This window comes from Xenopus laevis, chromosome 7L, assembly GCF_017654675.1.
Source record: "Xenopus laevis strain J_2021 chromosome 7L, Xenopus_laevis_v10.1, whole genome shotgun sequence".
Lineage (NCBI taxonomy): Eukaryota > Metazoa > Chordata > Amphibia > Anura > Pipidae > Xenopus > Xenopus laevis.
The window spans coordinates 6,766,316-6,833,258 of NC_054383.1; the positions used below are offsets into that span (position 1 = coordinate 6,766,316).

The window sequence follows — 66,943 nt, forward strand, 5'->3', positions numbered from 1 at the left end:
AAATAGCACAATTAGTACTAATTTGCATAAAATTAATGCAAGATGTAACCTGGAGAATTAGAAAACATCATACACAGAATCTGTTGTACACGAGATATTTGGGATAACTGACTGGCGCTTTTATGCAGAACACTAAGTGCGGGATCTCTATGTACCAGAGTGGCTTTTGGAAGAGACGCCATCACCTTTCTGCCTCTGGATTTTATTGGGGCAAATGCAAAGAAGAGACTTTTGCAAACTCTACAAATAGATTTACTGAGTAGGAAAATGTGCAACCCTCCAGTCAGTATCCTTAGTCATGTCTTCTCTGTTACAGATATTAGTCCTGCCCATTTCAGAAAACACCCGAGAAGTCCGGGCATCAGTTCTCTGAGACCCAGTGGGAGAAGTTTTTAGTTTTTTAAGAAATAACCTGTTCCCGATTTCTATGTAATGATGTGAATTACATTCCTACTTATTTATTTTGCCTTAAGGTGGCCATAGACTCAAAGAGCCGCTCGTTTGGCGACATCGCCAAACGAGCGGATCTTTCCCCGATATGCCACTAACTGCATGGCTATATCGGGGGTAATTCGAACGTTCGGCCGTATGGCCGAACGATCGAATTACGATGCGCCATGGGGCTCCAACGGGTCGGTCGGTTAAAAATCCAACCTTCCCGATCGATATCGTGGCCAGATATCGATCGGGAAGACCCGTCGGAAGCCCCCCATACACAGGCAGATAAGCTGTCAAATCGGTCCAAACGACCGATATCGGCAGCTTTATCTGCCCTTGTATGGCCACCTTTAGTCATTATCAATCACTTTAAGTACAACCTGTGTTTCTCTAGGTCATTAGAGTCCCACCAGTGGACTTCAAATTTTTGTTGAGCCATATCTTGCATCAAGTGTGTTTCCTTCAGTGGCTCGAGGTCTTCTTGGCTCCCAGTTGTGGTTTCGGTGAATATACTTATGTAGATGAGCCACATCCTAATAGTACCTTGCAGGAACATCTGGCTATACATACCAAGATAAGGTCAGAGGCCCTACTATCCTTAACGATAGCCATGTAGTCTGGATATAGGTCGGAACAATGATCAAGCAGGTTTAAAGTTTTCATCTGGAGAGAGGACGGAGAGCATTGTGTCCATCTGCTCATGTAAGGCAGGGCCGCCATTACAAAACACAGGGTATGTAATGATAAAATTATCTGGGAACCCTGGACTCTACCCACCTCCAAGCAACACCCCAGATCCCATCCACCCCACACTACAGTAAAAAGCCACACAGACATCAGCACTACAAGAGTAAATAATACTCCCACAAGTTATAAAAAGCCAGTGGTTGTCAGGACCCCCCTACAAGTTCAACAAAAAAATATTGTTGGCCTGCCCCCCCTTACAAGTTATAAAAAAACATTGGTGGCTAGGGTCCCCCATAAAATTTTCAACATTCCTCCTCTTCAGCTCATTTTTGCGGCTTCTCTTCTTCGGCTCAATTTGGTGACTTCTCTTCTTCAGCTCCATTGTGGCTTGTGGCTCTTTACAGCGGCTTCTACTCTATGCGGCCATTTTCGGTAAGTGCCGCATGGCCTTAAGGCTTTAAAACCACCAAGTCCAGTACTGCAGCCCTGATATAAGGACTTTACTTTTTAGAAGAACTAGACTGGGCAAGAATGTACAATGACTTAAAAGTTTCAATGACATGGTGATAGGATCATACATTGGGTGCAGCCCCTTGGATTTAGTTCTAGGAGTCACATGTGCTGATGGGCCTCACTGGCTTTTTCTATTCTCTGCAGGTGGAACATGCACATTAGAGTGATCAATAAGGATCAGCAAATACAGTCCTATGAATTATCTACTTTGCCTCTTTCCAACCCTTTTTAAATCTCCAAAGCAAATATTGGAAAGCATTGTGGTGACCTGGTCCCAACTGGTCCTGTGTTTAATAATGAAAAGGTAAAGTAACTTCTTATGAAAATCATGAAAACTTTCCTCAAAGAACTTTCAGCTCAGTCGACTGTCAATAGTGTGAATACGTTGGAGGTCTCCGAATTATCATACTGAACGTTTATGCCTAAGATTCATTCCGGTCTGAATGGAACTGGTTTATATTTTTATGTCTGTAGAGAAAACAAACTGCCTTCGACCCCTGTCCTCTTCTCTCTTGTGTTGAGTGCATGGAGAGGATGTTTACATGACCCAATCTCCAGTAAATTACAAGATTCCTATCTCTGTCTGTGCCATTAAATAAGAGCCATATTCATCAAACAAGCCCTAAATAGCCTCCCCCCAGCCTTCATCTTACTGAGGCTGTGCAACATGTTGAGCTACTGTCTGACACTAATGGATTCCAAGTGTCCTCCGCAAAGTGCCTCTATGAATACATTATCAAGGCTTGACTTATTCATTTCAATATTGTAATTTTATTTACATTTTCTATGGAAAACAGTGTCAGACTTGGATGCCAGTTCCCACCAGAAACCCTTAGGCCATGGGCCCACTTTACAAACTATTATTCCTCCTCTCCTCATTCAACTTGTTTTCTCCCAGTCTTTTATCTCTACATACTCAATTCTATTCTTCCATTATTAAGCCCCATAAAGAAATAGGGAATGACCATGAAATAGGCCAAATGGTTAGACGCAAGAGGCCCACTGACACCTGGGCCCACAGGGAGTTTTCCTGGTAGCCCGGTGGGCCAGTCCAACACTTATGTGAAAAATATAATATATGTTACTGATTTCTGTCCACTGATATGTCACTGATTTCTGTCCACTGATATGTCATTGATTTCTGCCCATACAAAGGCACAAAATCAGAAAGAAAGAAACCACAAAGATCACAAATATTCAGATTTTTTCAAGGGGTACAGTCAGGACCACCATCAGAAATCGCAGGACGCCGTACGTCAACATTTTATGGACCCCCTCAGCTCCACCCACCCTAGGTCAGCCTGAGACCTATTGGTGGCCAGGGTCCCCTGTAAGTAAAATAATAAATAAAGTGAGCAGCCCCCCATCACAAAAGTTGATTTTAAAAAACTACTGGTGACAGACCCCCCTTAAAAAATTTTGGCGGCCAGGGTTCTCCGACTACAAGTTAAAAATAAATGACATTTGAAATTTTTTGACTTACTTGATTTCCAGCCACCACCACTGTCAGGGAGTTGAGAACTTCGGAAGGAAGAGCAGGAGCTCAGGTGCCTGCATATTCTTTCTGCCAATTGGACACTGAAATCTAAGTCCCGGTACAGCAGCACAGGGATTGGATGGGTCAAGTTTAAACTTCCCCTCCTGCCTATCCAATCCCCATGCAGCTTTCCCAGAATGTCAACTTTAGTGACCAATGAAAAGTTGTTACAGTAAAGTTGATGCCGCACATGAGCTCCGCCCTCCGTCCTGAAGTCTGGAGCTCGCTGACAGTATCAAGTGCAGCATGGCCGGGCCCCCCTAAAACACAAAAACCCTCCAGGCCCGGGAAAACTTTTCCCCCTGATGATGGCCTTGGGTACAGCTCTATAATACACTAATTTCAGTGTCATGTGACAGATGACATCAGAAAGCACTATTTTGGACATTTATTTAGCAGATTATTCATCGCTAGTTGGGCCAGTCCTGCAATCACATTGATCTGGAACTAAATATCTTGGTAAGGATCTCTAAATTAGCAGTAAGGACTGTGTATGGGGCCTCGGAGACTGACGAGTACTGTCTGGATAATGGGGTCTCGAAAACAAGTGCAGAGGTATAATGCTTCCATGGAAAATGATTTGATGGTTGCAGGTGCTTGGCCAAGCCATTAGTTGTGGTACCTACAGTTTAACCACTGTCAAGAAGCTTGATAAGGAATTTGGTGCCCTACGTGACTTTCTAAAGGCTTCAGGTCTTTGGTCATGTTGTTTTAAAGGAGAACTAACCCCCATTAATTAAAAATCCCCATCCCTCCATTGGCTCCCCTCACTGCTTTCTCCCTCCATGGCACCTTAGTTGAGAGAGTGTCCCTGGCATTAACGCAGCGGAGCTCTTTGGCGCCATCTTCTCTATCTTCAGGTTCCTCGCAGAAGTGAGCACTGACACGGAGCTTTTTAGCACATTCGCAGTTGGGGCTGTTCTGCTATTCGTGCCTATTGCACATGCACCGGAAATCTTGCCGAAGGAAAAGAAGAGGACCGGAAGATACAGATATATGCCAAGGTTAATGCCAGGGACACTTTTTCAACTAAGGTACTATGGTTGGAGAAAGCATGGAGGGAAGCCAATGGAGGGAAGGAGATTTTTGATTAACGGGGGTTTTGTTCTTCTTTAAGGCCTGCAAGTACTGTGGATAGCAGACTGTGCAACTCTAGGCGGTGTCAAGCAGTACCTACCAAAGCTAATAAAATTCTGTAAAAGGAGAACTCAACCCTCCCACTAATAAAAACCCCTACCCAGAACACTACATAGTCCCCCCTCGCATAGGTGATATCAGCTATAAGTGCCCCTAATCCTATACTCGCCTATAGGTGCAGAGTAAGTGCAGCTGAGCTCATGGACACCATCTTCAGGCTCTTCGTTCTTCTTCAGGTCCTCTTCCTTCCCTTTGACAATTTTCCTGCATGCGCAGTTGCTACGAACCGGAAGACTCCAACTGCGCATGCGCCAATACCGCACTCACTTCCCGCAGAAATCAGAAGGGGCCGGAAGATGGCGCTCATGGGCTCAGCTGCACTTACTCTGCACCCATAGGCAAGTAGGGGCACTTATTGGTGTTATCACAAATGTGGTGGGGGAGCAGGGACTATGTAGGGTACTGGGTAGGGGATTTTCTTTTAGTGGGGGGGTTGAGTTCTCCTTTAATGTATAAAAAAAATGCCATTGGCTCAAGAGATAAAAACACAAATGTTGCCTTTATATAGAAGGTAAAGCCCCACCTTGACTATGTAATGCATGTTTAAGCCCCTAGATCTTCAGGATATAAATGAGCTGGAAAGAGTGCAGTTAACTGGGAAGCGGAATATAACAATTAAACTAAAAAGTTGAAGTTGTTTTCTCTGGAGATGGGTGTTTATGAGGAGACACAATAAAGGTGGCCACAAACAAGCAGATTTTAGCTGCCAATTCAGCTCCTTCAGTCAAGGTCGGCAGTTTATCTGCCCGTGTATGGGGTACTTAGATGGACAAAGATTGGCCAGACATCGATTGGATGGGTTCAAAGTGATTAACTCATTGTCTCGTTGATGCGGTCCTTGATCCAACGCTCTGTTGGCTGGAGGAGCCCAATATCACCCACCTCAAGTTGGCCAAATCAGGGAAAGATTGGCGACGTCGCTAAAGGAGCAAATCTTTCAATTTGGGGCCAAGTCTTTAGAGTAGTGTCACACAAGATGATTTTGGGTGTTTAATTGGGACAAAGGTTCAAAATAGTCCCCCTAGTTAATTTGAAAGGGAATCATCAGCAAGCTCCACATGCTATTAAAGGGGTGGTTCATCTTCAAGTTAACTTTAAGTATGATATAATTCTAAGCAACTTTTCAATTGGCCTTCATTTTCAGATTCCTGAAATTGCATAGTGGAGAGCTGTGGAATAAAAAGCTAAATAACTCAAAAACCACAAATAATAAAAAATGAAAACCAATTGCAAATTGTCTCAGAATATCACTCTCTACATCATACTAACAGTTAATTTAAAGGTGAACAACCCCTGGTTTGGCTTTACTCAAATGACTGGCTGAACCGAATCTGAACCCTTAAAATCATGTGATTTTTAGGTCACATGATCAAGGAAATCTCAAAATTTTCTGTGTGCACATATTCCCCCTTCCTTTCCCTAATTTGCTTATGCCAATTTGGGTTCGGGAATTCGGACAAATTCTTTGTGACTCAGGATTCTGTTTGGTTCAGTACCTTGATGACAGCTCTATAAAACTGTCATATCCAGTGCTTTTATTAAATATATAGTGAATAAAGTACCCCCTCTTGTAAAATATAAGGATATTATAAGTTACCGAGGAGTTTCATGACCATATAAAAACACGAGGCCGAAGGCCCCTATATTAGCTCTATATAACTGAACAAAGTCAAATGCTGATTGAGGATTTTAAAGATATTTTGAGAGATTAAGGGGATAAATGAAAACATTTCAGTGGCAGAAAAACAAACCTGGATTGTGAAGTTGGTTTGGAAAATGACAAACAACCCCCAATTAGAAAAATAAAAAGCAAAGAAATTCCATGACATTGAAATGGGTATTTAATGTAACAATGTGAGCTTTGAATCTCATCGTTTTAAAATGTATTCGCTTTGTTCTTATCGGCGGTTTAAGATTTCTCAACAGGAAGTGATCCCTGACATTTTAAGCTCTGCCTTCCAAAAAGGAAATACTTTATTAACTACAGATTAAATCTTTTCTCAACCCTTGGAAAGTGGAGGTTTTTTTTTTTTCTCTTTTCACAAAGCAGAAACGAGACGTAGTGAAAAATACACAAGCCTGTGATGATGCAACGGCACCAAGAGAACTGCCACGGCATTTTGTTGATTATTGTAGGGAAAATAGACAGGAAAAAACAGCCATTAGCGTGATCAAGAGAGGGGAAAAAGGCTTCTAGTCAGAAGAAGAAAATGAACGAATGAAATGAATACTATCAAGGGGAAGCAATGTAAGGGTCAGGGCACACAGGCACATTCGGGAAGATTATTCGCCCGGCGACAAATCTCCTCTTCTTCGGGGCGACTAATCCCCCCGAACTGCCTTCCCGCCGGCTAAAATGTGTGATTCACTTTTTAAGTTTCAGGCACCTTCAGAAAACGAATCCCGCCGGTGATTTACATTTTAGCCGGTGGGAAGGCTGTTCGGGGAGATTGGTCGCCCTGAAGAAGAGGAAATTTGTTGCCGGGCCACTAATCTCCCCGAATCTGCCTGTGTGCCCTGACCCTAAGACTTGGCAGACATTGCTTGATATTGACCACCAAGAAACACCCTAAGGTTAGAGGCACACGGGGGCTGAAAATCAACCCCTATTCAGGCATTATCCTCCCGCCGACTAGGTTTCCTTCCCCTTTAAGGCCAGTAACTATGGTTGCCATCTTATGATAACATTTTTACTGGACGTTGGTGGGGGCGGGAACAAAAGGGGGTGGAGCTACATCGTGTGATGGCCAGAAGATGGGTTGAGGAGCCATCCAAAGTTAAGTTTCGAGCGGATTGGAGGTGAGCCAAGGGCGTTTGTTAAGGGTATTACAAATTTACCGGCAACTACCGGTCGGGTGGCAACCCTAGCAGTAACACATGGCCCAATGATGGTTGTATTGGGGATCTAATAGCACCATGGGGTTAAGTAAAAAATGAAGTAATCCCACCCTATTATTGTCAATGGCAATTGCTTGGACTCACAAGTGCATCAGCGGGGAACAGGGGGTACCGTCATACCGGGCCTTCTTCGCTGCTTTGGGACTTCGGTGGTTTGGTGCTGTCAAGTGGTGCCCTGGTTAAGTGATTTCTGATGGTGGCCCTGCGTGCACTTGCTGGTGAAATGACACATGGATGGAGTTGCAGTTGTCAGCCAATTTGGACAGAGAACCATTAGATATTACCCATAAAGCTACTGAACGTCCATGCTTTTTATAGACTTGGGGCTGCATGCCCTGCCCCTTCCATAATATCTGAGCTAGGTGGGCGTGGATCTATAAAGAAGGAGGAGCTCTGGGTTAGGGTCAGGTATGGGTGTTTAAGGAGCACCTAGTGCCAGATAGTTTTTGAATTATTTGCCTCCTTCTTCTTCTAACCCTGTCCAGCTTTCAAACAGGGGTCACTGGCCTGTCCAAATACATTGCTACAAATGTATTGTTATTGCTACTTCTTATTTCTGATCTTTCCCTATCAGTCCCTTTCCTATTCATATCCCAGTTGCTAAAGTAATTTGGACACTAGCAACCAGATGGCTGAAATTGCAAACGGGAGAGCTGCTGAATAAAAGGCTAAATAACTATAAAACTATAATTCCAAATTGTCTCAGATTATCCCTCTCTACATCATACTAAAAGTTAACTCAAAGGTGAACAACCCCTTTAAATGATGTTCTTGCAGATACGAAGATCCAAATTACAGACAGATCCATTTACCCGAGTAAAATGAATTGAGGTGGACCAGCACATCTACTCCAATTTGAACTAGATTTATCCAATGAGCCTGACGATTGTACAGGCATGAAGGTCATACAAACTCTGTTGTGTAAAGCCTTTACATGCACAGCTATACAGACAGCAGTAACTTAAAAAAAAGACTGAGAAAGGAATTATGTGAGAGGCCAAACTCAATGATGAAGAAACATGCCAAGCACATTACCCACATGTCTAACTGGAATCTGCTCAGCTATGAGGATGATATCAGGTAGTTTTGTTTAGAGAAGGCTAAATGTAGACATATTATAGGGATTCTTGATGCCATGGTGGTTTTAGAAATCACCTTTAATTGGTGAAGCCACTTCAGAATAGCTTGGTTTTGGGTCCTTCATGGGTAGAAATGTTTTAACGGTTTAATGTTGGGTTGGACTTCCTCAAAGATCTGCCAGTTTTCCTTCTCCATCTTGATAGGTTTCAAGGTGTTTGCTGATGAAAAGCAGCCGTCTAGAATCCGTGGCACATGGCGTAATCTTGGGTGATGTCAAAAGGTTGAGTTTCTCAAGCAGTGTTTGAACTCTTGAAAACTCTCCGAGCACTGAATATTGAGTTGAATGTTAAAGAGTTACGATGCGGCTCTGAAATCAGGAGGATTCTCTATGAACAGAGGAAGAAAAGAGAACTCAGCAGCAACCTGGCGCCTCTGGATTCAATTAGGCTTATGAACTTATATATATGAAGGGAGCAAAGATCAAAAGCAGTCAGAGTTTACTCATCATAAGGGCAGAGGTTGACCCCTCCCATCATTTTATAAAACCCTGCCTTTCGAAAACTGGGTGTTAATGTCCCAGCCTTATTTCTTTAGGAAGGAGTCCAGAGCCAGGTCAAGAATTATTGCTCTCCAAGGCAATACTACTTACCCTACTCTGTATTGTGGTTTGTAGATGACACAAAACAATGCAGCCCAATTAATTCCATCCAGTATGTGGCATCCTTGCAGCAGTATCTTAACCAACTCACAATCTGGGCAGCTAAGTGGCAAACGAGATAAATGTAAAGTCATGCACCTGGGATGTAAAAATAGGCAACCAATTGTACTCTTAATGGGACTGCACTAGCCATTATGGAAAAGGAGCTTGGAGTCCTTGTAGATGATAAACTTGGCTGTAGCAAGCAATGCCAGTCAGCAGCATCAAGGGCAATAAGGCCTTGAGCTGTATTAAAAGGGGCAGAGATTCACGGGAGGAAGGGGTCATTCTTCCACTGTATAGAGCACTGGTAAGGCTAGATTATGCAATAACAGGACATTATTGAATTAGAGGGAAGGGGGAGGGAATACAGGGTTATGGAAGATAGCTTATAGTACAAGTTGATCCAGGGACTAGTCACATTGCACCTTGGAGTCAGGAAGGATTTTTTCCCCCTCTGAGGCAAATTGGAGAGGCTTCAGAAGGTTTTTTTTGCCTTCCTCTAGGTCAACTGGCAGTTAGACAGGTTAAAACAGACTTCATGGACATGTGTCTTTTTTCAGCCTAACTTATTACGTTACTATGTTTCTCACGTCAACCACCCCTTCACCAAACACTTGTATCTGAACAGACTCCCCATTGCTGGCTCCATACACTCTTCAACGTTCCTCCTTGATTGTGCACTGCCACCACTGAGGCATGTGCCTCTCCTGCCTACCCCTAGTTACGGCCCTGGAGGAATTGATGATAGTTCATCCAGAACAGTTGGAGGACAAGAAGCCTTTGCCTTGGCTTGTGTGCTACAGAAGGTAGCTTCTCGTATACCCACAGCTGGGATGTTTGGAAAGATATAATCCTCTCTACTCAATACGTGTTGTCACTACCAATTCCTATTATATCATAAAGTGTTATTTATGCCTGAAAACAAAAAATAAAACTCAGAGACATGGGGGCTGAAGTCTTATCCGCCTTTACCCAGCATTATAGCCTTACACAAGGAAAAATCTTGTATTGGGTTGAACTGCTCTAGAAAAAACAGTTCTGGTTAAAGAGCAACTTCTACTGGATCAATGTGTCAGATGAGACTGAAAATATTTGACATCTTCTTCCTCGAAGGCCCAGCACCAGTATTATAACCGGGTCACCAAGGTTTCAGCCATCTGGACGGCAGAGTGAGTGCAGCCATCAAAGTTGGAATGTGTAAATCCATCTCCTCCGCACAGGAGCAAAGGCTCGTCATGTAGAGTTATCTGACCTGGGCAGTCTGGAAAGGCTTCTGTAACCTGCAAAATCAACAACGTCACTTTCCTTGGTAGAGTTGGGTAGAGATAAACCCTGATATATTTATTAGAAGAAATACAGATATCAGATGATTTCTTCAATTTAACAAAATATAGGACTCTTTAATGGGAAAGGACAGTTTTATTTAGATTCTGATCATAAGAGAAAACGCCAATACATCAAAGCCTCTAGGCTACAAAGAGAAGAACGCCAATACATCAAAGCCTCTAGGCTCCTCTTCACTGGGCCTCACCTTCATCTCAAACTATTCTGGAGGTTAGATTTCCCCTGAGCTCTACAAAATTGACATGTTCTACACTTGGATGGGAACGTGAGGTTTTAGTTTAATTTTTCCATGTTCAAAGTGTGCCTGACTTGGCAACAGCTCACAGGGATTCCACGTGGAGTAAAAATGTCACATTCCTTTCCAGGAAGGCTGATTCAGATGTTGAGTGGGAAAGAGCGCTGGCCCTTGTCTGAGACCTCCCTATGTTACACGATCTTTGTGCAGATGTGAAATGAGGGATGTCAAGGCTCGCAGTGCTCCAAGCGTTGTCGGGAATCAGAATGAATCTAAGGATGCTGGGAGTAGTAGCTGGCATGCAACAAAGGGAAGAGTTTAAAATCTTAATTACAAGATTATGTCTATGGGACAATTTTGTGGGAATTTAATGAAGAGGCTACGGTATGATTATTACACCATATTTTAGATTCCCTTCCTCCATTTGCATAATTACTTTAACTTATAACTTTGAATATACAAATGTACAGACAGGGCACTTTTCCAAGTATCTACAGTATTACCCATGGGTGCCATTATGGGGGAACAAGGCGCACTTCAATCAGGGGGAACAAGGCGCACTTCAGTCAGGGGCCCCAATCTCCTGGGCATGAATAGAAGTTGCAGAGGGTCGATTATGGGGTGGGTTTTGGCACAATGAAGCATGGCTGGGGAGGTTCAGGGGAATGGACATGCATTGGGGCCTACGGTTGCCACCTTTTTTTCCTTCCAATACTGGATTTCGGTCTGTGGCAGGCTGTGGCGGCATTTGAGGGCTGGATTATCACTTATCATGGCAGGAAAATTAGTGGGTTGAATGGGAAAGGGTGGATGGGGCCAGAATTTGGGCAGGGAAATGTACGGTCTGGGTGGGGAAAAGGCAGAACTGGGGTGAGTCTGGAAGCAGAAGGGGAACGAGAGGGGAGAATTTTATAGGTCAGTATAGTTTTACCGGCAACTACATTGTTAGGAAATTTGTAATACTGGGCCAGTCCTAGCTAGTCATATACCAGCCAGGCCAGTCAAACACCAGCCAGGAGGCAACCTTATTAGGGCCTTATTTTATTTATTAGTAAGGCCCACAGCCCAAGTGAGTGGTGTGCTAATAATTGAGCCCTATTAGCTTAGTAGTATGGGGCCCCATGGCTACTGTTAGTGGCCCATCTGTGGATCTAGGTGATTGGAACCAGCAAGAAATTCAGAGCATTTTGTTGACTTCCCATCAAGTGGTTTTTGGTCATTGTCTGGGCAGAGCCAGTAGTTAGAGGGGCACACTGCCAAAAAAAGGTCCAGAAGAGGAGCCAACCAGTTCATCAATAGTGGTTACTGGAACATGTGTATATGGAGTCCTGGGTTACGTTCCTCTAAGAGACTGCACTGGTGGAAGGATTCTCAATTTCTTGTTAGGGGGCCCTGGGACCATGATATTCTGACCCTTGACCCCCCTTAAAATTATTTAGACAAGGGCATATTACATATTTTTAATTTAAAAAAAAATTATTTTATATACTAAGGTCACTTTTGTTTTAAGTTCACTGCGCCTTTAACTCTTTGTGCTCCTGGAGAGACCCATGATTAACTGCCATAGGTACATGACAAGGCCTACGACTTGTACAGTTATATGTGTTAAACACAGAGGTAATACAGTCACATGACTTTCAGTACAAAAAATTACTTGTGATTTGGGAAACTAAATCCCAAAACAGAAATGAAAAAAAGATGCTGGAACATTGAAGCAATTAAACTCTTATCTGCCTGCACATAGCACCCTGCTTAGAAATGTATTGTGGCCTCACAAATGCAGGAAAAGGGTCTATGAACATTTTATTCGTATTTGGCTATTTATAATTCCACACTGACTCTGGCCTTAAATAAATAATTGGAAATTCCAGTAATAATAACTGGAAAAGGAGCAGAAACAAACTGAAAATAAATGGCACTGGTACAGACAAGCTCTAGTTATAGCTAGAAATGCATGGGAACATTACTGAGCAAAGCAACAACTATAGTGGCTATAGTAGGGAGAGATGGTGCCTATATTAACAGTGTATAATAGTCTCTGGGAAGGGAGTGTGACTGTGGGATAGCAGGTATAGTAGGGAGAGATGGTGCCTATAGTAACAGTGGATAATAGTCTCTGGGAAGGGAGTGTGACTGTGGGATAGCAGGTATAGTAGGGAGAGATGGTGCCTATATTAACAGTGTATAATAGTCTCTGGGAAGGGAGTGTGACTGTGGGATAGCGAGTATAGTAGGGAGAGATGGTGTCTATAGTAACAGTGGATAATAGTCTCTGGGAAGGGAGTGTGACTGTGGGATAGCAGGTATAGTAGGGAGAGATGGTGCCTATAGTAACAGTGGATAATAGTCTCTGGGAAGGGAGTGTGAGTGTGGGATAGCAGGTATAGTAGGGAGAGATGGTGTCTATAGTAACAGTGGATAATAGTCTCTGGGAAGGGAGTGTGAGTGTGGGATAGCAGGTATAGTAGGGAGAGATGGTGCCTATAGTAACAGTGGATAATAGTCTCTGGGAAGGGAGTGTGACTGTGGGATAGCAGGTATAGTAGGGAGAGATGGTGCCTATAGTAACAGTGGATAATAGTCTCTGGGAAGGGAGTGTGACTGTGGGATAGCAGGTATAGTAGGGAGAGATGGTGCCTATATTAACAGTGTATAATAGTCTCTGGGAAGGGAGTGTGACTGTGGGATAGCAGGTATAGTAGGGAGAGATGGTGTCTATAGTAACAGTGGATAATAGTCTCTGGGAAGGGAGTGTGAGTGTGGGATAGCAGGTATAGTAGGGAGAGATGGTGTCTATAGTAACAGTGGATAATAGTCTCTGGGAAGGGAGTGTGACTGTGGGATAGCAGGTATAGTAGGGAGAGATGGTGTCTATAGTAACAGTGGATAATAGTCTCTGGGAAGGGAGTGTGACTGTGGGATAGCAGGTATAGTAGGGAGAGATGGTACCTATAGTAACAGTGGATAATAGTCTCTGGGAAGGGAGTGTGAGTGTGGGATAGCAGGTATAGTAGGGAGAGATGGTGTCTATAGTAACAGTGGATAATAGTCTCTGGGAAGGGAGTGTGAGTGTGGGATAGCAGGTATAGTAGGGAGAGATGGTGCCTATAGTAACAGTGGATAATAGTCTCTGGGAAGGGAGTGTGACTGTGGGATAGCAGGTATAGTAGGGAGAGATGGTGCCTATATTAACAGTGTATAATAGTCTCTGGGAAGGGAGTGTGACTGTGGGATAGCAGGTATAGTAGGGAGAGATGGTGCCTATAGTAACAGTGGATAATAGTCTCTGGGAAGGGAGTGTGACTGTGGGATAGCAGGTATAGTAGGGAGAGATGGTGCCTATATTAACAGTGTATAATAGTCTCTGGGAAGGGAGTGTGACTGTGGGATAGCAGGTATAGTAGGGAGAGATGGTGCCTATAGTAACAGTGGATAATAGTCTCTGGGAAGGGAGTGTGAGTGTGGGATAGCAGGTATAGTAGGGAGAGATGGTGCCTATAGTAACAGTGGATAATAGTCTCTGGGAAGGGAGTGTGAGTGTGGGATAAGCAGGTATAGTAGGGAGAGATGGTGCCTATAGTAACAGTGGATAATAGTCTCTGGGAAGGGAGTGTGACTGTGGGATAGCAGGTATAGTAGGGAGAGATGGTGCCTATAGTAACAGTGGATAATAGTCTCTGGGAAGGGAGTGTGACTGTGGGATAGCAGGTATAGTAGGGAGAGATGGTGCCTATAGTAACAGTGGATAATAGTCTCTGGGAAGGGAGTGTGAGTGTGGGATAGCAGGTATAGTAGGGAGAGATGGTGCCTATAGTAACAGTGGATAATAGTCTCTGGGAAGGGAGTGTGAGTGTGGGATAGCAGGTATAGTAGGGAGAGATGGTGCCTATAGTAACAGTGGATAATAGTCTCTGGGAAGGGAGTGTGAATGTGGGATAGCAGGTATAGTAGGGAGAGATGGTGCCTATAGTAACAGTGGGATAATAGTCTCTGGGAAGGGAGTGTGACTGTGGGATAGCAGGTATAGTAGAGAGAGATGGTGTCTATAGTAACAGTGGGATAATAGTCTCTGGGAAGGGAGTGTGACTGTGGGATAGCAGGTATAGTAGGGAGAGATGGTGCCTATAGTAACAGTGGATAATAGTCTCTGGGAAGGGAGTGTGACTGTGGGATAGCAGGTATAGTAGGGAGAGATGGTGTCTATAGTAACAGTGGATAATAGTCTCTGGGAAGGGAGTGTGACTGTGGGATAGCAGGTATAGTAGGGAGAGATGGTGCCTATAGTAACAGTGGATAATAGTCTCTGGGAAGGGAGTGTGACTGTGGATTAGCAGGTATAGTAGGGAGAGATGGTGTCTATAGTAACAGTGGATAATAGTCTCTGGGAAGGGAGTGTGACTGTGGGATAGCAGGTATAGTAGGGAGAGATGGTGTCTATAGTAACAGTGGATAATAGTCTCTGGGAAGGGAGTGTGACTGTGGGATAGCAGGTATAGTAGGGAGAGATGGTGTCTATAGTAACAGTGGGATAATAGTCTCTGTGGCCCCCAACTGGACAATGTCTGAGTAGCCACAAGAGGGTAAAAAGGTACAAAGCTGACTTTTCTCATTTTGTGCCTGAACTGAAATAACAGATGGGTCACAGAAACGTTGCCTGCGAGTAGGTCAAAAGGCTGTACCCCCTTCCCACCCCCATACAGCAGGACGCAAGCTAAGAAAGGTAAAGGACAGAATAGAAAACACACAGTATCAGGCACTGAGAAAGATCAAGGTATGGAAACTCTTACATTCCCATGTGCTGTCTGGCCTCCTCTGATGTATTTTAAGCATTGGGTTCCGCTGAATGTACAGACTTTCATATCTGCTGAAATTTCACTTCCCTTTAAAGCCCTTTCATGTACGTGTCACACGGAGCTATAAATCGCTGCTTCTCCCCGGGACCCACCTCACTTCATCATAGGAGAGAATGGCCCGTGCCTGGGAAATTGTGCCACATGAAAGGCAAGGCCGAGCACAAAGCTTTTAGCCGAGTGTTGACAGTGATTTAAAGGGAAACAAGTATGCTTTTTTTTAATCCTTTGTATTTCCCTAATGGAAAACTGAAAAGGTAAAAGTGAATTTATTTTCCTTGTGCATTTTATAAACTGTAGTGAAATGACTTGCAGTTTCAGCCTACGCTAAGCCTCCATTGTCCCCAGGCTGGCCACTTCAATAGCATTTATATAAAATCCTTTCTATGTATTTATTTGTTTTGTCGAGGCTTTAGCAACAAATAAACAGAGCAACATATTAGTGATTAACAATAATGTCGTACATGATATGATTGGCCAGCAGGGGCGGAGTTACGTGCAGGGAGGGCCGACAGCCATACAGAAAGAATCATTTCCCAGTTTAAGATCCTCTAATATTTAGTAGCCAGGATTCTGTCATGAAAAAACATGTTTTTTAAAAAATGCATCTGTTAAAGGAAAAACATGAATGTACCAGTGCATTTTACTCATAAATCTGTTCCACTTCTTGCTGCCTCCTTTCCCAGGCTGTGCAGGGGAACCAGCAGCTCTTAGGACACTGCAGTGTAGGACAGGAACCAATCAGCAGCTCAACTGACCTGATAGGGAACTGAAGTATGTCTCTTGCCTGTGTAACTGCAGGGCTGTGATTGGCTGTCCCCCTTCCTACTGTGCTCCTGGTAGGGACTGTTAAAACATGCCCACTCCTTATTTAATATGGACAGGGACCAGTCAACATCTATAGGGAGCTCCAATAAAGGGGCTATTTTTAAAGATAATATACATTTTTAGCACTATGTGACACCAACACCACATATTATTCATAATTTCCTACAAAATTAGGCTTTTTTTGTTTTCCTATATGTCTCCTTTACATTTGCACTCCTCCACCAGAATCCTGCATTGAAATACAATTTTTGAAAAGTGACATGGGGCTAGACATCTTGTTAATGTCCCAGGTGCCCTTAGCAGAACAATGGGATAGGGATGCACCGAATCCACTATTTTGGATTCGGCCGAACCCCCGAATCCTTCATGAAGGATTCGGCTGAATACCGAACCGAATCCGAATTTGCATATGCAAATAAGGGGTGGGAAGGGGAAAACATTTTTTACTTACTTGTTCTGTGACAAAAAGTCACTCGCTATTTCCCTCCCGCCCCTAATTTGCATATGCAAATAAGGATTTGGATTCGGTTCGGCCGGACAGAAGGATTCGGCCGAATTCGAATCCTGCTGAAAAAGGCCGAATCCTGGCCTAATCCCGAACCGAATCCTGGATTTGGTGCATCCCTACAATGGGAAGGTAACCACAGCTCCCTAACAGCTCCCTGACACCCGTATTGCTAAAAATGCTCCCATGCCCACCTAGTGGTAGGAAAGAGAACAGCACTCATTAGAAAAAAATCCAAGTGCGGCTAACCCAAGTCGTGACTCCTTCAGTTACGTGGAGAAGGAGAAGCAATAGCCCTGCACTGGTCAGATGAAACTCACTGTACTTGGCTGTGTTTATCAGAAGTGATAGACGTTAGAGAGCTAAAAGGGAGATGGTTTTCCATATTCGACCTAGAAATAATGATGTGAAATGGCTCTTTTCAATTTTAGTATGACAATTTGTTCAAGATAAAGTGATTCCATATTCTTTTTTTGGGGGTGGGAGGATTTATACAGATATTAAAAGGCATTTTAAATTGCATATTTAATCACATGTTGCACCAAACCGAATCCAAACCCTAAGGTATTGTTTGACAAGTGTTTTCCATTTAAGCCCCCCTCGAAAATCCAAGAGGATGTAGCTCATGAAGTGAAAACCGATAGTGTATCAGTCATAGCCACAAGAATAGGGGGGATAATACATATTCACCCCAAATCTCACCCTAACTGACCTTCAAGCTCACCCTAAATAGCCCTTCTGCCCAATTTTCACCCTAACTGGCCTTTAGACTCATCCCCCTCCTGCCTCTGCTCCATTTCCAGAGAGAGGCCATATTCCTAACATTGTCAAACTTGAGTTTAAAAGTTAAATTTCAGTAGTTTTTTTATTGGTGAATTTTTTTTTTTATATAATATATATATATATATATATATATATATATATATTTTTTTTTTTTTTTTTTTTTCTTTCAGTAGTTTTTTATTGGTGAAAATTTTTTTTATATAAATATATATATTTATAGTTTGTTTTTTTTTGAGAAATGCCAGGGTACTAGCTGGACCGTCAGTCCACTGCTATAAAAATTTACAACATTTTACCTTAAAGGGGACCCGTCACCCAAAAAAAAATTCCAAATCCTATTTTATCACATTAGTCAAGCAAAATGAACTTAAATTACACTATATAAATTATTTAAATCTTGTTTTCTTCAGTCTGGGGATTCATAATTATAGCAAGCAGGAAGCAGCCATTTTGTGGACAGTGTTATTAAGGCAAGCCTTGTATCATCTCAGAATCTTGTTTGTGCACCAAAATGGGGGACCTGATGTCCATTTCCATGTCCTGGCTACACAATTAAACGGTAAAGAGAACGGGGGAATGTGTGGAGAGCAGTGACATGTAGGAAGTGCTGAATGGAAAGTGAAAGTAATTGTCTGCCCCGCCTCTATGCCACTGGCATAGAGGAGGGGCAGACAATATTTGATTGACAGCTGAGATTTTTAAATGAGCTTACAACAGCTATGAATGCTTTAATAAAAAATAGAAATTGGATTTCATGTTTAATTTGAAAAGGTCTTTTATTATACAGATTTTTGTGTCTGGATGACAGGTCCACTTTAAATACCAAACTATTTCCTTGAGGGGAAAAATTCTTTTTTTTGCAATTTCCTATTTTGAAAATATTTTCCTGTGGGAAAATGAGTGAAAAAAAAATATTCCCCAAGTGAAACATTTCCATATAAGGATAAGACATTTCACCAGTGGGGAAAAATGGCAAACAAGGAAGTGGAAGTATTAGTAGATCTGTCTCCATAGCACTAATATTTTATTAAATCACATGAGGTCCTAGTGAAAAGTTTATTTAATGGTTACTCCGCTCAATCCACTATCTATTTGCACCCATTAAAAATACATTTATAGAGCAATCTGCATGCAAATGACATTAAAGGGAATGTTCCAGGTGAAGGAAAATATAATTCTAAGCAATTTTCCAATATACATTCATTTAAAGTAGAAATGCAATTTCAGCTGATTCTGCACAAGACATTGAGCTTTAGCCAAGGCCACACAAAAGGCTCAGATTATTCCCATTACCTGTGAGTATCTCCATTTCTGGCACTTGATGCTTTTAGGCTGAGGCAGATCAGGCAAGATTGCTTTAAGCTGGGCCATTATCAGACTCTGTACTGACTCCTTTTCCTCCTCCAGGTGTTCGATGCCAAACGGCACGCTGGTGTGGACGACGAGTGAAGGCCCGACTTCCGGGGACTCTGCAAGGGAGTTCAGATTAACAAGGTGACTAATGGTGGCCATACAAAGGACAATAAATTCTAAATTCAGGGGTAGCTTATTGCTGCTAGTCTGTGATGAGCTCTTAGAGGGAGACATAACTGCTGTCCAGTTGGAAGGTCCTACTGAACCCCGCTCTTGCTGAACACCAGATACCAGAGGGCTCATTTAAGTAGAGTTGAGGTCCCCGCAGTTTCTTGTGGGTAAAACCAAAGGTACTTGCGCTATAGTTGCGCTCAGTTCAACTCTGTCCTTCCTGAATTCTGTTCCAAATAAAGATCGTCAGCACCTATGCCGGGTGTCAAGAGCATTCCTCTTTGTATCCAAGATGGGGGCTGCCCATGGCCGTGTGTGCAGTGTGACATATACACTGAGAGCTGTCGTGAAATGTAAAATTAAAGCTTCTCTGAGCCTGATTTTGACTTTGAGCCTCTGAACCCCATTGATTCCTGCCTGTCTGCATTGTTGCTTCTTTCTTGAGGTGGCCATAGACGTTACAATTACAATCTTTCCTGGAAAAGATGCTTCCAGGAAAGATTGTTTGTTTTAATACACACGTGTAGAGCTGAATCGTCAGATATACTGTAGAAACAATAGAATTCTACCTGTATGTGATGATTCAGCACTAACAATCTAAAGATTAGGGGTTCAATACACTCACGATTTGTTGCAACTTATGGACACTTCTAAGTCGGTGCTATCCAATATGGAAAGAAAAGAAGATGCACTCAGACGATCAATGCTGTGTACAAAACGTACCTCAAAACTTTTATTGGTGCTGAGTACACAAAAGGGATCTGTGTACTCCACACCAATAAAAGTTTGGAGGTACGTTTTGTACACCGCATTGATCGTCTGAGTGCATCTTCTTTTCTTTCCAGGTCAGCACTAACAATGGCCGATGTTCAGGTGCCTTCAAAAGATGCCTGATCAAAATTTTCCGGCCAGGCTGATCAATGAGCCGACCGATATCTTCATCTGCTGATATCAGTCAGCTTGTCTCCCACCATACAGACACCGAAATAGTTTCATACAATATCATCTGTGCGTCTATGGCCACCTTTAGGGTCAGGGCACACAGGCAGATTCGGGGAGATTAGTCGCCCGGCGACAAATCTCCTCTTCTTCAGGGCAACTAATCTCCCCAAACTGCCTCCCCGCTGGCTAAAATGAAAATCGCAGACGGGGTGGCACTCAGTGTCATTAATTTTCCGAAGTCACCCGAAGTTTCCTCGTGATGCAACTTCGGAAAACGAATCACGTTGAGGGAAGGCATTTCAGGGAGATTAGTCGCCCGAAGAAGAGGAGATTTGTTGCCGGGTGTCTAATCTTCCTGAATCTGCCTGTGTGCCCTGACCCTTAGTCCAGACTTAAACAGCAGTAAGCAGGGGCGATCCTGGCCCCTCTGCCGCCTGAGGCAGCAGCAGTTGCTGCTGCTGCCCCCCCCCCCAGAAATTCGCTCTTAAAGTACCAGGAGCAGCATTTTTGCTGCCCCTGGTACCTAGTGGGGTAGCTGTTGCCTTTGGACCAGGTGGTAGTACTAAGGTTCCCTTTGCATCCAGCATCAATAGGGACAGCACATTTGTGTCTAATTTGTGACAAAATTGGACTCAACTGGGGCAGACACAGCACAATTGCATCAAGCGCATGTACGGTTGCCACCTGTCCGGTTTTGACCCGGTTTTTTGAAGGGCTATTCAGGTCATAAGTATCTGTGATGATATGAAATGCCTAAGGCTATGCCATGAATACTGAATAAACTAATATTTTGTTTACACATCTGTGTGTGGAGGACTGTTCCATTGAGTGCCTGCCTGTTTGTTCTACGGTTTGGATCCGCTCTCCAGGCTGAAGGTTCGGGGGTGGTGCAACTGAACCTCCTCTAAAACTGGGTGAGTTTACAATGACCATTGTTCTCCTCGCTATACAAAAGTGGCTGCCCGGTTTTCCAAATTAGGAAAACCAGGAAGAATTTTCAGATATTGGCGGCGCGATCGGCCAATCCCTGATCGCCACATCCTAGCCCCACCCCTGATGTTACAGTCCCATCCCCCCTCCACGTCATGACCCCACCCCCGTTACACCATGGTCCCTCCTCCGCCCTGGAGTTCGTCAGGGGAGAAAGGTGGCAACCCTAAACGCATGGCCCTATCTTGTGCCGCAATTATGCTGAAATTCTAGCAAAAATTATGCATTGTTTGAAAAAACATGGCAATTGCTCACTGCACTTCTGGATGTAATTGAGCCCTCAGACAGGGTAGAAAGGCCCATGAGAAAAGAAGAGCATTAGAACATTTATACAGAACATTCCGAAGTGCCCCATTAGGATCTGACACTGATTTCTCAGCCTCCCCTCAAAGCATATGCCCTTCAGCTTTAGCAGAGAAAGACATATGGCTACACCCACTGAAGAAGTGACGGCACTTTATGAGGGTGGCAGAACAGGCAATTGCTGGTAAATGTGACAGTAAAAGAGCAGCGTTCCTGTAAAGGTGAGGCACGTATTACTCACGGTGTTATTCCCAGGGAAATCTGCTTTATTTACTCCAATAACACTTTCAAAGCAAGTGGCCTGATTTATTGTGCGAATAGATAATAGTCCAATATTGTAGAATACCGCACCTCCTGATTTACTGTGCCAAGAAATAGAAATTATGATTGGGCGCCACCTCCCGCAAATATTTTTTCCTTAATCTTTTTTAGCATAGGATTTTTTATGCATTCCTTCTATTATGTAACAAAGTCACCAGATTGGCCAAACAAGAAAATCCTGCTGGTCCAGGGCCTATTCCTGTAACTAGAGTTGCGCCATTACTGAGAAATAAGAAAAAGGTCTAGAAAATAAATCTGTCATGAAATGACTATGCAAAATGAAGGAGCAATGCAAATACTGCAAAAATCTGCCCCCCCCGCAGAGAAGGAGAAATCCTCAGCCCATGCTATAATACAGGTATGGGACCTGTTATCCAGAATGCTTGGGACCTGGGGTTTGTGGATAACAGATCTTTCTGTAATTTGGATCTTCATACCTTAAGTCTACTAGAAAACCATGTAAACATTAAATAAACCAATAGACTGGTTCTGCTTCCAATAAGGATTAATTATATCTTAGTTATGATAAAAGTACAAGTTACGGTTTTATTATTACACAGAAAAAGGAAATTATTTTTTTTTTTTTAAAAAATGAGATAAATGGAATCTATGGAAGACGGCCTTCCCATAATTTGGTGCTTATTGGATAATGGATTTTCATATAATGATCCCATCCCTGTTGAATTGGATCATCCCAGGTTAATGTTCAAAGCTCCACCCCACAATCCAACCAAGGCAATCCTGACATGTCCCGCCCCTTTTTATCCCCATGTTGCACCTCCTCTTCTGCTTCAGAGCTTCTGACTGTAGTACCCACTGTACCCCAATGTTCTATCACATAAACTGAGCACGGGCTCTCAAGCTATGGTGATAACGCCTCGTGGGGAGCTTTGATTCGCTCAAACTTTATATTTGATCTCAACGGCAAGTGTGAATGAGCCCCTTGTCTGTAATAAATCAATGGGGAGATCTCTCAAAGTGAATACAGAATTTGACCCTAAGTTGCCTTTGGCAAACAAGCCCCTCTTTGCCTGAGTATATGTTGGACATATATATCATATTATCTGCAGGCCGTCCATAAATCCCACGCCCCCCACGTCCCCTCCCAAATAAAAGCCTGTAAAAAGGGTCTCGGATAAAAGGACAACCCAGTTCATATTACAGGACCAGCGTAGAACAATAAAAGTGTGTGGTTTTTCTTGGACCTGCGATACAGACGGGCGTTGTTGACTTGGCTGGATGAAACGCAAGCCCTAAATACAAGACTAGTCCTGGAAGGTGAGAGACAACACAATAAGATTAGAGAAATATATACGTAAATATGTCAAACCGAGCGGTGCTTCCAAATGCTCTAATTCTCGACTCTAATATCTGCCGGTTAATTATAGGTGTCGCGCTACCCAGGTCCCTTGGCTAAATTGCCTTCCAAATTAACTTAATGGCCACAGTGTAGCCGGAGCCAAGTTCTCGGCAGAGATCTGATTGCCTGAGATGTGTTTACGGAGCTCCCAGCTTTCTTTTTCCTCTTTATTAAGGGGGTTATTTATCAAAGGTCGAATTTCGAATTTATGTGATTTTTTTTTTTTTTTACTCTAATAAATTTGAATGTACTCACAACTCTATTTATGAAAAAACTTGAATGTCTAATATTAGACTGAATAGTCCCGACCCGATAATTTTAATCTAAGTTGAATCGATTTTACCTCCAAAAAAACCCCCCTCAAATATCAGGAAGGCAATTAATATATTCAAATGGTTCAACTGAGGTCTGCCATTGACTTCTACGTGAACTCGGCAGGTTTTAGGTGTTCAAATATTTGAATTAGACCATGGTCAAGGTTTCATAAATCTCACATTCGAATTTAGAGTTGGTGCTTTTAAATTCGAATTTGTGAGTTTTGATATAAATAAATCTGCCCCTAAATCTGTGCAAAGTATCGAAACACCAGAAGGGTATATAAAAAGGAAACAGGCATTGTGTATCCAAAGCAAAGTGAGTTGCTTTAGTTGTAATTAAATGCATACAATATTGCAAGGGATGATGTTGGTAAGAATGCGGGTTGCAGATTGCAGGTTGCGGGTACTGGTCCCAAAAAATGGACCCGCGCAGGGCTCTACTCCACACCCTGGTTACACAGTTAAATGGTGAAGAGAACTGGGGAATGTGGGGAGAGCAGTGACATCTTGGAAGTGCTGAATGGAAAGTGAAAGTAATTGTCTGCCTAAGGCATAAAGGAGGGGCAGGCAATATTTGATTGAAAGCTGAGATTTTTAAATCAGTTTACAACAGCCATGGGGGCAGCCATTCAAGCACAGGATACACTGTAGATAACAGATACGTTCTCAAGAATCCCATTGTATACTACAGAGCTCATCTATTATCTGCTGTGTATCCTGTGCCTTTTCTCCTTTCTCAGCATTAAATGGCAGCCCCCATGGCTACACAGCAGCTTCTTTATATAAACTATAGTAGTACTTATCTGTTATCTACTGTGTATCCTGTGCTTGAATGGCTGCCCCCATGGCTACACAGCAGCTTCTTTATATATAAACTATAGTAGTACTTATCTGTTATCTACTGTGTATCCTGTGCTTGAATGGCTGTCCCCATGGCTACACAGCAGCTTGTTAATATAAACTATAGTAGTACTTATCTGTTATCTACTGTGTATCCTGTGCTTGAATGGCTGCCCCCATGGCTACACAGCAGCTTCTTTATATAAACTATACTAGTACTTATCTGTTATCTACTGTGTATCCTGTGCTTGAATGGCTGCCCCCATGGCTACACAGCAGCTTCTTTATATAAACTATACTAGTACTTATCTGTTATCTACTGTGTATCCTGTGCTTGAATGGCTGCCCCCATGGCTACACAGCAGCTTCTTTATATAAACTATAGTAGTACTTATCTGTTATCACTGTGTATCCTGTGCTTGAATGGCTGCCCCCATGGCTACACAGCAGCTTCTTTATATAAACTATAGTAGTACTTATCTGTTATCTACTGTGTATCCTGTGCTTGAATGGCTGCCCCATGGCTACACAGCAGCTTGTTTATATAAACTATAGTAGTACTTATCTGTTATCTACTATGTATCCTGTGCTTGGGCACTCGCTAAAGAGAATAAAATATGAATGTAAGCAGTCAGCTTTTGTGTGAATGGGGTCCTGGAAAAGGACAGATTGCAGAGGACAGATGGACACCCTGGCCCATGTTTTCAGCAGGACGTGGTAGAGAAGGGAATAACATTACTTTACTATTTTCTTTAGTATGAGTGTAACAAAGTGCAGCAAGAAAAATGACAAGTTATTTTAGCTTCCAGCGAAGCAATCGAGCAATTTTAAACATTATTACGTGACCCTGTAAGAGATGAAATATGAGGAGGAAGTGGTGTAATTGCAGCCATCACTTCAGCAGACAAAAACATCTGTGAGAAAGGCCTTTCCTTCCAACTGCTCATCCCGTCACCCCCCGTTTCCGCTCCATCTCCCAACTTGTTAAAGGGGAACTGCGTCTAACATTCCAGCTGCTTTCCATCTGTAGAAATGACCCCAATATAAACAGAAGCGCATCCATATTACTTTATTATTATAAGCCTTGTTATGGATCATTATGCCCCCAAACAGCATATTTCTTGACTTCTTCCTTCACTTCTTCTTCTTCCTTTACTTCTTCACTTTCATTTTCTTCTTCACTTCATCTTCCCTCCGTTACTCCTTCTTCTTCCCTCCTTTACTTCTTCTTCCCTCCTTTACTTCTTCTTCCCTCCTTCTTTACTTCTTCTTCCCTCCTTCTTTACTTCTTCTTCCCTTCTTCTTCACTCCTTCTTTACTTCTTCTTCCCTCCTTCTTTACTTCTTCTTCCCTCCTTCTTTACTTCTTCTTCCCTCCTTCTTTACTTCTTCTTCCCTCCTTCTTTACTTCTTCTTTTCTTCTTCTTCACTCCTTCTTTACTTCTTCTTCACTCCTTCGCTTTTTCTTCACTCCTTCGCTTCTTCTTCACTTCTTCTTCACTCCTTCGCTTCTTCTTCACTTCTGCCTTCAATTCTTCTTTAATTCTGCCTTCACTTCTTCTTCACTTCTGACTTCACCTCTTCTTCTTCTTCTTCAATTCTTCTTCACTTCTTATGGTGGGCATGCAGAACATATATATCTGTCATGTCAATGCCCTTATGTGGTCCCCATCCCTGACCAGATATTGTTTGGGCAAGCTGTGATTCTCACCCCATACACAGGCCAATGAGCTGACAACTCACCAGTTGTACTTGGACTACAGTTTCCTTTGCCAACTGGTTGGACATGTGACAGCCATTCTTATCCAGTAACCCTGTGCTCGCAGGATTAACAGCATCCCACCTCCAGCCTGAACAAGCAGTATTTTCCTAGCAGATGAATTAGAGCTCACTCAAATAACTGATTAGAGTACAAACAAAATCTAACAAATCCTGCATGTAGAGAGACATGATGTCTGGTGATTTTAATAGAGTGAGCTCTAATATATCTTCTAGAAAAAAGGAGCCCCCCTATAAGATATATTGGATCATTCATCTGACACCCATCTCCTGAATGAAGAGAAACAGATGCAGAGAGAGGGTTAGTGAAGATAAACTTGATTATTTCAGAAACAGTACAGCATTTTTAATTGATTGTATTTAGAAAGTTTCTTATTTCAGTATGCTGCCGCTTGTATTAAATTTTCATTTTCGAGATAGTTCCCCTTTAAATGACCCCAAGATGAGCACCTTAACGCACTTGTTCTAGCATTCGTCAGGATTTTGCTTCATAGAAAGCAATTATAATCTCTCTTTAAGTGAAACCCAATGCGGCAGCTAAAGTGACACAGCTCAATTAACTTGAAGGGACTGAAATGGATTAACCCCTCCGCTGCCTGCCGTGACCTATGCTGTGTAACTGGGTTAAGGATTATTGGATGGATCTCTGCTTCTCCTTGCTTGATAGTGGCTTGTGCAGGGCTGCAGCTAAATGCATAATCTCTCGAGGCAGAAATACTCAATTACCCGGCTCCTCTCATGATCCCCCCCACACTCTCGCTGTCCTTGTGAAATAACAGACAGACTGACCTACATTACGTTTCTTATTGTCGACGGAGATGAAGCGGATGCATGGATTATCCGTGATGTACTTGGCTGCCCACGGGACATGGATCTGTGCTCCTGCTTCATAGAACAGTCCCAGGGCGTAGCGGGAAGAGTAACGGACTGATTTCAGTTGCTGTCTCTTGTCTTCTCTAATTACTGCAAGAGAAAACGAGTCGTTAATTACTTTTACTGTCTGCCTCACCAAATGCAGAGGGCCCCATAATAATTAGCAGAAGGCTCACCTATATATACACCTATATAGCCCACATGATTGAACCTTCAATCCACCCAAATTACTGTACCCATTACATGCCCAAAGCCCACAATCAAAAATCAACTCCATCTGGGCTGCCAAGGGGCTTGCCCTCCCCCAAAACCATGGGTACCATAATACTTGTCATCACAATGTAGTGTTGCTTAATAAATCTGTTTCAGTTAAAGTTATGTTGCTGCTAAACAACAGTGTCTTTTGGGCTTGCAGCTGAGTAGTCTTACAACAGGAGGCCTGGAGCAGCTTCCTGTTCGGCCAAACATTAGGAATGATACGGAATCAGATTTCATTTCTAGCTCACTCAATTAATGCAATAATGATTTTGCTTATGTCAGGCGAGCAATAGCACCACCTAGTGATATATATAGCTACAAAGGAAAGTGAAAAGTTACATACAGTATCTTCTGCAAATCTTCGTGCCTTTTGTATATTATATTTTATAAAATACTATATATATATATATATATATATATATATATATATATATATATATATATATATATATATATATATATATATATATATATATATATATATAGTCTGTAAGTAGAAGTCGTACTCACAGGTCTTAGCAGAAACAAAAGAATTTTATTAACAATGCCCTCAAAGGCATTGTTAATAAAATTCTTTTATTTCTGCTAAAACCTGTGAGTGCGACTTCTACTTACAGAGCACAGTAGCACTTCCATTATACTTAAATATACTTTGATTTAGCCTTAGGAGTGCTTCCACAACCCCCCAATTTTGTACATTGTATTAGCCTGAAGCTGTGGCTTAGCTTCATGTGGTTTTTAATAGCACCCCATACCCACCCCTATATACTAATGGTGGTCCTATGCTTTTAAATATGGGCGTTGGTTTGGGCAATCTCTCTCTCTTAAAAGCCTTAACTGGTGGGGGAGGATCTAGGCTCCAGAGTGAAACCAATGTTCCACAAACACTGAATACAGGTAATGCTATTATGCAGAGAATTGTCTTTTTATATTATGACCTGAGAATAAACAAGTTAGGGACCGCCATATGGGGTTTACCTTGACGTGGTATGGTGGCTTTTCAACTTTATGATCATAACTTTGTAACTAAAAAACCCCTGTCTTTGTAAACACATGCACTTGCATTTATACTGAATTGCTTATGAGACAGGGGCCCAGGGAAGTGCATTGTAAGTAGCACTTCCATTATACTTAAATATACTTTGATTTAGCCTTAGGAGTGCTTCCACAACCCCCCAATTTTGTACTTACAGACATTACTTTGCTATTTTGTGGTCGGCACCCAGACAGAATATACTGAACTATAGTAAGTGCCGGAAAGCGGTCTTCTATTTATATATATAAATATATATATATATATATATATATATATATATATATATATATATATATATATATATATATATATATATATATATTATATATATATATAAATAATACACAAAAGCTATAAATATCTTGTAAATTATATACTTATAAACGGTGAGTTCTGATGTCATCAGTTATAAACGGTGAGTTCTGATGTCATCAGTTATAAACGGTGAGTTCTGATGTCATCAGTTATAAACGGTGAGTTCTGAAGTCATTTCTGTCACATGACTCACTGAAACTTGAGTATTATAATAAATAAAGTATCCCCTGTTATTAGAAGTCACCTCGGAGTTCCATGACCTGTATAAAAATACTCGGCCTTGGGTTTTTATATGGTCATGAAACTCCTCGGTAACTTATAATAATAATATAATTTACAAGAGGGGGTACTTTATTCACTATATAAACGTTGAAGAAAATAAACCTCTGGATGGCGGATTCCGCAACGCCTGTGAGTGCCGTTCTTCTGCATTGCTATATATACGCACACACATAAAAAACACACAGGTATGGGATCCATTAACCCGGCAACCCCTTATCCAGAAGGTTCTCAATTGCAGAAAGGCCGCCTCACATAGGCTCCATTTTATCCAAATAATCCCAACTAAGATATAATGAATCCTTATTGGAAGCAAAACCAACCTGTTGGGTTTATTTAATGTTTACATGACTTTCTTTTAGCCTAGAGTGAAGATCCAAATTAGGTAAAGATCTGTTATCTGGAAAACCCCAGGTGGCAAGCATTCTGGATATATATCTATCTCAGTATGTGCATATTGTATTATATCAGGGAGTTTGTGGCCAGAAGGTAGAAAACACGGGAGGACTTACGCAGGTAGGAAAGTAGAATCCTAATGCTGGGGCCACACGAGTGACTGAATTGCTAGCTGTTCTAATGGAGTCTCCTCAATGAAGCAGTCCCAGTAATGCCAGGAAACTCCACGCTGAGCAGCTGAGGTGCCGCCTGGGCAATGTTTTAAAGAAGCAAGAGAAACAATGCAACAGGAAAATAATTATGCTTTCACCTCTTCATATTTCCATGAGACAAGAACATTTAAGAAAAGGTTTAAAGGCCTTTTAAACAAACTGTGCTTTATTTTTTAATTTCCTGCACTGAATTCTTACCCAGATCTCACCAGCCCACAGCTGCTTCCCTTCTGTGCATCCTGACTAGCCACATCACAGACACTCACCACTCACATAGCAATGTGCCCGTTTTGGCTGCTGCCCCCCCCCCCCCGGTAAAATCCGAGATGGGCAGCTTTTGGTGCGACTACAGCTTTACTTAGGCACTATATTAGTATTAGAGCTGCAGGGAATGCTGGGAATTCTGCCCATCTGAAGAGCATATGTTTTCCCATCCTGCTCTCTTCCTGTTTAGTTGCTATGATAAGCGTCTGTGGTTTTATTGGCAGACACTATATAAAGCTAAGCACCACATCTGCACAGAAGACTTTCCTTGCCCCGTCACATCCCCTCCTGCTGTAACCTTGCTGCAACTCTTTCCCTGTCACTCTAAGGAGCTGCATCACAGATACACTAAATGGAAACCAACAGCAAGTCATAAATGAGAACACTACATTAAATAGCACTGACCCTGCAGGAGGGCATCAATCTGTCCTAACAGTGGAATAATAGTCTCTGGGAAGGGAGTGTGACTGTGGGATAGCAGGTATAGTAGGGAGAGATGGTGCCTATAGTAACAGTGGATAATAGTCTCTGGGAAGGGAGTGTGACTGTGGGATAGCAGGTATAGTAGGGAGAGATGGTGCCTATAGTAACAGTGGATAATAGTCTCTGGGAAGGGAGTGTGACTGTGGGATAGCAGGTATAGTAGGGAGAGATGGTGTCTATAGTAACAGTGGATAATAGTCTCTGGGAAGGGAGTGTGACTGTGGGATAGCAGGTATAGTAGGGAGAGATGGTGCCTATAGTAACAGTGGATAATAGTCTCTCGGAAGGGAGTGTGACTGTGGGATAGCAGGTATAGTAGGGAGAGATGGTGTCTATAGTAACAGTGGATAATAGTCTCTGGAAGGGAGTGTGACTGTGGGATAGCAGGTATAGTAGGGAGAGATGGTGCCTATAGTAACAGTGGATAATAGTCTCTGGGAAGGGAGTGTGACTGTGGGATAGCAGGTATAGTAGGGAGAGATGGTGCCTATAGTAACAGTGGATAATAGTCTCTGGGAAGGGAGTGTGACTGTGGGATAGCAGGTATAGTAGGGAGAGATGGTGTCTATAGTAACAGTGGATAATAGTCTCTGGAAGGGAGTGTGACTGTGGGATAGCAGGTATAGTAGGGAGAGATGGTGCCTATAGTAACAGTGGATAATAGTCTTCTGGGAAGGGAGTGTGACTGTGGGATAGCAGGTATAGTAGGGAGAGATGGTGTCTATAGTAACAGTGGATAATAGTCTCTGGGAAGGGAGTGTGACTGTGGGATAGCAGGTATAGTAGGGAGAGATGGTGTCTATAGTAACAGTGGATAATAGTCTCTGGGAAGGGAGTGTGACTGTGGGATAGCAGGTATAGTAGGGAGAGATGGTGTCTATAGTAACAGTGGATAATAGTCTCTCGGAAGGGAGTGTGACTGTGGGATAGCAGGTATAGTAGGGAGAGATGGTGTCTATAGTAACAGTGGATAATAGTCTCTGGGAAGGGAGTGTGACTGTGGGATAGCAGGTATAGTAGGGAGAGATGGTGTCCTATAGTAACAGTGGATAATAGTCTCTGGGAAGGGAGTGTGACTGTGGGATAGCAGGTATAGTAGGGAGAGATGGTGCCTATAGTAACAGTGGATAATAGTCTCTCGGGAAGGGAGTGTGACTGTGGGGATAGCAGGTATAGTAGGGAGAGATGGTGTCTATAGTAACAGTGGATAATAGTCTCTGGGAAGGGAGTGTGACTGTGGGATAGCAGGTATAGTAGGGAGAGATGGTGCCTATAGTAACAGTGGATAATAGTCTCTGGGAAGGGAGTGTGACTGTGGGATAGCAGGTATAGTAGGGAGAGATGGTGTCTATAGTAACAGTGGATAATAGTCTCTGGGAAGGGAGTGTGACTGTGGGATAGCAGGTATAGTAGGGAGAGATGGTGCCTATAGTAACAGTGGATAATAGTCTCTCGGAAGGGAGTGTGACTGTGGGATAGCAGGTATAGTAGGGAGAGATGGTGCCTATAGTAACAGTGGATAATAGTCTCTGGGAAGGGAGTGTGACTGTGGGATAGCAGGTATAGTAGGGAGAGATGGTGCCTATAGTAACAGTGGATAATAGTCTCTGGGAAGGGAGTGTGACTGTGGGATAGCAGGTATAGTAGGGAGAGATGGTGTCTATAGTAACAGTGGGATAATAGTCTCTGGGAAGGGAGTGTGACTGTGGGATAGCAGGTATAGTAGGGAGAGATGGTGTCTATAGTAACAGTGGATAATAGTCTCTGGGAAGGGAGTGTGACTGTGGGATAGCAGGTATAGTAGGGAGAGATGGTGTCTATAGTAACAGTGGGATAATAGTCTCTGGGAAGGGAGTGTGACTGTGGGATAGCAGGTATAGTAGGGAGAGATGGTGCCTATAGTAACAGTGGGATAATAGTCTCTGGGAAGGGAGTGTGACTGTGGGATAGCAGGTATAGTAGGGAGAGATGGTGTCTATAGTAACAGTGGATAATAGTCTCTGGGAAGGGAGTGTGACTGTGGGATAGCAGGTATAGTAGGGAGAGATGGTACCTATAGTAACAGTGGATAATAGTCTCTGGGAAGGGAGTGTGACTGTGGGATAGCAGGTATAGTAGGGAGAGATGGTGTCTATAGTAACAGTGGATAATAGTCTCTGGGAAGGGAGTGTGACTGTGGGATAGCAGGTATAGTAGGGAGAGATGGTGTCTATAGTAACAGTGGATAATAGTCTCTGGGAAGGGAGTGTGACTGTGGGATAGCAGGTATAGTAGGGAGAGATGGTGCCTATAGTAACAGTGGGATAATAGTCTCTGGGAAGGGAGTGTGACTGTGGGATAGCAGGTATAGTAGGGAGAGGTGGTGCCTATAGTAACAGTGGATAATAGTCTCTGGGAAGGGAGTGTGACTGTGGGATAGCAGGTATAGTAGGGAGAGATGGTGTCTATAGTAACAGTGGGATAATAGTCTCTGGGAAGGGAGTGTGACTGTGGGATAGCAGGTATAGTAGGGAGAGATGGTGCCTATAGTAACAGTGGGATAATAGTCTCTGGGAAGGGAGTGTGACTGTGGGATAGCAGGTATAGTAGGGAGAGATGGTGTCTATAGTAACAGTGGATAATAGTCTCTGGGAAGGGAGTGTGACTGTGGGATAGCAGGTATAGTAGGGAGAGATGGTACCTATAGTAACAGTGGATAATAGTCTCTGGGAAGGGAGTGTGACTGTGGGATAGCAGGTATAGTAGGGAGAGATGGTGTCTATAGTAACAGTGGATAATAGTCTCTGGGAAGGGAGTGTGACTGTGGGATAGCAGGTATAGTAGGGAGAGATGGTGTCTATAGTAACAGTGGATAATAGTCTCTGGGAAGGGAGTGTGACTGTGGGATAGCAGGTATAGTAGGGAGAGATGGTGCCTATAGTAACAGTGGGATAATAGTCTCTGGGAAGGGAGTGTGACTGTGGGATAGCAGGTATAGTAGGGAGAGGTGGTGCCTATAGTAACAGTGGATAATAGTCTCTGGGAAGGGAGTGTGACTGTGGGATAGCAGGTATAGTAGGGAGAGATGGTGTCTATAGTAACAGTGGATAATAGTCTCTGGGAAGGGAGTGTAACTGTGGGATAGCAGGTATAGTAGGGAGAGATTGTGCCTATAGTATAGTGGGATAATAGTCTCGGCAGATCGCAAGGTCAGGAATTATGTGCTTAGCCAGGTATATACATTTCTGCTTATTAACTACAACTGGGAAGCTCAGCTAACATGCAAATATATTTTGTCCCCTAAAAACATCAATAGTAAATGCCAGAAATAGCGAATAAAGAAAAGGTTTGATAAACTTTAGACTAAAGTTCAGAATTGGTCCCTCTGACCCTCCCCAGACCATCTAGTTAGGCTCTGGTTCGCAGTAACGTCAATTCTGGATTTTTGGGCCCCAGGCCAGAAGGCTAGACACTATCTCTTTGCGGGCCGGGTCACGTAGCAGGTTTTGGTAGGGGAGCTTACTGGGTAGCGGGTGCCCATCACTGGTCTGCCCAACTGGACCTGCACAGGGACTCTATTGAGAAGTGCGAGATGCATTAACAGACAAGGGATATATATTAGACACCCCACAGTAAACTCTTTTTTTTTGAAGGCCACTGCTCAAATACAGCTTTGGGGGGATATATATTATCAACAGCCCCCTAGTGATTTCACCTTTCCTTGTCTTTTAAACAATGCACATTGAACCTGTTTAAATAGCTGTGTGTATGTACCCCTATACAGGTGTGGGACCTGTTATCCAGAATGTTTGGGACATGGGGTTTTCCGGATAACGGATCTTTTGTAATCTGGATCTTCATACCTTAAATCTACTAGAAAATCATGTAAACATTAAATAAACCCAATAGGCTGGTTTTGCTTCCAATAAGGATTAATTATATCTTAGTTGGGATCAAGTACAAGTGACTGTTTTATTATTACACAGAAAAAGGAAATCATTTTTGAAAATTTGGATTATTTGGATAAAATGGAGTCTATGGGAGACAGACATGTTGTAATCCGGTGCTTTCTGGATAATGGGTTTCCAGATAATGAATCCCACACCTGTATAATACAAAATAGAAAAAAATATATAGTTAAGGATATATCATAGGATTTTTTTGGGATTAAAGAGGATCCATATGTTTTGAAAGGACTGCTAATTTATATAATAATACAGGTATGGGACCTGTTACCCAGAATGGTTGGGACCTGGGGTTTTCTGTAATTTGGATCGTCACACCTTGAGTCGTCTAGAAAATCATTTGAGCACTTATTAAACCGATTAGGATTGTTTTGCTTCCAATAAGGATTAATTATATCTTAGTTGGGATCAAGTACAAGTGACTGTTTTATTATTACAGAGAAAAAGGAAATCATTTTTTAAAAAAATGCGATTAATTGGATAAAATGTAGTCTATGTGAGACAGCCTTCCTGTAATTCTGAGCTTTCTGAATAACAGGTTTCCTGATTACGAATCCCATACCTGTATTTGCTAAAAGTTATTATATTGGTTTATACATATTAAATAGTTGCATTTCACTTTTTTTTTTTTTTGCCTTGGGCCACCATTTTGTGGTGTTCTTTGTGACAGGATATAATGAAGGCTCCAACTGTAACAGGAAGTGTGGAAGTTAAAGACCCGCCCCTGTCCGTTCATTGGCTGATTTAACGTAGTAGGTATGCGTGTCCTTGGTTTGTGTGTGAGCACCGAGCCTCTTACCAGCTGGAGGGGCAGATTTTTATACTTAGAATTGGGTTTAAAATATGGGCTGTTTTATATTATATACATTTATAATGTTCATGGGGATAGTTTCCCCTTTACCCTGCAGCAAAATGAACCTAAGCAGAAACCTTTTAGGTGATATTTTCCCACAGAGAAAGATCAGTGTAGGTGTTTAATCACCAGCTGCAGGATGTTAACGCCCACATACCCAGGATGCTTAGCATGGTTACTATGGTGACAAAGTAAACTTATACAATAACAACAACACAGATTTCAAGTAAAAAAGTCGCCTTCAGCATCACATAAACAGGGACCCTGTGGTCCTAGGGATTAAATGGGGATTTTATATAACGGAGATGCAGCTTGTATAACGGTTAAAGGGAAAGTTTACCTTTATTTGAACTTTTAGTATGGTTTTCATTCTCATACTCTTCGATTCTAGCTTTTCCCAGGCTGCAGCTAAAAATGCTGTCTGGTTGCGGGGTCTCTGACCTCAGCCAGAAAGCGAAAGATTGTCTGTTACGCATTCGTTTTAATAGTACAGGTATAGGACCCCTTATCCAGAATGCTCTGGACCTGAGGTAATTTGAATCTTCATACCTTAAGTCTACTAGAAAATCATGTAAACATTAAATAAAGCCAATAGGCTGGTTTTGCTTCCAGTGAGAACTCAATTATATCTTAGTTGGGATCAAGTACAAGCTAATGTTTTGTTATTACAGAGAAAAAGGAAATACTTTTTAAAAATGTGGATTATTTGGATAAAACGGAGTCTATGGGAGACTGCCTTTTTGTAATTCAGAGCTCTCTTGATAACAGATTCCAGATAATGGATCCCATACCTGTGTTTTTTATTGTTTCTTTTTTTATTAAGGTCCGCACATTCGTTGCTAAGGGCAGACACACGTGGAAATTAGTTGCCCGGCAACAAATCTCCTCTTCTTCGGGCGACTAATCTCCCCGGCTAGAATCTAAATCTCCAGCGGGATGGCAGTCATAGCACTTCATTTTTTACGAAGTCGCCCGAAGTTTCCATCATGAGGCAACTTCGGGTGACTTCAAAAAACAAAGTGGTCCAAGTGCCACCTCGCCAGTGATTCTAGCCGGCGGGAAGGCAGTCCGGGGAGATTAGTCGCCCAAAGAAGAGTCGATTTGTCTCTGGGCGACTAAATCTCCCCGCATCTCCACGTGTCTCTGCCCTTAGGAAATAAACCGCTAGCAACCCATTAACTGTTTAAATGCTAAGCATGAGAGCTTCAGAACAGAACAAGTAAATAAATGAAAACCCATGAAAAATTCATGAATGAAGAGCAATTGCTAATTGCCTTAGAATATTGCCATTTTTGCTATAATAACACTGTTAATTTTAAGGTGAAAAGCCCCTTTAAACAGCAGGTTCCTTTGTCGCTATACTAATCACTTCCGCAATTTGGGTTAACTCCACTTTTGGGTAGTGGGTTCAGAAAAATGCTGGCAATTGAAACATTTAAAAGAGATTTCTCAGAGACACAAATTGTTGCCCCACATGCGAATGGCCACTCTTTTGAGGAGGGCCAACACAGTTTTTTGGAGGCAATCATTCTTGGCTATAGGAAAGTGACTATTATCATCAGATTTTCACGCTTGTTGAGATCTAATGGTACCCGACCAAATGTCTAACTGCAGAAGGGGGTCTGAAGAATTCTGGCCTACAGTTGGTCTCCCCTATCAATACAGTGGTTCCAACCAGGTCGAAACATAAGCAGTGTAACTAGGATTCTACTCATGCTGATTTTCAGGGGCTACTGGCGGGTAAGTGGGTAAATTCTATCAAGTCAAATCTGTGAGAGAAGAAAGGATGGGGTTAAAGCTTGAATTTTCCTCAGCTGAAAAAGATTTATTAGTTGTACTGCATTTTCCCCAAAACACAGCTGGCCCAGTGCCGGCTCTCTAGTTATTTCAGGAGGCTGAAGGCTTTGCAGTTGCTCTGCTTGCGTAGGAGGAAGCAAAGGTTATGAGAAAGGCTCTGCAAGCAGCTTCTCCTCTGCTCCGCGTCCCCATGATGTGCCGTTCATCTGATATGCAAATAACTCCTTTAATCTATCAGTTTATTGCACTGCTATTACTCGGCTTTATTTAGAGAGCTAACAAGCTGTGATATGACTGCAAATTATACAACACTCCGTCTCATCTTTTAAGTGTCTCCATGGCCGGGGAGCAGCTAAAAAATCCCGTCCATTACTGCCTTCAATGTCTGCATGGGGGAATGGAAATCAGATGGGCTCATTCATCAGATCTTGGGGCAACATGCAAAATACAGACATTAAATGTTGCTATAAATGCTGTATTTTACATACTGAACTTACTGTACCAAACCTGAGGTTTAACAGTCCTATAACAGTAATGATCCAGGATGTCAAAGTTATTCACATTCTGTATCTTGTTAGGCCATATTATGAGTGTCAGTGGCTCTGCACATGCTCAGTGTGCTCTGGGCTGCCCTTGAGAAGCTAAGCTTAGGGGTTGTCAGAAAATAAAGTTTTTTTTCATAGAAGCTGATGCTACAGGTCTGATTATTATATCCTGATTATGAACCCACTAGTCTTTATGCTGCCAGGTAATGTGACTGAATTAATTACAGGTATGGGACCTGTAAACCAGAATGCTCAGGACCTGGGGTATTCTGGTTAAGGGATCTTTCTGAAATGTGGATCTTCAGACCTTAAGTCTACTAGAAAATCATGTAAACATTAAATAAACCTAATAGGTTGTTTTTTTCCAATAAGGATTACGGGTTTCAGGATAACTAATCTCATACCTGTACTAAACCCCTGGAGTTGTATTGGCCTAGTAAAGAAGACCAATTATAATGTGCAGCACTTTTAGTATGTTATAGACTGGCTAATTCTAAGCAACTTTTCAATTGGTCTTTATTCCTTTTTTGTGGTTTTTGAATTATTTTCTTGTGTTGACTCTTTCCAGCTTTCAAATGGTGATCACTGACCCCACCTCTGTAAGGCTACAAATGTATTGTTATTGCTCCTTTTTGTTACTCATCTTTCTATTGAGGCCTCTCCGATTCATATTCCAGTTTCTTATTCAAGCGGTTGCTATGTTAATGTGGACCCTAGCAACCAGATGGCTGAAACTGCAGACTAAAGAGCTGCTGGATAAAAACTCAAAAACCCCAAATAATAAAAAAATTAAAAACAATTGCGAATGGTCTCAGAATATCGCTTTCTTCGTCATACTAACAGTTAACATAAAGGTGAACAACCCCTTTAATCTTTTGTTGTCCTTTAAAGAAGAAGGAAACCTAGTCGGCGCAAACCCCCCACCCCACCTCCCGTTTGTTGCCCACCCTCCCTCCTCCCCCCTGGCCTACCCGTCCTGCTGGGCAAATGCCCCTAACTTGTTACTTACCCTTCTGCGCAGGTCCAGTCCAGGGAGTTCACCGACGACCTCTTCTTCCACGCGATCTTCTTCCTGCTTTGAACGGCGCATGCGCAGTAGGATCATTTCGCATGTGCGTGACTTTTGGCGCATGCGCAGTAGATTCGTACCGGCGAAATAATCCTACTGCGCATGCGCCAAAACGCCGTTCACAGCAGGAAGAAGATCGTGTGGAAGAAGATGTCGTCGGTGAACTCCCTGGACTGGACCTGCGCAGAAGGGTAAGTAACAAGTTAGGGGCATTTGCCCAGCGGGACGGGTAGGCCAGGGGGGAGGAGGGAGGGTGGGCAACAAACGGGAGGGGGGGTGGGGGGTTTGCGCCGACTAGGTTTCCTTCCCCTTTAAGAACACCCCTGACTAATAATGGGGTATAATGTGCCTGTAAGACATGTGTATAATAATGGCAAGGAGGGGGGTGCTAATAGTAATTCTGCCAGTGTTTCATGATCAAAAGTCTAGATAAAAAGTACGGTAAGTTGGAGTGGGAGGGGTATCACCTAGCTTGGAAAAGAATGGATGCATTGTTTAACCCTGGTATTCTGTATTAGAATGCAACAAGTAGTATGAATGCTTAGTCTGATAAGCTACAGCTGTGCAAAGCCGAAAGCTCTCGTCTGGTCGGCCACCCACATACATCTAAGCTCAAGACCTGGGCGCACCTATAAAGAAACAAAGATAATGCACCGCTTTAAGCTACTTTATTTTTAAAACGTATTTTTGATGTTCCCTTCCTAGCATGTAACGCAATGAAGAAACCGTTGTTCATGTAAGAGTGGGCAGCTGCAATACTGAATTCAAGGCAAACTATGATTTGTGCAACTTCCTGAGGGTTTCCGTTGTGCACAGGGATTGCCTACAAAGCATGGGGAGCACACGTCAATAGGAAATGTTGGCAAATCCTTTTGGTTGCCTTAAGCTGGCCATAGATTTTTAAAAGATCCGATCGTCATCGTGAGACCACGATTAAGTCGAAACGATCATACGAATTGACCATCAACTAAAAAGCCCAATTTGCCATGAAAACCAAGGGGAGCTGCCTGCTTGGCCCTGCAAACATAGATACATTGCACTGGGACAGATAAAGATTTTTTAACCTGGCCGATCAATTTCCTGACAGATGTCGGCAGAAAAATCGTAAGATGTACGATCGTTCGAATCCCACTAACCGCACGATAATTTCGAAGGATTGGTCGGACTTCGGTAAAATCGGTCAGTCGGCAAGAAAAATCTTTGCGTCTATGGGGAGCTTTAGTCTGAATCTCAACAACCAAAGGGCCACAGGTTCGCCAGCAATGAAGCCGTTCTAATATTCTATTGTCCCCCATCTTGTTCTACTACCCTGCACATGAAAGGAGGCCATACACGAGCTGATTTAAGCTGCCAATCAGGGTCCTTTAGACCGATTTGGCCTTCCAGATTGATATCTGGCAGGCCGAATACCGAACCGAATCCTAATTTGCATATGCAAATTAGTGCCAGGAAAGGAAAAAATTGAGAAAATTCTAGCCAAATAAGCGAATCTTACAGTGTATGGCCACCTTTAATGAAACTATAGTTTATATAAACAAGTTGCTGTGTAGCCATGGGGGCAGCCATTCAAGCACAGGATACACAGTAGATAACAGATAAGTACTACTATAGTTTATATAAACAAGCTGCTGTGTAGCCATGGGGGCAGCCATTCAAGCACAGGATACACAGTAGATAACAGATAAGTACTACTATAGTTTATATAAACAAGCTGCTGTGTAGCCATGGGGGCAGCCATTCAAGCACAGGATACACAGTAGATAACAGACAAGTACTACTATAGTTTATATAAACAAACTTCTGTGTAGCCATGAGGGCAGCCTTTCAAGCACAGGATACACAGTAGATAACATAAGTACTACTATAGTTTATATAAACAAGCTGCTGTGTAGCCATGAGGGCAGCCATTCAAGCACAGGATACACAGTAGATAACAGATAAGTACTACTATAGTTTATATAAACAAGCTGCTGCGTAGCCATGGGGACAGCCATTCAAGCAAATGATACACAGTAGATAACAGATAAGTACTACTATAGTTTATATAAACAAGCTGCTGCGTAGCCATGGGGGCAGCCATTCAAGAACAGGATACACAGTAGATAACAGATAAGTATTACTACAGTTTATATAAACAAGCTGCTGTGTAGCCATGGGGGCAGCCATTCAAGCAGAGGATACACAGTAGATAACAGATAAGAACTACTATAGTTTATATAAACAAACTTCTGTGTAGCCATGAGGGCAGCCATTCAAGCACAGGATACACAGTAGATAACAGATAAGTACTACTATAGTTTATATAAACAAGCTGCTGTGTAGCCATGAGGGCAGCCATTCAAGCACAGGATACACAGTAGATAACAGATAAGTGCTACTATAGTTTATATAAACAAGCTGCTGTGTAGCCATGGGGACAGCCATTCAAACACAGGATACACAGTAGATAACAGATAAGTACTACTATAGTTTATATAAACAAGCTGCTGTGTAGCCATGGGGACAGCCATTCAAACACAGGATACACAGTAGATAACAGATAAGTACTACTATAGTTTATATAAACAAGCTGCTGTGTAGCCATGGGGGCAGCCATTCAAGCACAGGATACACAGTAGATAACTGATAAGTACTACTATAGTTTATATAAACAAGCTGCTGTGTAGCCATGGGGGCAGCAACTCAAACATGGAATACACAGTAGATAACAGATACACATCAGTTGTTTATATAAACTATACACCAATTTTTACTTTGATACACTTTCAGTTTTTGGTTACTGATCCTTTAAACACAGAGGAGACAGAGGTACTGTAAAATGAGGAGTCAGAGAGGATTTCTGTACCGACTCCACAGTCCTGACTGATTTGAATGAGAGACTGAAATATGAAAAGGAGAGGCCTGAATAAGTAATAGACAGTAGCAGTAACAATAAATATGTAGCCTTACAGAGCATTTGTTTATAGATGGGGTCAGTGACTCTTCTGGAAAGAGTCAGAAGAATAGGCAAATAATCTAAAATCTATAAAAAAAAAAAAAATAATGAAGGCCAGTTACATACTTACATACTAAAAGTTAACGTATAGGTGAACCACCCCTGCAGGCAGTTGTGGCCCCTTTGGGGGTAACAGAAGGGCCATAATATATCTTTCAACAGTGCAAAGCAACCAGGCAAACAATGATTTCAATATAAATATGCAAGAAAACAGATTTTACTTGGAGTTCCCCTTTAATATTAATGGTGCCTGAACAACCGAAATAGCACATTCTAAAACAGTATCAAGCGCCACGTCCCAGACTGTTGCCTATTGTTGCCTCTTGAAGTTAAAGTAGCCTTTGTGTTGGTGGATGGCGCTTTGATGTCCAGTCCTTCTGAATAGTGACTGTGACACGCAGCATATTTCAAAGACCTCCCTGTCTGTGTGACTGTGTATTACAGGCAGGAACAAGATGGAAGACATTATTCCCCCTGCTAATTACATGCACTTTGTTCTTGTCACAGAAAGACGGCCTTTGACTGCTTGACATTTTCTAATTCCAAAAAATCAGAAATCTCTGGTCTGCCTTTCGGATTAGGTCATACTGATTTGACATGATTAGAAAATCTTCCAGCACGTTGTCTGACATCCCCTAATATCCCCGTGAGTGGGTGCCCTGTGTACTCTGATACTGGCGCAGCACTCTCTGTACAGGCAGTGTGTTGGGGTAATGTATACGGACAGTCAGACACTCAGACTTTCCCAATAAAACTTTTTTAGACTCAATTATGTATGTATACTTTATTTATTATAATACACAAATTTCAGTGAGTCATGTGACTGAAATGACATCAGAACTCACCGTTTATAACTGATGACATCAGAACTCACCGTTTATAAGGATATAATTTACAAGATATTCATGGCTTTTGTGTATTATAGATATATATATATATATATATATATATATATAGTCAAATCCAAGAGTCCTCTGCACTCAACCCATTATCAATATATTTAAGACAGCGACATTTTGTGCTACTGCTACTAAAAAATGCCTTACCCTTTAAACAAAACAGGGATTGTTTGTCCATATATTGCAATATATTTAAGCTGGCCAACTACGTCAAAGTCATCCCATATCTGGCCAGTCCTATGCTCAATTTTATCTGATTCATTAAGAATTCTATTGCTTCATTATACATTTTACAAAGGGACTAGGTATTATATATTATATATATATATATATATATATATATATATATATATATATATATATATATATATACACAGTATGTCATATATAAGGGAATAAAGGGGACCCACCCTTAGCAGCATGGGAACCCATTTTCAATTAACCTATAGGTTAAAGGAGAACTAAAGCTTAGAGGAGAACTAAACCCTAAAAATGTTTGTGGTTAAAAATGTCCTATTTTATATACAGAACTTATTGCACGAGGCTAAAGTTTCAGCTTGTCAATAGCAGCAATGATCCAGGACTTCAAACTTGTCACAGGGGGTCACCATCTTGGAAAGTGTCTGTGACACTCACATGCTCAGTGGGCTCTGAGCAGCTGTTGAGAAGCTAAGCTTAGGGCTCGTCACTAGGGATGCACAAATCCTCTATTTTGGATTCGGCCGAACCCCCGAATCCTTTGTGAAAGATTCGGCCGAATACCGAACCGAATCCTAATTTGCATTTGCAAATTACGAGTGGAAAGGGGGAAAAATACATTTACTTCCTTGTTTTGTGACAAAAAGTCACGTGATTTCCCTCCCCACCCCTAATTTGCATATGCAAATTAGGATTTGGTTAGCCAAGGCAGAAGGATTTGGCCGAATCCTGATGAAAAAGGCAGAATCCTGGCTGAATCCCGAACTGAATCCTGCATTCGGTGCATCCCTAGTCGTCACTAAATATCCAGCAGAAAATGAGGTTGATCTGTCATATAAGCTTGCTTTCTTACCTCCATGCGGAAATAACGTCAGTGTCAGTTCGCTGGTGTTTGACACAGAGCGTCGTGACGCTCGCGTTTTGATGCCGAGCTTCAAGACGTCATCATTTGGTGCGGATTTTGAATTTTGCCGCCAACTTCCCTTTAAAAAGGCAATCCTCCATTTTGTCAGTGCCCAAGCTGGCTTCTGTTTACAGATCCTGCTGAAGCGTTCCTACCCTTTAGAATATCGTCGTTTTTACTCAGATTCTTGCCGCCTTGCCTCGACCCTTTCGCCTGTTTTTGACTACACCTTTCCTAATCCTTGCCGGTACCTCTTTTACGACTTGTTACACACTAACTCCTTGTTGGTTCCGCAGCAGAAAGCCCAGGGCCCCAAAAAGGGCGTCGGTGAAACCACGGGGATTCCCTTTGCATCTGAGTGTACCCGCTACTCTCAAGGTTCCTGATAGACGAGTACGTCACACTTCTGCTTCTAAACCGCTTGACGTTTCGGTCAACCTTGAGGAAAGTCCCTGTGTGGACCGAAACGTCCCATTGGCTGTTCATGCAAGTTTGAATACACTTCCAGCTTTTATTCACAAGAAATCTCCGTGTTGCTGGTCTTTCTTTAAAGTATCGAAACTGTTTACCGTGCACCCGAGGCAAGTTATACAAATGGAGTGCTGCCCATAAGAAGATATATATATATATAATACACAAAAGCCATGAATATCTTGTAAATTATATCCTTATAAACGGTGAGTTCTGATGTCATCAGTTATAAACGGTGAGTTCTGATGTCATTTCTGTCATATGACTCACTGAACGTGTGTATTATAATTAATAAAGTACCCCCAGTTGCAAAATATGAGGATATTAGAAGTTACCTCGGAGTTCCATGACCTTCGGCCTCGTGTTTTTATATGGTCATGAAACTCCTCGGTAACTTATAATATCCTTATATTTTACAAGAGGGGGTACTTTATTTATTTCTTACCAGATGTTTAAAAATGTATATAATCCATAAAGGTTTCTCCTTTTAGCTCTTTCTACTTACTCTCAGCGGGATAAATGTATGAAGGCTTCTTTGCGTGCAGCTAATTCTTCAGTTGGCCCTCACCTGACTCAGCGGCCATCTGCTATGACACAATAACACTGCAAGAAGCAGACATAAATGATACCGCTGGAGAGAGTTTTATTTCCCCAGAGCAGAGACCGCTGGCTCCATTTAAAAGGGATGGCTGTTCGGAATATTGACGTTTTTAACCAGAGGGTCTGTTTCATTTGTGGGAAAGGTTCTTATAAAGACAAATGTTCAATTAACCTTCAGGAAGAAGCGGCAAAATGATTTCACTCTGGCGACAGCTGCGCGGTTCTCTAACGGATTTATACTTTTCTCTCAGTCAGGCTAAGCCATGAAATGTAAAAAGATTCACACCGTGTGCGTGAAAATAATTCTAATGCACAAGGACCATGAATATCTTGTATATCGCATCCTTATTAACGGCTCTCAGTGATGTCATCAGTTATAATCTGTGATGTCAATTTCCGTCACATGACTCTGACAGAAACGTGGGCATCATATTAAATAATATACCCCCTGTATTAAAATATGAGAATATTAAAATTCACATTCCGGTAGCCTTCCAGTTATAGAAATGGTTAGAAAGTCACAGGTTAAGATTCCCAGATTTATGTATTTTATATCCCCACTGAGATAGTCACCCAGTATGGCCAGTGTTACCCCTGATTCTAGTGGAGCAGGGGGTATAGTGTTCCCCATGGATGAGTCTAATTTTTACAATATTTTGCTCCGGTTATATAACAGGCCTCATTTCTCCATATTTTTTTTTATTTGCTTTCTTATTCTGTCTCTTTCCAGCTTTTAAATGGGGGTCACTGACCCCATCTAAGAAACAAATGCTCTCTTAGGTTACAAATGTATTGTTATTGTTACTTTCGATTACTCTTCTTTCTATTCGGGCCTCTCCTAGTCATATTCCAGCCTCTTATTCAAATCCATGCATGGTTGCTGGGCTAATTCAGACCCTAGCAACTGGATTGCTGAAATTGCAAACTGGAGAGCAGCTGAATAAAAAGCTAAATAAATCAAAAAACACAAAAACCGAAGAATATCACTCTCGACATCATACTAAAGGTTAATTTAAAGGTGAACAATCCCTTTAATAGCATGCAAAAGCTTATGAAACCTACAACATGTCAACTTGAGCTTCTGCAAAACTACAGCTCCCAGCAGCCATACACATAAAGAGCTGCTGCAAAGTTATTAAAACAGAAAGATTTGGTTACCACAATTTTAGGTTGTTCTGTATTGTTCCACAGAATTTCTTATTCCCACCCGTGAGTCACCCCGAATATTGTTTTCCAAAACAATGAGTAAGACCCTATTTGGTTTCAAAAGCTATACCCAGTGCCTGGAGGCTCCCTTTAGGTCCTTAATAAAATTGCAATAAACCTAAACTGTTCCATAATAAATACTTTGTGCAGAAATCCATTTTCCTCCTAATCCAGAATGCTCGGGACCTGCAGTTTTCCGGATAATCGATCTCTCCATTATTTGGATCTTCATACCTTAAGGGTCATGGCACACAGGCAGATTCGGGGAGATTAGTCGCCCAGCAACAAATCTCCTCTTCTTCGGGGCAACTAATCTCTCTGAACTGCCTCCCCGCCGGCTAAAATGTAAATTGCCTGCAGGATGGCACTCGGAGCGATTCATTTTCCGAAGCCGCCCGAAGTTTCCTTGTGAGAAGATGAGGTGATTTGTCGCCCGGCGACTAATCTCCCCGAATCTGCCTGTGTGCCCTGACCCTAAGTCTACTAGAAATTCATATAAACATTAAATAAACCCAATAGGCTGGTTTTGCTTCCAATAAGGATTAATTATATCTTAGTTGGGATCAAGTCCAAGCTACTGTTTTATTACTACAGAGAAAAAAGGAATAATTTTTGGATTATTTGGACAAAATTGAGTCTATGGGAAATGGCCTTTCTGTAATTCAGAGCTTTCTGGATAACGGGTTTCCGGATAAAGGATTTGGCTGCATTTTTGGGAGAGAAAGCATAACTTCCACTTTTTTAATTTAATACTTATTCTGTAAAGGTAACGTGACAGTGATCCTTTTCAGAACATTCTGTAAGGGATTGGTTTGTACCTTTGTTACTAGACCTAGTAAACCATGAAATGTGTGTGTCAATAAATAACCAATGGGATGATTGCTTTAATTATTCCAGCTGCACCGCAGTAGTAAAAGGGGGCTTCTGATAGGTTGCCGTGGGTTACTGGCTAAGACAATGTGTGTCCATGTTACCACAAACCTGAAACAATGAGGTGTCCTCTCAAGCTAATAAAGTATTCCCTGGTGCCCCCGACTCTCTAATACTCCTGCAGTTGTTTCCCTGCTGTAACCGACTGACTCATTCTTTCCAGGAGAGAATTACAGGCAGTTTGGACGAATGGCGCTGCCTTGAGTGTTTCCTACGCACAATAAAAAGACTGCAGATGAGAGGAACGTCTAGGTCCATTCCGACACAGTTTTTAAGAAATGCAACCATTTTAGCAACAGGTGGAGGAACACTACATTGTAAGCTGCCCTGGGGATCGGTCTAATATGAATGAAGTTTATTCTGTGTAAATAACAAAAATTGATTTCAGAGTGTTAGGGGTTATACAGCCATGTTTGCGTCAGTCAGTTATCTACAGTAAACAGCAGTCCTGTCCTGCTTTATGGCAGCTGAGATTCTAGCTATCTGTATAACAGAACATTCTGTCCCAGTGGCTGCACAGATCCTATTTGATCCTCATTGTCAGCAGCAGTCCTGTCCTGCTTTATGGCTGAGATTCTAGCTATCTGTATAACAGAACATTCTGTCCCAGTGGCTGCACAGATCCTATCTGATCCCCATTGTAAGCAGCAGTCCTGTCCTGCTTTATGGCAGCTGAGATTCTAGCTATCTGTATAACAGAACATTCTGTCCCAGTGGCTGCACAGATCCTATCTGATCCCCATTGTAAGCAGCAGTCCTGTCCTGCTTTATGGCAGCTGAGATTCTAGCTATCTGTATAACAGAGCATTCTGTCCCAGTGGCTGCACAGATCCTATCTGATCCCCATTGTAAGCAGCAGTCCTGTCCTGCTTTATGGCAGCTGAGATTCTAGCTATCTGTATAAGAGAACATTCTGTCCCAGTGGCTGCACAGATTGATTATATCAGTAGAGGATTTTGAGCCCAGAAAGGCAAAAAGAGCAGTACAAATGATGTAACGTCATGAAAACTAGACACATTAGAGAACTATGCCCAGAGCGAATTCAACGGCATGAAAATGTTGCAATACCACCACCCCCCTTCCTTTAAAATAAAGTTTTGTGGGTACTGGTATCCCTTTAACTGGACATCTGGTATGTCTCTGGAGACATATAAAATGAATAATTCTCTATTGTAGAGAGAGAACAAGTTCCTCTTTTGTGCTTTTAGTTGAAGGCAGAAATAACCAGATTACGTCAGATGTGCCAAACTGCGGGTGGCATTGAACACGTTTCTAATTTTAACCATTGACTTTTTAAAAAAAAAAAAAAAAAAAATCTTTACTCATTACTTAAAGGGGTTGTTCACCTTTGAGTTAACTTTTAGTATGAAGTATAAAGTAATATTCGAAGACAATTTGCAATTGGACTTCATTTTTTATTATTTGTGTTTTTTGAGTTACTTAGCTTTTATTCAATTATACTGGTAACGCAGAGTATAACCCCTACTGTAAATGATAAGGAGATCAAAAATGACTGAGGGGATGTTCTGTGACCATATAAAGGCACAAGGCTGCAGGCTGAGTTATACAGGGAACTCTGAGTATCACTCATGTATTATAAGGGATAATGTACCCCCTACTGTAAATGATAAGGATATTAGAAGTCACTGAGGGGTTGTTCTGTGACCATATAAAGGCACAAGGCTGCAGGCTGAGTTATACAGGGAACTCTGAGTATCACTCATGTATTATAAGGGATAATGTACCCCCTACTGTAAATGATAAGGATATTAGAAGTCACTGAGGGGTTGTTCTGTGACCATATAAAGGCACAAGGCTGCAGGCTGAGTTATACAGGGAACTCTGAGTATCACTCATGTATTATAAGGGATAATGTACCCCCTACTGTAAATGATAAGGATATTACAAGTCACTGAGGGGTTGTTCTGTGACCATATAAAGACACAAGGCTGCAGGCTGAGTTATACAGGGAACTCTGAGTATCACTCATGTATTATAAGGGATAATGTACCCCCTACTGTAAATGATAAGGAGATTAGAAGTCACTGAGGGGTTGTTCTGTGACCATATAAAGGCACAAGGCTGCAGGCTGAGTTATACAGGGAACACTGAGTATCACTCATGTATTATAAGGGATAATGTACCCCCTACTGTAAATGATAAGGATATTACAAGTCACTGAGGGGTTGTTCTGTGACCATATAAAGGCACAAGGCTGCAGGCTGAGTTATACAGGGAACTCTGAGTATCACTCATGTATTATAAGGGATAATGTACCCCCTACTGTAAATGATAAGGATATTAGAAGTCACTGAGGGGTACTGTGACCATATAAAGACACAAGGCTGCAGGCTGAGTTATACAGGGAACTCTGAGTATCACTCATGTATTATAAGGGATAATGTACCCCCTACTGTAAATGATAAGGATATTAGAATCACTGAGGGGTTGTTCTGTGACCATATAAAGGCACAAGGCTGCAGGCTGAGTTATACAGGGAACTCTGAGTATCACTCATGTATTATAAGGGATAATGTACCCCCTACTGTAAATGATAAGGATATTAGAAGTCACTGAGGGGTTCTGAGACCATATAAAGGTATAAGGCTGCAGGGATAATGTTCCCCCTACTGTAAATGAATGAGGAACGAGCACCAACAATGTGATTGCCTAACGTACTCTGTAGTTGGGTATGTATGTTGGGGAGGGGGTGCTGTCGCACAAAAGGGAGAAAGAAGAAGCAATGGGCTTATTTTTGAATTCCAGACTTGAAGTTGTGGTTGCATAAGAACTAGATGTACTGCCAAATAGAGACTCCTGTAGGCTGCCAGTCCAAATAAGGGCTATCAATAGTCAATGACAGCCCATAATTCGCACCCCAGGTACTTTTTGCATGCTTTGTTGCTCTCCAACTTTTATTTACATTTGAATGTGGCTCACAAGTAAAAAAAAGTTGGGGATCCCTGCCTTAAGTCTACTAAAAATATTTTAAACATTAATTAAACCCAATAGGCTGGTTTTGCTTCCAATAAGGATTAATTATATCTTAGCTGGGATTAAGTACAAGCGACTGTTTTATTATTACAGAGAAAAAGGAAATTATTTTTAAATATTTTAATCAATTGATTAAAAAGGAGTCTATGGGAGATGGCCTTCCTGTAATTTGGGACTTTCTGCATAACAGGTTTCCGGATAATGGATGGATACCATACCTGCACTGATCTTGGGCAGAACAGTATAATCTGTCCATTGCCATTGCCAATTTGGGGATTGTTTGCCCTTGAAATCACTTAATAGCCATCTCACGGTTACAGTATATTTATATTTTTTTGACGTTATTTTGGGATTCCAATCTTCTCATATAGCATTACTAATAGTCAGCAGGCAGAATTATTTGGGTATAACCAGTGCTTGAGTTATAATCATTGTGAATTTCCACATGTAAGTAATGGGGAAAGCAGAACTGCAAAGGGGACTCCTGGGAGGGCTCCGTCTGGAAACTTTCCCACAGCAGCGACTCCAGCAGGTGGGAAGCGTTAGACTTGGATATAATGGTTTAACCAGTCTATTAGTTAGGGAAATAATGGTATAACTCAGTCATTACAATGGGCTTGCCTTAGGACATGAAAAAAACCCCGGATTTTAAATTTTGTCTAGAGATACTGCCACTTTACTGCTTCCATATTTCCTTTTTAACCGTGAGCCTATCTATCTTCTTCCAGTCTGGTGTTTCTTGCTCTGTGTGAGTCTGAAATCTGAAATAATATCCAATAACCAAAGTAACAGGGCTGTAAAGCAATAATGGAGAATGATTTAGAAAAGGGCTACTGGTTAAAGGGGTAGTATACCCACTTTCTCAACATTAGTTCAATGAATAGGGCTGTGCCTTTAGTTTTAATTAGGAAATATGTATGGTTTTGGCAGAGCCGGCCCAAGTAGTATTGGAGCCGAACGTTCTCCCTAAACTGCTTACAACCCCCCCCCCACCCCAATGGTGGTGAGCATGCAAGGCCCTCCAGTAATTCCAGTATTGCCCTGTACTAAGCACAATTCAGCAGGAACAGTCCCCTAAGTTTGCTCATAGTCTGTACAGAGAGATCCCATAAAACTATGGCAGCATAGGTATTCCCCTGTACTAAGCACAATTCAGCAGGAACAGTCCCCTAAGTTTGCTCATAGTCTGTACAGAGAGATCCCATAAAACTATGGCAGCATAGGTATTCCCCTGTACTAAGCACAATTCAGCAGGAACAGTCCCCTAAGTTTGCTCATAGTCTGTACAGAGAGATCCCATAAAACTATGGCAGCATAGGTATTCCTCTGTACTAAGCACAATTCAGCAGGAACAGTCCCTAAGTTTGCTCATAGTCTGTACAGAGAAATCCCATAAAACTATGGCAGCATAGGTATTCCCTGTACTAAGTACAATTCAGCAGGAACAGCCCCTAAGTTTGCTCATAGTCTGTACAGAGAGATCCCATAAAACTATGGCAGCATAGGTATTCCCCTGTACTAAGCACAATTCAGCAGGAACAGTCCCCTAAGTTTGCTCATAGTCTGTACAGAGAGATCCCATAAAACTATGGCAGCATAGGTATCCCCTGTACTAAGCACAATTCAGCAGGAACAGCCCATGAAGGGAGAAATAACTCTAAATCATATGACTTGAGTTTTTGGGCTTAAAAAAAGGTGAACGTGTAATAGTTAATAACAAGGTTTAGTAGTTTGGGAAAATCAATGATTCACTTAGATTTTGCTTCCTGCTCGTACAGGGAAAAATAAGCACATAGTAAATTTTCCCTCCGATCTCTCGTTACCCACAGTTTCAGCTCTATGACATAAGATTGTAGAGACCTTTATAGAACACTTAGCTCCAAGCTGTTCACAATACTCTCTGAAAACCATTTGCATCACTGTAGGGTTTACAGCCCTAGCCAGGACTAATTAAAAGAGTGATTACAATAAAAAAAGCTCAGCAAGGCAAAGGGAACAGATCCACAACAGTTTTAAAATAATTATTGAAATAACCAATGATCATTTTTGTAAGAAATGAATGTCCATTGCTAACTAGCACTTACTTACTTTTCTTGGATTTAACGTACAGTAATTGCCATACACATACCAGCAGTGCAGACAGGGTACTATACCATGTAGAAATGCTGCCACCTTGTGTTCATAAGTGCTGCTACAAATAAGTAAAATGTTTAGGAGCCTTGACTCCTTTAAAAGACCAGTAACATAAAAATAAAATGTAAAAATTTTTTGTTAATATACTTCCAAAAATAAACACCAACACATATTAAACTTTAAAATCGCGAAGTCATTTTACCGAAACTCAGTCTTTAGAAAGACTGGGTGATCCATCGTTGCGGCGCTCGATTTCTTATAGGACATAGCCAGGGAGGAGAAATCGAGTGCTGCACGATGGATCGTCGCAGTGTCGCCTTTTCTGAAGCGGAGCGCACGTGGAGTTTCGGTAAGTTATTTCTAAATAAAGACTTTGCGATTTTAAAGTTTAAAATGTGTTGGTGGTTTTTTTTCATAGTGTATTAACAATTTTTTTTTACTGGTCCTTCAAGAAAAATGGCAGTCAGTAGCTCTGGCATGCAAGTCCCTTACAGGACCCCTACAGGGCCGAACACCCGAATCCTTTGCATATGCAAATTAGGGGTGGGAAGGGGAAAACATTTTGTACTTTCTTATTTTGTGACACGAGTTTTCCCTCCATGCCCTAATTTACATATGCAAATTGGGATTCGGTTCAGCCGGACAGAAGGATTCGGCCAAATCCAAATCCTGCTGAAAAAGGTTGAATCCCGAACGAATCCTTGAATTAGGTGCATCCCTAGTATAAAGACTGGAGTGAGTGGATGTGTAACATAATAGCCAGAACACTACTTCCTGCTTTCAGCTCTCTAACTCTGAGTTAGTCAGTGACTATAAGGGGGGCTACATGGGACATAACTGTTCAGCCTTAGCATGCAGCTCTGATTCAAAAGCAACAGTTATGATCTATGTGCTCCCTCAAGTCACTGATTGGTTACTGCCTAGTAATATATGCTGTGCCTTTCTAGCTTTCATTTGTATTTTGCCTGACGAAGGGGCCTTGGTGCTCTGAAAGCTTGCAATGTTTTTTTTTTTTTTTTAACAATTCAATTTTATTTAACCCAAAAATAAAATTACAATAGCAATAAGTACAGTGTTATACTGGATGATTCCGTACAAGGTTTAATCAAGCATTTGTATTCATATTATTGAAAGCGTATTTTTGCACATGAGAATATAAGTCACATATTATTACATTTACTGCAATATTGTGTTTGTAAGGGTGCACCTTGTTGTTCTAGCGGTTGCCCTCCTGTATTGCCCCTTCCAACTTGTGGATTATCCCCTTATTGCTACTTTTAAACCTAACTAGGGAAAAGAGTAGGGGGAAAAGGGGAGAATTTGTTGTCTGGGAATCGTATTATAGTTGACATTGTAAATTTTACCTTTCTTTTGTATTGTAAACTGTGTGAAATACGATATAATATAAATAATAAAGAACAACTTTAAACCCTAGCGTGTCGGTCCTTTATTGGTTTTAATTGGTGACAAGGATGGTTTAGCTTTGTGGGTGTGAGGAATTCCCTTACTTTACATAGTGTCTGTCCATGAGTCCCATACTTTTCTAAATTTTTCTGGGCATTCACGTCTAATATAGATAAGTTTGTATAAGGGGATTACTTGTTTAACTTGTTGTTGCCAAAAGGCCAAAGTCGGTGGTCTATGAGCCTTCCAGTGGAGGACTACACATTTTTTGGCTACTGTAAGAATGATTGCTAGTAGTGTTCTAGATGCTTTGGTAGGAGCCAGTTCCTCCACCTGATTGAGAAGTATAACTCTGGGATCTATTTGGATTGGAATCATTAGGGAGCCAGTAATAAATCTACAGATGGCATCCCAAAAGTATTAAATCTTGTGGCAAGCCCAGGTCATAGGAATAAAGTCCGCTGGGGATAAGTGACATCTAAAGCATTCATTAGGGTGGGTGGGTGAAATTTTGTTTAGGCGCGATGGGATGAGATATGTTCTATGTAAGAATTTCGAATTGCAATAGTTTGTATCTTGAGCTCACCAGGTAAGTTGCTTGCGTGTCTAAAATATCTGGCCAGTCCTCTGCAGTGATGGCTGGGATGTCCCTAGCCCATTTATTAAAGGGTGTTGCTGTGTTAGAACAGTTTGATTGGAAGAGGAGTGAGTAAAATCTAGAGAGGGTATTTGTAAGTTGAGGATTGTGTACTAAGGTTTCTATAGTTCGCGGGACCGTGTTTACTTCACCCGCCCGTATTTGAGCTTGAAGTGCATGTCTCCGCTGGAAAAAGCAGAATAACATTTAGTTGGGTAATTGGAATTCGTTCTTCAAGTGTTGGAAGTCAGACACTCTGGAGTTCTGTATAACGTCTTTCACATATTTTATATGTAGCCCATAATTGGGGGTCAGGGACTGTCATTAAATGTGGAATATTGGGGTTGTTCCACAGAGGGGCGAAAGGTGAGTAGTGGTTTGAGGGACGGAGGGTTAAATTCAGAGCAATTTGCCAAGTTTGTTCCATCGCTCTCATTAGGGGGGTGGTCTTGGTTGTATATTTATACCCTCTGTATAGCAAGTTTTTGAGCTCTTCATATGAACCTATGATGCGGGCGTCTAGAGAGGTTGCTGGATTGTATTTTGATGGAGATGCCCACCACCATGCCGATGTTAGCCTTGCAGCTAGGTAGTATAAAAAGATGTTAGGTGCAGCCAGACCCCCTTTGTCCACTGGTAGTTGCAATTTAGCCGCACTAATTTTGGGTTGCGATGAGCCCCAGAACAATTGTGTAGTGAGTAGGGATGCACCGAATCCAGGATTCGGTTTGGGATTCGGCCAGGATTTGGCCTTTTTCAGCAGGATTCAGCCGAATCCTTCTGCCTGGCCGAACCGAATCTGAATCCTAATTTGCATATGCAAGGAGCTAAAAAATGTTTTCCCCTTTCAACTACTTATTTGCATATGCAAATTAGATTCGGTTCGGTATTCGGCCGAATCTTTTGCGAAGGATTTGGGGGTTCGGCCGAATCCAAAATAGTGGATTCCGTGCATCCCTAGTAGTGAGGGATTTGATTTTCAAAAAAGTGTGAGGGGATTTTGACGGAATATATATATGAATTTGGGAAGTATGGCCATTTTAAACAGGTTGATGCGACCTATTAAGGTCAGAGGTTGTCTGCTCCAGGCTTTGACTTTATTTTCTAGAGTGTTCAGTACTGGAAATACTTTTAGCTCTATATACTTATTAAGGTCAGCGTGAATGTTTATGTCCAAGTATTTGAATGTGGGGGCCCACTGCAAGTCTCCAGGTAGGGAAGCTGGTTGTTGTTGTTGTATGTCTATAGGAAATATTACTGATTTGCACCAGTTTATTCTAAGTCCTGAGTACCTAGTATGTTTGTTGATTATGGCCAGTGCAGATGCAAGGTCAGAGTGTGGGTTAGCCAAGTATAATCATTTTCTCTGCATGTGACCCTAGTTTGAGACCTGCTATCTCGTTGCAATGTATTTTTATTGTTAGCCAATATAGGTATCACTTCTACAATACTTTTTGTATTTGTCTGTTTTTTTATTTGTTATTTTTGCTACTGGCTAACACGGTACCACAGTTTTTGTTTTGTGCCTGGTAACCAATCAGTGGAAACTCACAGAGCTGAAAAGCAGGAAGTAGTGTTCTGGCTATTTTGTTACACATCCACTCACTCCAGCCGTTATACATTACATTTTTGGATAACTAACTATATTAGAAACATTTTTTATTTTGCACAGCCTATCTATTTAACCAGTTTTTATTTTATACTGAACAATTCCTTTAAATGCAACCGTATCTCCAAGAGGCAGAAATCCAGGATAACCAAAAGGCACATTACAAATAAATTTTCAGCCTTCCGAACAGAATATATCCATTCTTAGTCAAGTCTCAAACAAACACCCTGTGCCTCAAACTGATATATTACTACAGGTTTGGGACCTGTTATCCAGAATGCTCTGGACCTGGGGTTTTCCGGATAACGGATCTTTCTGTAATCTGGATCTTCATACCTTAAATCTACTAGAAAATCATATAAACATTAAATTAAACCAATAGGCTGGTTTTGCTTCCAATATGGATTAATTATATCTTAGTTGGAATCAAGTACAAGCTACTGTTTTATTATTACAGAGAAAAAGGAAATAATTTTTAAAAATTTGGATTAAATGGAGTCTATGGGAGACGGCCTTTCCTTAATTAGGAGTTTTCTGGATATCGGGTTTCCGGATAACAGATCCTATACCTGTATATGAAAGGGAAAAGAGCTGGGGACACTTACAGGTCTGAACGTCACCCTGAAGCTGCAGAATCTGGGGGACCGGCATTGTAAGGATCACCACGTCAAAAGATTCCGGAGAGCCGGATTTCCTGCACACCTCCCATCTGCCATCACGGAGATTGATATGCGTGACGTGGCGCTCGTAGAATATCTCAGCCCCTGCTTGGTAACGAGAGACAATTATCATTTACTCACATGAAGGAGCGTAACAACCAATGATACACTTGGTTTTTTTTTTCTAGGTGTTTTTCAATGAATAATAAATCTATATTTTCTTAGTATATAAATATTAATATTTCAAAGCAGTAACAGAGAGGTCGTCTTGCTTTCACACTCACTCCCTTGCCAGTAATTAGTTTTATTATTTTAAAAGAAGTATAAACAACCCCCCTCCGTTTATCCGCATGTTGTGACTGTCTTGGCTTACAGATAAGGAACAGTCCATTATGGAAGGGGTATCTGTGCGCTGGGTATATGATTATCCACACTGCAAAAACCTAGAAGTTGCAAACATGTTTCAGTTTCTCTTTTTGCCTTTGAGGTAGGTAAAGAGATGCATTACCGGACTGACTCAGGAAATGTTTTACAATGGAAGAAACGCCGTTGGGTGTAACCAAGTTGTAAGAGCCGTCTTTCATCGCCATTCCGTCGACTGTGGTGCTTAATGGTTGGCAGATGCCCTGAGCCGTGAGTTCATTGTAAAACCTTAAAAAAAACAAAACGTTTGCTTAAAACATTAATTTAAGTAGGGATGCACCGAATCCACTATTTTGGATTTGGCCGAAACCCTGAAGAATCCTCCGCAAAAGATTCGGCCGAATACCGAACCGAATTTGCACATGCAAATGAGGGGTGGGAAGGGGAAAGCATTTTTTACTTCCTTGTTTTGTGATAAAAAGTCACATGATTTCCCTCCCACCCCTAATTTGCATATGCAAATTAGGATCCAGACGCATTTGAATCCTGCTGAAAAAGGCCGAATCCTGGATTCGGTGCATCCCTAAATTTAAGACTAAATATGTTTAAGTAAACAGAGGGTAACTGCTGGGCTTCTGCTACTCACTGACAGGGAAAAGCAAGCCAGTGAGTCTGATCACAGTTCAAACTATGGGCCAAACTACTGTCCAATATTTCATACACCCCTTCACTTTAAATTCTGAGCCCTGTTTGGCTTCCATACTAACCCCAGCAGGAGCTGACTGGCTGCTCAGACATGGCCTGCAAAAGTTGGGTAAAGTCTTATTCTATTGTATGTGTATGATAAGATATATAAATTATCTCTTACGTTTTGTGCTTCTCTGCATAATAAGGGGTGACGGTGATATACTGGGCCCCCAAATCCACTGTGCACTTTGGCTCATAAGGACTACGGCTTGTGGCCATCCGCCCACCTGCAAAAAATTTGAAAGAAATCACAATATTGTCATATATATATATATATATATATATATATATATATATATATATATATATATATATACATATATATATATATATCACCACAATAGAAGAGTAAAACAAAGTGGACAACATTCCTAGCTCTCAATGGAACCACATGTAAATTTCAAGGAAAGACACAGGATCTTAAATGTACAGTCCTGTATGCAGAAGTAATGAAGGGAGAAAGTGGAACCAGGCAGCTGAACAGAGGCAACGGATACAGACCGACAGCCTTAAAGGGGTTGTTCATCCTTGAGTTAACTTTTAGTATGATGTAGAGAGACAATTTTCAATTAGTTTTCAAGTTTTAGTAGTTTTTGGGTTAATTCACTTTTTATTCAGCAGCTCTCCAGTTTGCAATTTCAGCCATGTGGTTGCTAGGGTCCAAATTCCCCTAGCAACCATGCATTGATATGACTAAGAGACTGGAATATGAATAGGAGAGGCCTGAATGCAAAGATGAGTAATAAAAAGTAGCAATAACAATACATTTGTAACCTTACAGAGCATTTGTTTTTAGATGGGGTCACTGACCCCATTTTAAAATAATTTAGAAAAAAAATACATCATAAAAATCATGACAGCATTCAATGATCTTCTCGCTTCAGCCCAACATGGTGGAAAAGTGGTTAACTCTATTCGTCCATGTTTGAATCAGCTTTAGCCTCCACTATTATAATGGAGAAATTTGCTCTCCGCAAAGCTGGGGCCACAGGGGTGATGTTTGTTGCCCAGTGTGGCCCCATATGAGAGGAGCCACGTGTGGACACTGATCAAGTTCAACTCACAATCTGAAGGTTATCGGTCTCACCCGCCCAAATTACAGCAGAACCAACGGAATTAGGGTGAAATTCAATTTATTAAAGGGCTGGCTCACCTTTAAGTTAACTTTTAGTATGTTTTAGAATGGCCAATTCTTAGCAACCTTTCAATTGGCTTTTATCGTACTTATACTTTTTGAATTATTTGCCTTATTTTGCGGACTCTTTCAAACGGGGGGTCACTGACCCATCTAAGAAAAATGCTCTATAAGGCTACAAAGTTATCTTTATAGTTACTTTTTATGGCAGAGACACACGCTCAGATTTGGGGGGGGATGCCAATCGAATCGCTTTGTTTTCCGAAATCACTTTGGGAACGACTTCTGAAAACGAAGCGATCAGAGTGCGATCCCGCGGGCGATTTATATTCTAGCGGGCGGGAGGCAGTTCGGGAAGATTAGTCGCCCAGAAGAGGCGTTTTATCGCTGGGTGACTAAATCTCGCCGAATCTGAGCGTGTGTCTCTGCCCTTAATCATCATCTTTCTATTCAGGCCTCTCTTATTTGTATTCCAGTCTCTTAGTCAAATCAGTGCATGGTTGCTGGGGGTATTTGGACCTTAGCAACTAGATGGCTGAAATTACAACCCGGAGAGCTGCTGAATAAAAAGCTAAATAAGCCAAAAACCACAAATAATAAAAAACCAATAGCAAATTGTCTCAGAATATCCCTCTCTACATCATACTGACCATTAATTTAAAGGTGAACGACCCATTTAAGATAAGAGTCATTAATGTCATACACCACTGTCACAATATATTTAGGAAGGTGAGTAACACGTGACCCCTGGAGATTTCTTCCATATTTTATTTGAAGCACACAATTACTGTGACTGTGACACAATGCATGCTCTAGGGCACACAGCTCGCTGTACTGTTATTGCTACACAGCAGAGGATGCCGGGAGCTGTAGTTCAAGGGAAAGGCAGTTGTGTAAGTGTCCGGCTCTCTCATTACCTGCTCCCTTGGATTTGTCCCACACTGTCAGCTGGACTCTGGTGCCCAGGCGCTGCCCCAGCAGATAAGCACAAAGGCTCCCGCTCAGCCCCGCGCCCACGATCAATACTCTGCTACTGCTACCGGCCATGGCGACACCGGGCACCAATGTCACGCACAGTTACCTAACTCACAGCGACAGCCGGGTGGGAGGAGCACATGGTTACCCATGTAGAAGATACGAGGCAGCCAATCATTGCCGCGGTTTAGGTCATGTGACTCGACGTAACCAATCTCTCACAATGTTGTCTCTATGGCAGCGACTGGCGCTTTACGGCCTTTTGCCTCTTGCTCTTTCCTGTCATTTAGTGAGGTGTTGCTTTCACCTTAGAAAGAGCCCTTATTAAACTGTAGCCAATTATATTCAGTAATTCTTGGTTCTGTGGTGTTTCATTGTTGTAATTCAACTCGTCAGCTTGAAACTTAAAGGGGAAGTTTACCACTCTTGCTCTCCTTCACCTCACAGTGCTCCCACAGGCCCTATTATTATTTTATTATTATTAACATGTATTTATATAGCGCCAACATATTGTGTAGCACTGTAAATATGATTACACAACTAAATCACACGAATTGTATTCATCCCCAGCCCAGTGGGCATTCCCCTCAGATGGCAATAAACCAGGGAAAGCCTTATGTGCTTAAGATAACAGAAACACTGATTTGGCCTGTCCTGCTACAATTTGGCCAAAGACTAGTTTTCTGAACTTTGAGCCTCGTGTTCCCACAGGACTTACGCAATGCACTTTTATTATTCTGCTTTTTATACTTTTTAATACACATTTCAAGATCTGGATGTCATTGTATTTTGTTCCTCTTTTTAATTCTCCTTTTTCAATTTTAAAGGGGTTGTTTCACCTTTGACTGAAAGTGAGACTGTCATGGGAAAACGTGGTTTTCTTCAAAACACATCACTTAATAGTGCTGCTCCAGCAGAATTCTGCAGTGAAATCCGTTTTTCAAAAGAGCAAACAGATTTTTTTTATATTTAATTTTGAGATCTGACATGGGGCTAGACATATTGTCAGTTTCCCAGCTGCCCCCAGTCATGTGATTTGTGCTTTGAAAAGGTGGAAAAAATTGGTTTGCTTCCTTGTTTTGTAACAAAAAGTCATGTGAAATCGCACCCTCCCCACAATTTGCATATACAAATTAGGATTCGGATTCAGTTCGGCCAGGCACAAGGATTCACCGAATCTGAATCCTGCTGAAAAAGGCCGATTCCCGAACCGAATCCTGGATTCGGTGCATCCCTAAGCAGCAGGCAGCTTGGGGAAACTTTGCAGCTTAAAGGACAATTCACCTTCATTAGCAAACCTGTAACAACACATAAAAAACACAGAAATGTGTTCAAAATGTTAGGAGGTATGTGTAGAGCTTTTAAGACAATTTGCAGTTGTTTTTTATTTTTTATTATTTGTAGTTTTGGAGTTATTTGGCTTTTTATTAAGCAGCTCTCCAGTTTGCAATTTCAGCAATCTGATTGCTAAGGTCCAAATTCCCCTAGCAACCATGCCTTGATTTGAATAAGAGACTTGAATATGAATAGGAGAGGCCTGAATAGAAAGATGAGTAATAAAAAGTAGCAATATATACTAAAAGTTATCTAAAAGGTGAACTGTGGATATTATTTTGTATATGGAATTGGCCCTGGATTTATCTTGCCATGTGTTCTGGAGTTTTATACATGAAATTAGGGCTAGCATTATCCTGCCGTGTATTCTGGAATATATTTTATATGACATTGCTACTGCATTTTTCTGCCATGTGTATGCATAGGCGGAATTGGCTCTGGGATCTCTTTGTGCTTCTGTACCTGCCCAAGGCAACCACAGCCCTTTAGTAGTAAAGATCTGTGTCTCCAAAGATGCCCCAGTAGCTCCCCATCTTCTTTTCTACTGATTCACTGCACATGCTCTGTGCTGCTGTCACTTACTGAGCTTAGGGACCCACTCACAATATACAGTACACATAGAATAGAAATGTCACAATATAAGGCTGATTAGTAATTAATACAGATAATTACTACATGGCAACACAGAAACACTTTCCAAGATGGTAACCCCCTGTGACAAGTTTGAAGTCCTGGATCATTGCTGCTATTGACAAGCTGAAACTTTACTCTGATGCAATAAATTCAGTGTATAAAATATGACATTGTTAATCATATTAATTTTTATGGTTTAGTTCTCCTTTAATTTTTAGTATGTTATAGAATGGCCAGTTCTAAGCAATTTTTCAATTGGTTTTTATTATTTGTTATAGTTTTTTTTTAAAATATTTACTTTCTCCTTCTAAATATTTCCAGAAGGAGTCATTAATTACTTTCAAGCTGAATTTCATCTTAAAAAGAGCCCTTATTACACTGTAGCCAATTATATTCAGGAGTCTTCCTTGTTTTTGCATTGCATTGTTGTTATTTAACTCACCAGTTTAAAGGGGAAGTTCACCACTCCCTATGCCCTAACAGCAGCACCCCCAGCCCAGTGGGCCTTCCCCTCAGATGGCACTAAACCAGGGAAAGCCTTTTCTACTTAAGATAACATGAGAACTGATTTGGCCTGTCCTGCTACACTTTGTCCAAAGTCTAGTTTTTTTCTGAACTTTGAGCCTCGTGTTCCCACAAGACTTACGCAATGCATTTTTATCATTCTTCTGCTTTTTATACTTTTATTTTAATAATACACATCTCAAGATCTGGATGTCATTGTATTTTGTTCCTCTTTTTAATTCTCCTTTTTTAATTTTAAAGGGGATGTTCACCTTTGGGATAACATTTAGTGTGGTGTAGAAATTCTGAGACAATTTGCAATTGGTTTTCATTTTTTTATCATTTGTGGTTTTTGAGTTATTTGGCTTTTTATTCAGCAGCTCTACAGTTTGCAATTTCAGCAATCTGGTTGCTAAAGTTCAAATTCCCCTAGCAACCATGCATTGATTTGAAACTGGAGACTGGAATATGAATAGGAGAGGCCTGAATAATAAATAAAAAGTAGCATTAACAATACATTTGTAGCCTTACAGAGCATTTGTTTTTTTCTATGGGGTCTGTGACCTCCATTTGAAAGCTGGAAAGTGTCAGAAGAAGAAGGAAAATAATGAAAAAACTATAACAAAAAATAACGAAGACCAATTGAAAAGTTGCCTAGAATAATCCATTCTATAACATACTAAAAGTTAACCTTTTTAAAGTGGTTGTTCACCTTCAAATTCATTTTTTCAGTATGGTGTAGAGATTCTGAGACAGTTTGCATTTGGTTATTATTATTATTTGTGTTTCTGAGTTATTTGGCTTTTTATTCAGCAGCTCCCCAGTTTGTAATATTAGCAATTTGGTTGCTAGGGTTCAAATTAGCCTAGTAGCCATGTACTGATTTGAATAAGACTGGAATAAGAATAGGAGAGGCCTGAATTGAAAGATGAGCAATAAAACTTTCCATTTGAAAGCTGGGAAGTGTCAGAAGGAGAAGGCAAATCATTCAAAAAAACTTTTAAAAAATAAATAATGAAGAAATTTAAGTTTATAGTTTATATTTAATGCCATCTTCTTCTGACGCTTTTCTGCTTTCAAATGGGGGTCACTGACCCCACCTAAAAATGAAATATCCTGTAAAGCTACAAATGTATTGTTATTGCTACTTTTCAATAATCATCTTTCTACCCAGGCCTCTCCTATTCATAGTCAAGTCTCTTATTCAAATGAATGCATGGTTGCTAGGGTAATTTAGACCCTAGCAATCAGATTGCTGAAATTGTAAACTGATGAGTTGCTGAGTAAAAAACTAAATGACTAAAAAAAACACAAATAAAAATGGCAACTAGTCTCAGAATATCACTCTCCATGTCATACTAAAAGTTAAATCAAAGGTGAACAACCCATTTAATTCAGTATCAGTTTCATGTATAATACCCCAGTATTGCATGGCAAAATAAATACAGCATAATCGCTGGTTGCTGTTGGTCTCCTGGGAACCTTGGGCCCAGAGCAAACAGATATATTAAAGGGATTCTGTCCTGATTTTTATGATGTAGCTTTTATTTCTAAATTACACAGTTTAAACTGCAAATAATTCACTGTACAATATAAAATTTCATTCTGCATTCTGGCAGGCTGTTGTTTCTCCTACTCAATGTAACTGAATGTGTCTCAGTGGGACCTGGATTTTAGTATTGAGTATTGTTCTTAGATCTACCAGGCAGCTGTTATCTTGTGTTAGGGAGCTGCTATCTGGTTACCTTCCCATTAATTCATTTAAAACATTTGGAAATTGCCCCCCATACAGATTTCTTTTTTTTGGCTCAGTATTTTTCATGCATGTGATTGGCTAAAGGATTAATTCTGCAGCTCAGCTTTTCGTGTGACACATATAGAAAGTGCACAGTCTCTTCTCCACCCTCTTCCCATTTTTCAGAATAAATTAGAGCTCGGCTTTTACACGCAGTATGAGATGAAAGAAAAAAGAATATTTTGATGGAATAATGTTAGTCGTGCATCATTAAATACCCTCTTTATCACCATGGAAACAGCTACCCTGCAGAGCTGTGATATTATATTTGGGGGAAAAAGGCTTTAAAGTATATGGTATGAAAAATTATTTAAAGGAGTTTGGTTTCCTGGCAACTGATGGGGGTTGGGGGCTGTAGATGCTGGAAAATTTAGCTTGCAGACCCTGGATCCTTGATACCAAGAGGCTGGTAAAAGGTTGGGGGCACAGTATAGATTTTATTTTGAAATTGCTCAGAGTATGCTCAGTATGAAACTAACTTGACTCTGTCTTATTTGTATGGCTTAGAGTCTAGTTATCTGTATCTGATCCCCATTGTAAGCAGCAGTCCTGTCCTGCTTTATGGCAGATGAGATTCTAGCTATCTTTATAACAGAACATTTTGTCCCAGTGGCTGCACAGATCCTATCTGATCCCCATTGTAAGCAGCAGTCCTGCCCTGCTTTATGGCAGCTGAGATTCTAGCTATCTGTATAATAGAACATTCTGTCCCAGTGGCTGCACAGATCCTATCTGATCCCCATTGTAAGCAGCAGTCCTGTCCTGCTTTATGGCCGCTGAGATTCTAGCTATCTGTATAACAGCATTCTCTACCAGTGGCTGCACAGATCCTATCTGATTCCATTGTAAGCAGCAGTCCTGTCCTGCTTTATGGCAGCTGAGAGTGTAGCTATCTGTATAACAGCATTCTGTCCCAGTGACTGCACAGATCCTATCTGATCCCATTGTAAGCAAGAATAATATTTGGTGCTACACACATTCTTATAGCTTTTTTTGAACAGCCGAGGGTGCCATATCCTCTAAAGCTCCTTATGATGTCTTAAATATAACATAATAACGGGATGCTGCGAGTCGTAGGTATAGATAAGCAGGTTCCAAGATCTGCCCATTCCTGTTACAAGCAAGGCTCTGCATGGTAAAACTGCTTGCCCGGGGTTCCTTAATACAGCATGAATATGTGTAATTGCTCTGGCAGTAAACTGGGCGACTAAGCAACAGTAGCCTGGTGGTGAGATCATTTGATAAAATAGGAACTATTTGCCCACGTGGCAGCCTGATATTGTACAACAGTCATTACATCACTGCAGAAAATGTGAATTATCAGCCAAACCGTGCTGAGTGGGCATTAAGAGACTGAAATATGTAAGTCCGTGTTGGTTTTTGTGAATAATACTTATAGTGCACACATGTGCGCAGAATTGTTGTAACAGACACTTTGTAATCGAGCAACTTGTGAGTCCTTACTAATACTTACTTTTAATATAAGGCTTATCCAACACTGTGCCCACCCTCCCTGGCTCTTTTAAATTACTCTATTTCCCTGTGCCCACTCTCCCTGGTACGTTAGGGGTTACACAACACTGTTCCCACTCTCCCTGGTTAGTTAGGGGTTACACAACACTGTGCCCACTCTCCCTGGTTAGTTAGGGGTTACACAACACTGTGCCCACTCTCCCTGGTTAGTTAGGGGTTACACAACACTGTGCCCACTCTCCCTGGTTAGTTAGGGGTTACACAACACTGTGCCCACTCTCCCTGGTTAGTTAGGGGTTACACAACACTGTGCCCACTCTCCCTGGTTAGTTAGGGGTTACACAACACTGTGCCCACTCTCCCTGGTTAGTTAGGGGTTACACAACACTGTGCCCACTCTCCCTGGTTAGTTAGGGGTTACACAACACTGTGCCCACTCTCCCTGGTTAGTTAGGGGTTACACAACACTGTGCCCACTCTCCCTGGTTAGTTAGGGGTTACACAACACTGTGCCCACTCTCCCTGGTTAGTTAGGGGTTACACAACACTGTGCCCACTCTCCCTGGTTAGTTAGGGGTTACACAACACTGTGCCCACTCTCCCTGGTTAGTTAGGGGTTACACAACACTGTGCCCACTCTCTCTGGTTAGTTAGGGGTTACACAACACTGTGCCCACTCTCCCTGGTTACTTAGGGGTTACACGACACTGTCCCCACTCTCCCTGGTTAGTTAGGGGTTAACACAACACTGTGCCCACTCTCCCTGGTTAGTTAGGGGTTACACAACACTGTTCCCACTCTCCGTGGTACGTTAGGGGTTACACAACACTGTGCCCACTCACCCTGGTTAGTTAGGGGTTACACAACACTGTGCCCACTCTCCCTGGTTAGTTAGGGGTTACACAACACTGTGCCCACTCTCTCTGTTTAGTTAGGGGTTACACAACACTGTGCCCTCTCCCTGGTTACTTAGGGGTCACACGACACTGTCCCCACTCTCCCTGGTTAGTTAGGGGTTAACACAACACTGTGCCCACTCTCCCTGGTTAGTTAAGGGGTTACACAACACTGTGCCCACTCTCCCTGGTTACTTAGGGGTTACACAACACTGTGTCCACTCTCCCTGGTTACTTAGGGGTCACACGACACTGTCCCCACTCTCCCTGGTTAGTTAGGGGTTAACACAACACTGTGCCCACTCTCCCTGGTTACTTAGGGGTTACACAACACTGTGTCTACTCTCCCTGGTTACTTAGGGGTTACACAACACTGTCCCCACTCTCCCTGGTTAGGTTAGTTAGGGGTTACACAACACTGTGTGCACTTTCCCTGGTTAGTTAGGGGTTAACACAACACTGTGCCCATCCTCCCTGGCTCTTTTAGATGAGCTCACATGTGCCCATCCTTCTTGGTACACAACACCATGCCCACTCTCCCTGGTAGTTTAGAGATTATTATGCCCTACTGGGTCTACCTTAACTGATATGTTAGGTTTTACACCACACCGTGCCTACTCTCCCTGGCAGGTCCGGACTGAGAATTATATTAGGCCCTGGCATTTCAGGTACACAGAGGCCCACTCAGCCCACATAGAGGCCCCACCAGCCCACTAAATACTGACTTTCAATGGGACCTTATAGCAGCCCCTCTGGCATTTGCCAGAACCCACAGATTGCCAGTCCGGACCTGCTCCCTGGTATTCTAAAGTTTCCACTACACTGTACCTGCCGCCTTTGAGGTAACTTTTAGTATGTTATAGAATGGCCAATTCCTAGCAACTTTGCAGTTGGTCTTCATTATTTTTACTGTATAGTTTTTGAGTTATTTGCCTTTTTCTTTTGACCCTTTCAAATGGAGGGTCACCGACCCCATCTAAAAGACAAATGCGCTCTAAGGCTACGAATGTATTGTTATTGCTACTTCTTATTTCTCATCTTTCTCATTCAGGCCTCTCCTATTCATATTCCAGTCTCATATTCAAATCAGTGCACGGTTGCTAGGGGAATTTGGACCCCAGCAACCAGATGGCTGAAATTGCAAACTGGAGAGC

The 66,943-nt window shown here is 41.7% G+C and overlaps 1 protein-coding gene and 1 long non-coding RNA gene across 4 annotated transcripts; both read right to left on the reverse strand.

Moving 5' to 3' along the window:
- Positions 1 to 8,119: 8,119 nt before the first annotated feature.
- On the reverse strand, positions 8,120 to 9,093 carry LOC108696959. Its single transcript, XR_001932358.2, has 2 exons — positions 9,000 to 9,093; positions 8,120 to 8,736 (listed from the first exon to the last, which is right to left on the reverse strand). It is a non-coding gene; the product is annotated as an uncharacterized LOC108696959 (long non-coding RNA).
- A 908-nt stretch (positions 9,094 to 10,001) lies between these two features.
- On the reverse strand, positions 10,002 to 59,313 carry rnls.L (renalase, FAD-dependent amine oxidase L homeolog). 3 transcript variants are annotated; one of them, XM_018224545.2, is made up of 7 exons: positions 59,096 to 59,311; positions 57,165 to 57,270; positions 56,442 to 56,584; positions 55,880 to 56,038; positions 26,760 to 26,933; positions 18,889 to 19,064; positions 10,002 to 10,330 (listed from the first exon to the last, which is right to left on the reverse strand). In XM_018224545.2, the coding sequence occupies exons 1-7, from the start codon at positions 59,223 to 59,225 to the stop codon at positions 10,178 to 10,180; spliced, it is 1,041 nt and encodes a 346-aa protein (XP_018080034.1). In that variant the 5' UTR covers positions 59,226 to 59,311; the 3' UTR covers positions 10,002 to 10,177.
- Between the last annotated feature and the right edge of the window lie 7,630 nt (positions 59,314 to 66,943).

Excerpts from the sequence above, each read along its gene's own strand:
- rnls.L (XM_018224545.2), bottom strand. The coding sequence starts at position 59,225 with ATGGCCGGTAGCAGTAGCAGAGTATTGATCGTGGGCGCGGGGCTGAGC. Across the intron at positions 56,585-57,164 it reads TATGCAGAGAAGCACAAAAC|GTTTTACAATGAACTCACGG; the intron begins GTAAGAGATAAT and ends GTTTTTTTTAAG. Across the intron at positions 56,039-56,441 it reads ACATTTCCTGAGTCAGTCCG|GGGCTGAGATATTCTACGAG; the intron begins GTAATGCATCTC and ends GTTACCAAGCAG.